Source organism: Staurois parvus, unplaced genomic scaffold (genome assembly GCF_062004578.1).
Source record: "Staurois parvus isolate SC_StPar_1 unplaced genomic scaffold, SC_StPar_1.0 ptg002181l, whole genome shotgun sequence".
Classification (NCBI taxonomy): domain Eukaryota; kingdom Metazoa; phylum Chordata; class Amphibia; order Anura; family Ranidae; genus Staurois; species Staurois parvus.
This window is the reverse complement of record NW_028319977.1, coordinates 2,059,097-2,131,185: the sequence shown is the minus strand read 5'-3', so window position 1 is coordinate 2,131,185 and position 72,089 is coordinate 2,059,097. Positions and strand designations below refer to the sequence as shown.

General features: G+C 44.0%; 2 protein-coding genes across 2 annotated transcripts; both read left to right on the top strand.

The window, feature by feature from the left end:
• Positions 1 to 13,818: 13,818 nt before the first annotated feature.
• Positions 13,819 to 24,010, top strand: LOC149432251 (uncharacterized). The gene is made up of 10 exons (XM_089665353.1): positions 13,819 to 13,876; positions 16,775 to 16,924; positions 17,000 to 17,137; positions 17,409 to 17,558; positions 20,016 to 20,165; positions 20,241 to 20,378; positions 20,627 to 20,776; positions 23,199 to 23,348; positions 23,424 to 23,561; positions 23,832 to 24,010. The coding sequence occupies exons 1-10, from the start codon at positions 13,819 to 13,821 to the stop codon at positions 24,008 to 24,010; spliced, it is 1,401 nt and encodes a 466-aa protein (XP_089521479.1).
• Positions 24,011 to 25,478: 1,468 nt separating this feature from the next.
• LOC149432250 (uncharacterized) lies at positions 25,479 to 66,587 on the top strand. The gene is made up of 20 exons (XM_089665352.1): positions 25,479 to 25,621; positions 25,697 to 25,834; positions 26,083 to 26,232; positions 36,731 to 36,880; positions 36,956 to 37,093; positions 37,365 to 37,514; positions 38,993 to 39,142; positions 39,218 to 39,355; positions 39,627 to 39,776; positions 42,901 to 43,050; positions 43,126 to 43,263; positions 43,535 to 43,684; positions 47,433 to 47,582; positions 47,658 to 47,795; positions 48,065 to 48,214; positions 49,636 to 49,785; positions 49,861 to 49,998; positions 50,268 to 50,417; positions 59,928 to 60,065; positions 66,236 to 66,587. The coding sequence occupies exons 3-20, from the start codon at positions 26,175 to 26,177 to the stop codon at positions 66,382 to 66,384; spliced, it is 2,535 nt and encodes an 844-aa protein (XP_089521478.1). The 5' UTR covers positions 25,479 to 25,621; positions 25,697 to 25,834; positions 26,083 to 26,174; the 3' UTR covers positions 66,385 to 66,587.
• Positions 66,588 to 72,089: the final 5,502 nt, after the last annotated feature.

Here is a 72,089-nt window from a genome sequence, read left to right as displayed (position 1 = left end):
ATTACCCCCAAGTATAGTTAAGCTGAGAGCTACCTCTTAAATTTTGAATTTAAACTCTACTGCCACTTGCAGGGGCCTTGAGCCCATGTAATGCCACCCATTAAAATGCATTCAAAAAGGACGTTGCATGTCGATGTGTGCCAGGGGTTGCGTAAAAAAGCCACATGTGCACTGCCGTAGGCTCCAAGTACAGATAGTGTGCGTCTGAATAGGTGGCTGTACAAGGCAGAATTGGGTTCTGGGAATGTTTTACATGGGTTCTGCACGCTGTATGATCCCTGTACAGCCATCTGATTGAGGTCATAAGCAACTGCCACCACTCAGTGCTATGGTGTCAAAGTCCTACCTTTTCCCAGAGGTTATGCTACTCCATGTGCTGGCATCCATCTTGGATTTCTGCAGAGCATGGTGGGAGTCTTTTATGCCTTCAGGCCTCTGCGGTCCATCCCCCAGAGGGGTGTGGTTGATCACATATAAGCCTGTTGTCCGCACGTGCCCTTTACATTCGTGTCTTGTATGTTTGTCTTGCAACAAGCTCTGTTTCTACTCTCGTGGCTCTCCTGGAGACTGACTCAGCTTTTGACTAGACTATTCTTATCTACCGTTCTGTACTGTCTGTCCTGTTGTTATCGAACCGGCCTGCCCAACTACGCTATTGTCTTCTGGTTCCTACCAGCTATACGCCATTGGCAGCGGCCATTACCGCAGCTGGGGTGTCTCGGGGGCCGCGACCTGGTCCCTGGCTGCGTCAAGTCCATCCCCACCATCAGGTGCCCTGGTGAAGGGCAGCCTGGGACTTAGACTCCGTGCCCTGAGGGACTCCGGTCTGTGGGTGGTGGTTGTCGTCAGTCGGTGCGTGACCCTGCCATTAGGCCTGCCTGTCCGTTCCACAGCTCCTGCCCTGACATATGGCTATACAGCCAGAGAGCAATGGCCCTGGAAGCAAACTGTCTGCATCCTGGGCTGGTCAGAAAACCTACTTGCATGCAACTACTCATACAACAGGGGCGCACCAGCCATTGATTTGTACATGGTAAAAGTATGGCTATGGGGCTGCTATGGGGCAGCTGTTTGCACACAGCTTGTGCAGGGGACCTCTTCGGGAAAGCCCTCACTAAGTATTTGAAGGACCTGCTTTGGTAGGTCCCTATGGAATTGGGTCCACCTGGCTTCAGCCTAGGTGAACCATAGTATGCCTTTCCCCTGTCAGGAGCCATGCACCCTACGGGGGTTTAGGAATTGAGACCTTTCCTTTTGGCAGTTGGTCCTATTCTGTGCCTTTTTTTGTGTGCTGTGATTTAATGGCTCAATTTTTTGTTCACAGGAGACCAACTAAGCACCACACTGTGAAGCTCCAACAAAAAAAAAAAAAAAAACTGGGACCAAAGTTTCTCCATCAGCAAGGATTCTTGCCAACGAGAAGCTAGTTGCCCATTTGAATGAAGTCTTACTGTTGGTTTTGGTCTTTAAGAACTACTCTCTGCAAAATGATTTAAATAATATCCAGGTAAGGATACAATATTCAATACATAAGGCAAAAAATTTGCCAAGTGACCTACTGAATGGATACCACATCAGTTTGCACTACTGAGCTTGGCATCAAAATGCACAATTTTGCACTCTCCAACACTACAACGATGTACACTTCTGCAGCTGCCAACTTTGCATTAACATACACTTTTGTATTTATCCTGTTCAAAGGCCACTTTTCTGCTAATTAATATATTAAACACATACAGTATATACAGTATTATATTATATTATAGTATATAGTGGGGATCAATTTTAAATCACCTTCCAAACTATTGAACAAAAGTTGCTCCATGGAAAGGTATGTGAACTGCCTTTACTTGGCCTGAACACTGCAGTGAAAGGGTTAACCACTTGGTACATTGCCATCCTCATCGCCTCTGTTTCCAGACATTACATGGTGTTCTGCAATCCTGGGATGGTGTCACTGCGTTCGCTGGGGGAAGGTGTCAGGTACAGGATGTTGTTATATATTTTTGCACACAGCTGTACCATTGTTACACTTGTTGATCAAAAGAGCTGACCATTGGGTCTAGAGACACCATGGCTTCGGTTGGACTCCCCATTCTTCTGGCTCTCATCCTCTGTACAGTATGTACTGGGACACCATACCCATCCTCAGGTCAGTGGCAGCACTGTATAGTTTATAGCATGCCTTCAGTAAGTTATGACTGTAACATCAAGGCTTCATGCATGGACATTTAATGGCTCCTGTGTCCTCAAGCATAACATCCCCAGAGCTTTCCTGCGGCCAAGGAGCTCTATGAGTCTGCAGAATATTGATCTGATCTCATAGGTGCCTCATTTCAGGAAATACATCATATGTGCATACAAGGGGAAATGCCAATGTAGAAGCGATCAATGTTTGCACAAGTATTGCCATGTAGACCTGTTCGCTTGTATTGCAGGCTGTATGCAGCACCTGTGGATCCCCAGGCATGGGAAGGCCCCCGGAGATTTTTCGCTTGAGGACCCAGGAGCTATTAAACGGCGCGTGTGCATGAGGCCTTATCTAAAAATAATTCACATTTTACCTGTTTTTTGTTGCATATTTTAGGGCTCTTTTTTAATCATTCTCCATCACGGTTCCATAGAACCACAGGGGTCGTCCAGAGGTTGTTAAGTGGTCTATGAGTAGTGAGCAGTGGTGGACTGACTTCCTGCCTAATGGTACCTGTGTAGTTCTGGCACTAACACTCCTCAATAGGGAGCTGTCTGTGAGGGACATTCTTCTCACTGACCACCAATGTTTAGGACATTCTTCCTACTGACCACCAATATAAAGAGAACTCTTGCCACTGACCATCAATGTAAGGGACATCCTTTCCACTGACCACCAATGTAAGGGAAATTCTTCCCAATGACCACCAATGTAAGGGACATTCTTCCCAATGACCACCAATGTAAGGGACATTCTTCCCAATGACCACCAATGTAAGAGACATTCTTCCCACTGACCAACAATATAAGGAGCATTCCTGCTAATGATCACCAATGTAAGGAACATTCTTCCCACTGATCACCAATGTAAGGAACATTATTCCCACTGATCACCAATGTAAGGGGCATTTTTCACACTGATCACCAATGTAAGGGGCATTATTCCCACTGATCACCAATGTAAGGGGCATTATTCCCACTGATCACCAAAATAAAGAGCATTCTTCCCAATGACCACCAATGTATTGGACATTCTTCTCGCTGACCACCAATGTATGGATAATTCTTCCAACTGATCACCTATGTAAGGGGCATTCTTCCTGCTGATCACCAATGTAAGGAGCATTCTTCCCACTGATCACCAATGTAAGGAGCATTCTTCCCACTGATCACCAATGTAAGGAGCATTCTTCCCACTGATCATCAACGTAAGGAACATTCTTCCCACTGATCACCAATGTAAGGAGCATTCTTCCCATTGATCACCACCATAAGGAGCATTCTTCCCACTGATCACCAATGTAAGGAAAATTCTTCCCACTGATCACCAATGTAAGGAAAATTCTTCCCATTGAACACCAATGTAAAGAGCATTCTTCCCATTGAACACCAATGTAAAGAGCATTCTTCCCATTGAACACCAATGTAAAGAGCATTCTTCCAACTGGCTACCAATCTAAGGAGCATTTTTCTCATTGACCCCCAATGTAAGGGACATTTTTCCCACTGATCACCAATGTAAGGGACATTCTTCCCACTGACCACCAATGTAAGGAGCATTCTTCCCACTGATCACCAATGTAAGGAGCATTCTTCCCATTGATCACCACCATAAGGAGCATTCTTCTCACTGATCACCAATGTAGGAACCTTCTTCCCACTGATCACCAATGTAAGGAACATTCTTTCCACTGATCACCAATGTAAGGGACATTCTTCCCACTGATCACCAATGTAAGGAACATTCTTCCCACTGATCACCAATGTAAGGAGCATTCTTCCCACTGATCACCAATGTAAGGAACATTCTTCCCATTGATCACCACCATAAGGAGCATTCTTCTCACTGATCACCAATGTAAGGGGCATTATTCCCACTGATCACCAATGTAAGGGGCATTATTCCCACTGATCACCAAAATAAAGAGCATTCTTCCCAATGACCACCAATGTATTGGACATTCTTCTCGCTGACCACCAATGTATGGATAATTCTTCCAACTGATCACCTATGTAAGGGGCATTCTTCCTGCTGATCACCAATGTAAGGAGCATTCTTCCCACTGATCACCAATGTAAGGAGCATTCTTCCCACTGATCACCAATGTAAGGAGCATTCTTCCCACTGATCATCAACGTAAGGAACATTCTTCCCACTGATCACCAATGTAAGGAGCATTCTTCCCATTGATCACCACCATAAGGAGCATTCTTCCCACTGATCACCAATGTAAGGAAAATTCTTCCCACTGATCACCAATGTAAGGAAAATTCTTCCCATTGAACACCAATGTAAAGAGCATTCTTCCCATTGAACACCAATGTAAAGAGCATTCTTCCCATTGAACACCAATGTAAAGAGCATTCTTCCAACTGGCTACCAATCTAAGGAGCATTTTTCTCATTGACCCCCAATGTAAGGGACATTTTTCCCACTGATCACCAATGTAAGGGACATTCTTCCCACTGACCACCAATGTAAGGAGCATTCTTCCCACTGATCACCAATGTAAGGAGCATTCTTCCCATTGATCACCACCATAAGGAGCATTCTTCTCACTGATCACCAATGTAGGAACCTTCTTCCCACTGATCACCAATGTAAGGAACATTCTTTCCACTGATCACCAATGTAAGGGACATTCTTCCCACTGATCACCAATGTAAGGAACATTCTTCCCACTGATCACCAATGTAAGGAGCATTCTTCCCACTGATCACCAATGTAAGGAACATTCTTCCCATTGATCACCACCATAAGGAGCATTCTTCTCACTGATCACCAATGTAGGAACCTTCTTCCCACTGATCACCAATGCAAGGAGCATTCTTCCCACTGATCACCAATGTAAGGGACATTCTTCCCACTGATCACCAATGTAAGGAACATTCTTCCCACTGATCACCAATGTAAGGAGCATTCTTCCCATTGATCACCACCATAAGGAGCATTCTTCTCACTGATCACCAATGTAGGAACCTTCTTCCCACTGATCACCAATGTAAGGGACATTCTTCCCACTGATCACCAATGTAAGGAGAATTCTTCCCATTGATCACCAATGTAAGGAGAATTCTTCCCATTGAACACCAATGTAAAGAGCATTCTTCCCATTGAACACCAATGTAAAGAGCATTCTTCCCACTGGCTACCAATCTAAGGAGCATTTTTCTCATTGACCCCCAATGTAAGAAGCATTATTTCCACTAACCACCAATGTAGTGGACATTCTTCCCACTGACCACCAATGTGGTGGACATTCTTCCCACTGATCACCAATGTAGTGGACATTCTTCCCACTGATCACCAATGTAAGCGACATTCTTCCCACTGATCACCAATGTAAGGGACATTCTTCCCACTGATCACCAATGTAAGGAGCATTCTTCCCACTGACCACCAATGTAAGGAGCATTATTCCCACTGTTCACCAATGTAAGGAACATTCTTCCCACTGATCACCAATGTAGTGGACATTCTTCCCACTGATCACCAATGTAAGCGACATTCTTCCCACTGATCACCAATGTAAGGGACATTCTTCCCACTGATCACCAATGTAAGGAACATTCTTCCCTCTGATCACTAATGTAAGGAACATTCTTCCCACTGATCACCAATGTAAGCGACATTCTTCCCACTGATCACCAATGTAAGGAACATTCTTCCCTCTGATCACCAATGTAAGGAACATTCTTCCCACTGATCACCAATGTAAGCGACATTCTTCCCACTGATCACCAATGTAAGGAGCATTCTTCCCATTGATCACCACCATAAGGAGCATTCTTCTCACTGATCACCAATGTAGGAACCTTCTTCCCACTGATCACCAATGTAAGGGACATTCTTCCCACTGATCACCAATGTAAGGAGAATTCTTCCCATTGATCACCAATGTAAGGAGAATTCTTCCCATTGAACACCAATGTAAAGAGCATTCTTCCCATTGAACACCAATGTAAAGAGCATTCTTCCCACTGGCTACCAATCTAAGGAGCATTTTTCTCATTGACCCCCAATGTAAGAAGCATTATTTCCACTAACCACCAATGTAGTGGACATTCTTCCCACTGACCACCAATGTGGTGGACATTCTTCCCACTGATCACCAATGTAGTGGACATTCTTCCCACTGATCACCAATGTAAGCGACATTCTTCCCACTGATCACCAATGTAAGGGACATTCTTCCCACTGATCACCAATGTAAGGAGCATTCTTCCCACTGACCACCAATGTAAGGAGCATTATTCCCACTGTTCACCAATGTAAAGAACATTCTTCCCACTGATCACCAATGTAGTGGACATTCTTCCCACTGATCACCAATGTAAGCGACATTCTTCCCACTGATCACCAATGTAAGGGACATTCTTCCCACTGATCACCAATGTAAGGAACATTCTTCCCTCTGATCACTAATGTAAGGAACATTCTTCCCACTGATCACCAATGTAAGCGACATTCTTCCCACTGATCACCAATGTAAGGAACATTCTTCCCTCTGATCACCAATGTAAGGAACATTCTTCCCACTGATCACCAATGTAAGCGACATTCTTCCCACTGATCACCAATGTAAGGGACATTCTTCCCACTGATCACTAATGTAAGGAACATTCTTCCCACTGATCACCAATGTAAGGAACATTCTTCCCACTGATCACCAATGTAAGCGACATTCTTCCCACTGATCACCAATGTAAGGGACATTCTTCCCACTGATCACCAATGTAAGGAACATTCTTCCCTCTGATCACTAATGTAAGGAACATTCTTCCCACTGATCACCAATGTAAGCGACATTCTTCCCACTGATCACCAATGTAAGGAACATTCTTCCCTCTGATCACCAATGTAAGGAACATTCTTCCCACTGATCACCAATGTAAGCGACATTCTTCCCACTGATCACCAATGTAAGGAGCATTCTTCCCATTGATCACCACCATAAGGAGCATTCTTCTCACTGATCACCAATGTAGGAACCTTCTTCCCACTGATCACCAATGTAAGGGACATTCTTCCCACTGATCACCAATGTAAGGAGAATTCTTCCCATTGATCACCAATGTAAGGAGAATTCTTCCCATTGAACACCAATGTAAAGAGCATTCTTCCCATTGAACACCAATGTAAAGAGCATTCTTCCCACTGGCTACCAATCTAAGGAGCATTTTTCTCATTGACCCCCAATGTAAGAAGCATTATTTCCACTAACCACCAATGTAGTGGACATTCTTCCCACTGACCACCAATGTGGTGGACATTCTTCCCACTGATCACCAATGTAGTGGACATTCTTCCCACTGATCACCAATGTAAGCGACATTCTTCCCACTGATCACCAATGTAAGGGACATTCTTCCCACTGATCACCAATGTAAGGAGCATTCTTCCCACTGACCACCAATGTAAGGAGCATTATTCCCACTGTTCACCAATGTAAGGAACATTCTTCCCACTGATCACCAATGTAGTGGACATTCTTCCCACTGATCACCAATGTAAGCGACATTCTTCCCACTGATCACCAATGTAAGGGACATTCTTCCCACTGATCACCAATGTAAGGAACATTCTTCCCTCTGATCACTAATGTAAGGAACATTCTTCCCACTGATCACCAATGTAAGCGACATTCTTCCCACTGATCACCAATGTAAGGAACATTCTTCCCTCTGATCACCAATGTAAGGAACATTCTTCCCACTGATCACCAATGTAAGCGACATTCTTCCCACTGATCACCAATGTAAGGGACATTCTTCCCACTGATCACTAATGTAAGGAACATTCTTCCCACTGATCACCAATGTAAGGAACATTCTTCCCACTGATCACCAATGTAAGGGACATGCTTCCCACTGATCACCAATGTAAGCGACATTCTTCCCACTGATCACCAATGTAAGGAGCATTGTTCTCATTGACCCCAATGTAAGGATCATTGTTCTTATTGACCCCCTAATGTTAGGAGCATTCTTCCCCCTGACTGCCAGTGTAAGGAGTATTCTTCTTTGGATTTGGCATGTGGGCTGCAGCATGGAGTCAGACCAAGATACTCCACAGATCATGTTAACTCCATGTACCAGATGGACTAGCACTGAAAACACACAGTGGGGGCCAAAGGTCTCCTAATACGAACTATAACAACCAGCACACAAGTAATAATCCTTCACCTTTTTTAGTCCTCATGCACACTGGACATTTTTACAGCGGTTGTTTTTGGCTTCTGATGTTTTTTTCTACAGCCAGTAAACCCACCAGCATGTTATCCTATGTGTCCATGCACAGATAGGCTTTAATCAGCGTTTTCTGGCTGGAAAACCCCCCCAGAACTAGCGGGTTTCAAGAGGAGTTGTTCAGCTGTAAAAATGCGGCTATCCGGCATTTATGAGTGTTTTTGAGCCTGGAGATTTTGTGAGAGTATAACTGCTAAAAAAAACCACAAATGCTGAAAAACACCAAAAAACGCTGAAAAAAGCTAATGCAAAAAGTTAAAAAAACTTTTATTGCAGCATTCTACAGCTAATGCTACTGGCATTTTTATAACGTCCAGTGTGCATGAGGCCTTAGGTTTTCATGCTCACGGGATGATTTTACAGAAACTGTTTTTGGCTTTTGATGTTTTTTTCTACAGCTAGTAAACCCCCAGTATGTTATCCTATGTGTCCATGCACACATAGACTGGAATCAACGTTTTTTTGGCAGCAACGTTTTTTGGCTGGAAAAAAAACCCAGAACTGGTGGGTTTCTAGCGGAGTTTTTTAGCTGTAAAAATGCTGAAAAACGCATCAAAACGCCACAAACCAGCATTTTTGGAAGTTTTTTTTTTTTACCAAAACAATATATTTTTAGTTTTGGGGGAAAAAAAGCGCTAAAAAAAATGGGTAATGATGCCATTCTGCGTTCCTTTACTGAGGTCTGGACAGGCATATAGGTCCTTGTTTCATCACAGTGGAGGCATTGTATAACTATTGGGAAACACTTGTCAAACATGGAAAAGAGGGTTGATCTGCAATGGAGTAGGCAGCCTGGAATCCAGGTATGTAGAACATTCCTGCATGCCATCACAGAAAATTGATTAAGAGGCGAGGTCTATTGTTTAAGCCTGCAACAATTTTACAATCTCCAGAGGCTGGTTTGTATAAATTTTTTGGGCAATTTTCAGAGATTTTGTCAAGGCACCCCTGAAGAAACCTCAAGACACCCCAGGATGCCTGGGCACCCTGGTTGAGAAAGGCTGACATAGATTAATAGTGTAGTTCAAAGTAAAGTAATAAAATAGAGTCCCTCAAAAATATCTGTTATTGGGTGCCTTGGAGCTAGTGCCCCAAAGACATGCATGGATGGTGGATCCCTTGAGGCACCATTCCGAGACTAACATAGAAAAAGAAAAATTGTGCCCCAAGGAGCCCTCCCAAGTTATAACTCAGAGTCTAGTATAGCTAGACATAGATATTCAAGTGGACTAAATAAAAAAAAAAGGAACGGAAACAATTGTCAGACATGAACAAGAGGGTTGATCTGCAATCGAGTAGGCAGCCTGGAATCGAGGTATGTAGAACATTCCTGCATGCCATCACAGAAAATTGACTAAGAGGCAAGGTCTATTGTTTAAGCCTGCAACAATTTTACAATCTCCAGAGGTTGGTTTGTATGAATGTTTTGGGCAATTTTTAGAGAGTTTGTCAAGACACCCCTGAAGAAACCTCAAGGCACCCTGGTTGAGAAAGGCTAACATAGATCAATGGTGTGGTTCAAAGTAAAGTAATAAAATAGCATCCCTCAAACATATCTGGTATTGGGTGGCTTGGAGCTAGTGCCCCAAAGAGATGAATGGATGGTGGATCCCTTGAGGGACCATTCCGAGACTAACATAGAAAAAGAAAAATTGCGCCTCAAAGAGCCCTCCAAAGTTATGACTCAGAGTCTAGTATAGTTAGTATAGCTAGACATAGATATTCAAGTGGACTAAATAATAAAAAAAAGGAATGGAAACAATTGTCAAACATAAAAAAGAGGGTTGTTCTGCAATCGAGTAGGTAGCCTGGAATCGAGGCATGTAGAACATTCCTGCATGCCATCACAGAAAACTGACCAAGAGGCAAGGTCTATTGTTTAAGCCTGCAACAAGGTTACGATCTCCAGAGGCTGAGTGGAGCCACCCTAAGGGTAAAAGTAGATGAAACACGTTGGCTTTTTTGACTGTATTCTACTTTGTTTAATAAATGACAATTCCTTGCCGATATTTATAGCTCCATCCAGTCAATGATAGTCTTATATTGTGCAAGGTTCCCATGAGACTGTTCAGCCTGAGCACCAGGCTTTGAGCCATAGAGCTGATGATATATTCTGCAGTGGATGTAGCACCACTCCATTTGTCTATCACTATATAAACCATTTACTTTGCCCGTACCACAAGGATTGAATAAATGTCTCACCTCCAGCAATATAGAGCAATAAAGCCCTACAATATAGGGAATCCTCCAGGTAGGCTATAGCCTACTAAAATACAAAGATGGACTTGGCAGCTAATGCCACGTAATGCACCCAATAAATTCATTATCTCCAAACTCTCTCACCATCTTGAGAAAATCAGGATTACCGCCCTTCACAATCTCCTCCAAGGAAAGAGCCTGAACAGGCTGTACAATAAGTCTCAATCATGTGGCTACCATTAATATCATCCAGCCACAGAATACCTCCAAAAGGAATCCAACATAGCATGCTCAGGAAACCTACGTTGCAAATAGACCAGGTCAGCCCATATCCAGCAGATATCTGGGAAAGCAGCCAAGTACACAGAACAAATACCTATCATTTACCTGCCAAAAGAGTTTTCTGTTTGATCAGTCCTGAGATTTACACATCTCTGACAGCCCTGTGACCTGGCGTTTCTCCCAAAAATTAACCCATTTAGGTCAATGTAACTGGTTTACTCAGTAGCCAGCATATCCTCTGCTCTAAACTTATGTTGCCTCCTCCACTGCCCCATTCACCCACCACAATCTGATGCACCTCTAATGCTTGCTGCGTCCCCTACCTGTGCGCGGCCGCAGCTGTCAATCACCGGGTCCCGGTTGGTGATTACTCGCCGGCGCCCAGTGATTGCCGAGTATCTCCAACGGGGGGGAGAACTGTTTGTAAACAAAATAGTTCTCTCCCCTATTAGCTCCTGCACACTGCTTTGGATGGCTCTACAGAGCAGTCACATAGTCAGTCACAGCCCACCAGACAATATGTTCACCAGGCTATAGCAGCATAGAATAGAGTTTTAGGCACCTAGATTAGAGTAAATCTGGTAATCCACAAGCCCAGCTATAAGCAATGGCATTAGAAAACAGTAACAGTGATATCAATACTGCGATAACTCCTCTGTAAACAGCAGGCTACATTAACTTTACTGCACACTTTATATGAATAGCAACAATGAAATTTAAGACTCACTAAAAGTGGTACCTCTTACCAGGCCCGAACTGGCCATAGGGCGCACTAAGCGTTTGCCCGGTTGGCCATGTCCTGAGAAAAGCGGCCTGTTGATGACCGGGCCGCATAGCGGAAGGTAACCAGCTGTCTCTTTGCTGGATTGGGTTGTCTCCTTGCTATATGGGGATGTCTCTTTGCTGGATTGGGCTGTCTCTCTGCTGGATGGGGATGTCTCTTTGTTGGATTGGGCTGTCTTTTTGCTATATGGGGATGTCTCTTTGCTGGCTTGGGCTGTCCCTTTGCTGTATGGGGGATGTCTCTTTGCTGGTTTAGGATGTCTCTTTTCTGCATTGGTCCATCTCTTTGCTGAAAATATAGGGGGCACTGGGATTAGAGAAAAAAATGGGGGGGGGGCTTGGCTGCAAGGGGCACTGTGATGGGGGGAAGCTGTGATTTCTAGGGAGACTGCACTGTAAAGGGGCTCTGTAATCAGTACAGGGCCCCTTCAAAGTGCAGTCCCCTTTATAATACAGTGCCCTTTTACATTACAGTGCAAAAATCTGACTCTGTGAATATTCTGTCACCAACCTCCCCTGCGAATGCCCTTACTCCCCCTCCCCTGGAAAAATTGGCTGCTCAATCTAAAATGCCCGTGCCTATTTTTTGTCCCAGTCTAGGTCTGCCTCTTACTCTGGACAAAAGGCAAAGTCCTTGTGAAGCAGCTATCTGAGTGAGCAGTTCTTAGCCCTAATTCTTTAGTCAGCTAGTGTTGGGGCCCAATCTTTATGGTGGTGCACATGAGTACAGTATCAGTAAAGTCTGCATGCAGTAAATAATGCTCCTGGCTAGGTGGCTAGTTCCTATATGCTCAGTCTCTCATAGCTGCAACAGGTTAATGTCAGCAGTGTCCTTTAACCAATCCCAATCAAACAGGCACGTTGGTCCTGCTGTTCAGGTGTCAGTTTTCTTCCTGGTTTGCCTGAGGCAACTCCACTTCTCATCACCTGGATTAACAGCACTCCGATCCCTGCCCTAGGCTGCAGGCTTGTGGCAAAATTATATGCACACAGGGAACCTCTGATGCGATGGGGGGAATCTAATGTGACGGAGGACCACTGATGTGAAGAAGTGGGGCTGTTATGTGATGGGAAAACTCATGTGAATGGGGGGATTTTGATGTAAAAGTGGTTCTTTAATGTGTTGGTCTCTGGTGTGATGTAGGCCCCAGATGTGATGGAGGGCCTAAGATGGGAAGGGGGACCTCTGATTTGAAGATAAATTCATCAAGACGGTTGTGTGCCTCATCCCAGGCTCAGGTTTCTTTTCTATTTTTTTTAGACTGGGGTACCTCCAGGTTTTGCATACTTTTAGGGGTGCAGTGACTAAAAAAAAGGCTGAGAATTGCTGATCTAAGTTTGTAACTATTTCTGGAATCTGATATCTTACATCACCACCTCCACCTCCAGATCTGATTCCTGTATGTCCGGCCTTCAATCCTGCCATCTGTCTCAATGCCAGACCCGTTCCAGCCCAGTGTCACAATGACAGCCAGTGTAGCGACTCCAAGAAATGCTGCTGCTCCAACTGCGGCCTGGCGTGTGTGACCCCGGACAGAGGTAAAGCCCTGTGCACCCTCTAATACCCCTAACATAGAGATCCTTCACTGACCACCCACTCTGTCCTCTCTCCAGTCAGAGCCGGACGATGCCCGGACATAAAAGCCAAGTGCCATCCAGATCCCATCTATAACTGTACCAGTGACAGTGACTGCCCCGGGACACAGAAGTGCTGCAATATATGTGGGAGGACCTGCTGGGACCCGGCACCAGGTACCACTTTTTTCAAAGCCTATTTTAATAAAATATTTACAGTGGACATTAAAAGAGATATATATTTTTACAATAACATTTGATATCTTTTTTCGGTGTATTATCTATACATTATCTTTGCTTTACAAATAAATATAAAATACTTGATCAAGGATTCCCAGAGCACCAATGTTTATATAAAGAGAAAGCACAGCGGAGGGTGATTTTCGCTGCTTACCTTCTCTCTACAAGTCATTTACTGATGGTTTTCACTGTTTAATTCCTCCTGCAGAGCCGGAGGGGACTTGTCCCAGGAATATTGGCGGTCAATTCGGCTCCCTCCAGTGTCGCTCTATAAACTGCAGCCGGGATTCAGACTGCAAGATGGGAGAGAAATGCTGCGCCTCTGGAGATAGACAGTCATGTGTGAAGCCCTTTACAGGTAATAAAGGGATGGGGGTCCAAATATGAAAATTTACACTCAGTTTACTGATCTAAAATACAGTCAGGACCATAAATATTGGGACATCGACACAATTCTAACATTTTTGGCTCTATACACCACCACAGTGGATTTGAAATGAAACAAACAAGATGTGCTTTAACTGCAGAGTGTCAGCTTTAATTTGAGGGTATTTACATCCAAATCAGGTGAACGGTGTAGGAATTACAACAGTTTGCATATGTGCCTCCCACTTGTTAAGGGACCAAAAGCAATGGGACAGAATAATAATCATAAATCAAACTTTCACTTTTTAATAATTGGTTGCAAATTCTTTGCGGTCAATTACAGCCTGAAGTCTGGAACGCATAGACATCACCAGACGCTGGGTTTCATCCCTGGTGATGCTCTGCCAGGCCTCTACTGCAACTGTCTTCAGTTCCTGCTTGTTCTTGGGGCATTTTCCCTTCAGTTTTGTCTTCAGCAAGTGAAATGCATGCTCAATCGGATTCAGGTCAGGTGATTGACTTGGCCATTGCAGAACATTCCACTTCTTTCCCTTAAAAAACTCTTTGGTTGCTTTTGCAGTCTGCTTTGGGTCATTGTCCATCTGCACTGTGAAGCGGCGTCTAATGAGTTGTGAAGCATTTGGCTGAATATGAGCAGATAATATTCCCGAAACACTTCAGAATTCATCCTGCTGCTTTTGTCAGCAGTCACATCATCAATAAATACAAGAGAACCAGTTCCATTGGCAGCCATACATGCCCACGCCATGACACTACCACCACCATGCTTCACTGATGAGGTGGTATGCTTAGGATCATGAGCAGTTCCTTTCCTTCTCCATACTCTTCTCTTCCCATCACTCTGGTACAAGTTGATCTTGGTCTCATCTGTCCATAGGATGTTGTTCCAGAACTGTGAAGGCTTTTTTAGATGTCGTTTGGCAAACTCTAATCTGGCCTTCCTGTTTTTGAGGCTCACCAATGGTTTACATCTTGCGGTGAATCCTCTGTATTCACTCTGGTGAAGTCTTCTCTTGATTGTTGACTTTGACACACATACACCTACCTCCTGGAGAGTGTTCTTGATCTGGCCAACTGTTGTGAAGGGTGTTTTCTTCACCAGGGAAAGAATTCTTTGGTCATCAACCACAGTTGTTTTCCGTGGTCTTCCGGGTCTTTTGGTGTTGCTGAGCTCACCGATGCGTTCCTTCTTTTTAAGAATGTTCCAAACAGTTGTTTTGGCCATGCCTAATGTTTTTGCTATCTCTCTGATGGGTTTGTTTTGTTTTTTCAGCCTAATGATGGCTTGCTTCACTGATAGTGACAGCTCTTTGGATCTCATCTTGAGAGTTGACAGCAACAGATTCCAAATGCAAATAGCACACTTGAAATGAACTCTGGATCTTTTATCTGCTCATTGAAATTGGGATAATGAGGGAATAACACACACCTGGCCATGGAACAGCTGAGAAGCCAATTGTCCCATTACTTTTGGTCCCTTAACAAGTGGGAGGCACATATGCAAACTGTTGTAATTCCTACACCGTTCACCAGATTTGGATGTAAATACCCTCAAATTAAAGCTGACAGTCTGCAGTTAAAGCACATCTTGTTTGTTTCATTTCAAATCCATTCTGGTGGTGTATAGAGCCAAAAATGTTAGAATTATGTCGATGTCCCAATATTTATGGACCTGACTGTATGTGCCTCTGACATGACGAGGGACCTCTGATGTGAAGGGGACCCCTGATGTAATGGGGGAACTCTGATGTAAAAGTTGTATGCTGATGTGATAGGGGACCTCTGATGTGAAGGGGGATCTCTGATATGATGGGGGACCTCTCATGTGATAGAAGACCTCTGATTTGTTGGGGGGCCTTTGATGTGAAGGGGGATCTCTGATATGATGGTGGACCTCAGATGTGATGAGGGACCTCTGATGTTTTGGGGGACCTCTGATGTGTTGGGAGACCTCTGATGTTTTGAGGGAACTCTGATGTGAAGGCGGACCTCTTATGTAATAGGGGACCCCTGTTGTGATGGAGGGCCACTGATGTGATGCGGGACCTCTGATGTGATGGGGGGAGTCTGATGTGATGGGAAACCTCTGATGTGATGGGAGGACCTCTCATATGAAGGGGGAACTCTGATGTAAAGGTTGTGCTCTGATGTGATGGAGGACCTCTACTGCGATGGGGGACCTCTCTTGTGATGGGGGGGCCTCTTGATGTGATGGGGGACCTCTAATCTGATGGGGAGCCCTGATGCAATGGAGGGCCTCTGATGTAATGGGAAACCACTGATATGATGGGGGACCACTCATGTGATGGGGGACCTCTAATGTGATGGTGTTCCTCTAATGTGATGGGGTACCTCTGATGTGATGGGGACCTCTGATGTGATGGGGGGAGTCTGATGTGATGGGAAACCTCTGATGTGAAGTTGGACCTCTCATGTAAAGGGTGTGCTCTGATGTGATGGGGACCTCTGATATGATGAGGACCTCTGATGTGACTGGGGACCTCTGATGTAAATGTTGGGCTCTGATGTGAATGTTGGGCTGTGATGTGATGGGGACCTATAATGTGAAGGGGAGTCCCTGATATGATGGGGAACCTATAATGGGAAGGGGAGTCCCTGATGTGATGGGGGACCTATAATGTGAAGGGGAGTCCCTGATGTGATGGGGGATCTCTGATATAAAGTTCATTTCATCACGTTGGTTGTATGCCACATCCCAGGCCCAGGTTTCTACATTTTAGACTGGGGTGACTCCAGATTTTTCACACTTTTAAAGGGTTCTGCAAATGATAAAAGGCTGAGAATTGCTGATCTAAGTTTGTAACTATTTCTGGAATGTGATATCTTACATCACCACCTCCACCTCCAGATCTGATTCCTGTATGTCCGGCCTTCAATCCTGCCATCTGTCTCTATGCCAGACCCGGTCCAGCCCAGTGTCACAATGACAGCCAGTGTAGCGACTCCAAGAAATGCTGCTGCTCCAACTGCGGCCTGGCGTGTGTGACCCCGGACAGAGGTAAAGCCCTGTGCACCCTCTAATACCCCTAACATAGAGATCCTTCACTGACCACCCACTCTGTCCTCTCTCCAGTCAGAGCCGGACGATGCCCGGACATAAAAGCCAAGTGCCATCCAGATCCCATCTATAACTGTACCAGTGACAGTGACTGCCCCGGGACACAGAAGTGCTGCAATATATGTGGGAGGACCTGCAGGGACCCGGCACCAGGTACCACTTTTTTCAAAGCCTATTTTAAGAAAGTATTTACAGTGGACATTAAAAGAAATATATATTTTTACAATAACATTTGATATCTTTTTTCGGTGTATTATCTATACATTATCTTTGCTTTACAAATAAATATAAAATACTTGATCAAGGATTCCCAGAGCACCAATGTTTATATAAAGAGAAAGCACAGCGGAGGGGGATTTTTGCTGCTTACCTTCTCTTTACAAGTCATTTACTGATGGTTTTCACTGTTTAATTCCTCCTGCAGAGCCGGAGGGGACTTGTCCTAGGAATGTTGGCGGTCAATCCGACTCCCTCCAATGTCATTCTGTAAACTGCAGCCGGGATTCAGACTGCAAGATGGGAGAGAAATGCTGCGCCTCTGGAGATGGACAGTCATGTGTGAAGCCCTATAAAGGTAATAAAGGGATGGGGGTCCAAATATGAAAATTTACACTCAGTTTACTGATCTATAATACAGTCAGGTCCATAAATATTGGGACATCGACACAATTCTAACATTTTTGGCTCTATACACCACCACAATGGATTTGAAACGAAATGAACAAGATGTGCTTTAACTGCAGACTGTCAGCTTTAATTTGAGGGTATTTACATCCAAATCAGGTGAACGGTGTAGGAATTACAACAGTTTGCATATGTGCCTCCCACTTGTTAAGGGACCTCCCACTTGTTAAGGGACCAAAAGTAATAGGACAGAATAATAATCATAAATCAAACTTTCACTTTTTAATACTTGGTTGCAAATCCTTTGCAGTCAATTACAGCCTGAAGTCTGGAACGCATAGACATCACCAGACGCTGGGTTTCATCCCTGGTGATGCTCTGCCAGGCCTCTACTGCAACTGTCTTCAGTTCCTGCTTGTTCTTGGGGCATTTTCCCTTCAGTTTTGTCTTCAGCAAGTGAAATGCATGCTCAATCGGATTCAGGTCAGGTGATTGACTTGGCTATTGCATAACATTCCACTTCTTTCCCATAAAAAACTCTTTGGCTGCTTTTGCAGTCTGCTTTGGGTCATTGCCCATCTGCACTGTGAAGCGTCCAATGAGTTCTGAAGCATTTGGCTGAATATGAGCAGATAATATTGCCCGAAACACTTCAGGATTCATCCTGCTGCTTTTGTCAGCAGTCACATCATCAATAAATACAAGAGAACCAGTTCCATTGGCAGCCATACATGCCCACGCCATGACACTACCACCACCATGCTTCACTGATGAGGTGGTATGCTTAGGATCATGAGCAGTTCCTTTCCTTCTCCATACTCTTCTCTTCCCATCACTCTGGTACAAGTTGATCTTGGTCTCATCTGTCCATAGGATGTTGTTCCAGAACTGAGAAGGCTTTTTTAGATGTCGTTTGGCAAACTCAAATCTTCCTGTTTTTGAGGCTCGCCAATGGTTTACATCTTGTGGTGAACCCTCTGTATTCACTCTGGTGAAGTCTTCTCTTGATTGTTGACTTTGACACACATACACCTACCTCCTGGAGAGTGTTCTAGATCTGGCCAACTGTTGTGAAGGGTGTTTTCTGGACCTTTTATCTGCTCATTGTAATTGGGATAATGATGGAATAACACACACCTGGCCATGGAACAGCTGAAAAGCCAATTGTCCCATTACTTTTGGTCCCTTAACAAGTGGGAGGCACATATGTAAACTGTTGTAATTCCTACACTGTTCACCTGATTTGGATGTAAATACCCTCAAATTAAAGCCGACAGTCTGCAGTTAAAGCACATTTTGTTTGTTTCATTTCAAATCCATTGTGGTGATGTATAGAGCCAAAAATGTTAGAATTGTGTCGATGTCCCAATATTTATGGACCTGACTGTATGTGCCTCTGACATGACGAGGGACCTCTGATGTGAAGGGAAACCCTGATGTAATGGGGGAACTCTGATGTAAAAGTTGTATGCTGATGTGATAGGGGACCTCTGATGTGAAGGGGGAACTCTGATGTAAAAGTTGTATGCTGATATGATGGGAGACCTCTCATGTGATAGAAGATCTCTGATGTGAAGGGGGATCTCTGATGTGAAGGGGGATCTCTGATATGATGGTGGACCTCAGATGTGATGAGGAAACTCTGATGTGTTGGGGGACCACTGATGTGTTGGGGGACCTCTGATGTGTTGGGGGACCTCTGATGTGAAGGCAGACCTCTTATGTAATAGGGGACCCCTGATGTGATGGAGGGCCACTGATGTGATGCGGGACCTCTGATGTGATGGGGGGAGTCTGATGTGATGGGAAACCTCTGATGTGATGGGGGGACCTTTCATATGAAGGAGAAACTCTGATGTAAAGGTTGTGCTCTGATGTGATGGAGGACCTCTAATGCGATGTGGGACCCTGATGTGAAGGGGGAGCTCTCTTGTGATGGTGGGGCCTCTTGATGTGATGGGGGACCTCTAATCTGATGGGGAGCCCTAATGCAATGGAGGGCCTCTGATGTAATGGGAAACCTCTGATATGATGGGGGACCACTCATGTGATGGGGGACCACTAATGTGATGGTGTTCCTCTAATGTGATGGGGTACCTCTAATGTGACTTCTGATGTGAATGTTGGGCTCTGATATAATGTGAAGGAGAGTCCCTGATGTGATGAGGGACCTATAATGTGAAGGGGAGTCCCTGATGTGATGGGGGACCTCTGATATGAAGTTCATTTCATCACGTTGGTTGTATGCCACATCCCAGGCTCAGGTCTCTACATTTTAGACTGGGGTGACTCCAGATTTTTCACACTTTTAAAGGGTTCTGCAAATGATAAAAGGCTGAGAATCGCTGATCTAAGTTTGTAACTATTTCTGGAATCTGATATCTTACATCACCACCTCCACCTCCAGATCTGATTCCTGTATGTCCGGCCTTCAATCCTGCCATCTGTCTCTATGCCAGACCCGGTCCAGCCCAGTGTCACAATGACAGCCAGTGTAGCGACTCCAAGAAATGCTGCTGCTCCAACTGCGGCCTGGCGTGTGTGACCCCGGACAGAGGTAAAGCCCTGTGCACCCTCTAATACCCCTAACATAGAGATCCTTCACTGACCACCCACTCTGTCCTCTCTCCAGTCAGAGCCGGACGATGCCCGGACATAAAAGCCAAGTGCCATCCAGATCCCATCTATAACTGTACCAGTGACAGTGACTGCCCCGGGACACAGAAGTGCTGCAATATATGTGGGAGGACCTGCTGGGACCCGGCACCAGGTACCACTTATTTTAAAGCCTATTTTAATAAAGTATTTACAGTGGACATTAAAAAAATATTTTTACATGAACATTTTATATCTTTTTTTGTTCTATCTAGCTATAAATGATACTTACTTTACAAATAAATATTAAATGTGTGATCAAGGATTCCCAGAGCGCTACGGTTTATATAAAGGATTTTCGCTGCTTACCTTCTCTCTGCAAGTCATTTACTGATGGTTTTCACTGTTTAATTCCTCCTGCAGAGCCGGAGGGGACTTGTCCTAGGAATGTTCGCGGTCAATCCGGCTCCCTCCAATGTCATTCTGTAAACTGCAGCCGGGATTCAGACTGCAAGATGGGAGAGAAATGCTGCGCCTCTGGAGATGGACAGTCATGTGTGAAGCCCTATAAAGGTAATAAAGGGAAGGGGGTCCAAATATGAAAATTTACACTCAGTTTACTGATCTAAAATACAGTCAGGTCCATCAATATTGGGACATCGACACAATTCTAACATTTTTGGCTCTATACACCATCACAATGGATTTGAAACGAAATGAACAAGATGTGCTTTAAATGTAGACTGTCAGCTTTAATTTGAGGGTATTTACATCCAAATCAGGTGAACGGTGTAGGAATTACAACAGTTTGCATATGTGCCTCCCACTTGTTAAGGGACCAAAAGTAATGGGACAGAATAATAATCATAAGACAAACTTTCACTTTTTAATACTTGGTTGAAACTCCTTTGCAGTCAATTACAGCCTGAAGTGTGGAACGCATAGACATCACCAGACGCTGGGTTTCATCCCTGGTGATGCTCTGCCAGGCCTCTACTGCAACTGTCTTCAGTTCCTGCTTGTTCTTGGGGCATTTTCCCTTCAGTTTTGTCTTCAGCAAGTGAAATGCATGCTCAATCGGATTCAGGTCAGGTGATTGACTTGGCCATTGCATAACATTCCACTTCTTTCCCTTAAAAAACTCTTTGGTTGCTTTTGCAGTCTGCTTTGGGTCATTGTCCATCTGCACTGTGAAGCGGCGTCCAATGAGTTGTGAAGCATTTGGCTGAATATGAGCAGATAATATTCCCGAAACACTTCAGAATTCATCCTGCTGCTTTTGTCAGCAGTCACATCATCAATAAATACAAGAGAACCAGTTCCATTGGCAGCCATACATGCCCACGCCATGACACTACCACCACCATGCTTCACTGATGAGGTGGTATGCTTAGGATCATGAGCAGTTCCTTTCCTTCTCCATACTCTTCTCTTCCCATCACTCTGGTAAAAGTTGATCTTGGCCTCATCTGTCCATAGGATGTTGTTCCAGAACTGTGAAGGCTTTTTTAGATGTCGTTTGGCAAACTCTAATCTGGCCTTCCTGTTTTTGAGGCTCACCAATGGTTTCCATCTTGTGGTGAACCCTCTGTATTCACTCTGGTGAAGTCTTCTCTTGTTTGTTGACTATGACACACAGACACCTACCTCCTGGAGAGTGTTCTTGATCTGGCCAACTGTTGTGAAGGGTGTTTTTTGGACCTTTTATCTGCTCATTGTAATTGGGATAATGATGGAATAACACACACCTGGCCATGGAACAGCTGAGAAGCCAATTGTCCCATTACTTTTGGTCCCTTAACAAGTGGAAGACACATATGCAAACTGTTGTAATTCCTACACCATTCACCTGATTTGGATGTAAATACCCTCAAATTAAAGCAGACAGTCTGCAGTTAAAGCACATCTTGTTCTTTTCATTTCAAATCCATTGTGGTGGTGTATAGAGCCAAAAATGTTAGAATTGTGTCGATGTCCCAATATTTATGGACCTGACTGTATGTGCCTCTGACATGACGAGGGACCTCTGATGTGAAGGGAACCCCTGATGTAATGGGGGAACTCTGATGTAAAAGTTGTATGCTGATGTGACAGGGGACCTCTGATGTGAAGGGGGATAGCTGATATGATGGGAGACCTCTCATGTGATAGAAGATCTCTGATGTGAAGGGGGATCTCTGATATGATGGGGGACCTCTCATGTGATAGAAGACCTCTGATGTGATGGGGGACCTCTCATATGAAGGGGGGACGCTGATGTAAAGGTTGTGCTCTGATGTGATGGAGGACCTCTGATGTGATATGGGACCTTTAATGTGAAGGGGGACCCTTATGTGAAGGGGGAACCTTTATGTGATGGGGGGCCTCTAATCTTATGGGAGGGCCCTGATGTGATGGGGACCTCTGATGTGAAGTTGGACCTCTTATGTAAAGGTTGTGCTCTGATGTGATCGGGACCTCTGATGTGAAGTTGGATCTCTGATGTAATGGGGAACTCTGATGTGAAGGTTGTGCTCTGATGTGATGGGGACCTCTGATGTGAAGGTTGGGCTCTGATGTGATGGGGGACCTATAATGTGAAGGGGAGTCCCTGATGTGATGGGGGACCTCTGATATGAAGTGAGACCTCTGATGTGAGGGTTGTGCTCTGATGGGAAGGTTGGGCTGTGATGTGATGGGGGACCTATAATGTGAAGGGGAGTCCCTGATGTGATGGGGAACCAATAATGTGAAGGGGAGTCCCTGATGTGATGGGGGACCTATAATGTGAAGGGGAGTCTCTGATGTGATGGGGGACCTCTGATATGAAGTTCATTTCATCACGGCGGTTGTATGCCACATCCCAGGCTCAGGTTTCTACATTTTAGACTTGGGTACCTCCAGATTTTTCACACTTTTAAAGGGTTCTGCAAATGATAAAAGGCTGAGAATTGCTGATCTAAGTTTGTAACTATTTCTGGAATCTGATATCTTACATCACCACCTCCACCTCCAGATCTGATTCCTGTATGTCCGGCCTTCAATCCTGCCATCTGTCTCTATGCCAGACCCGGTCCAGCCCAGTGTCACAATGACAGCCAGTGTAGCGACTCCAAGAAATGCTGCTGCTCCAACTGCGGCCTGGCGTGTGTGACCCCGGACAGAGGTAAAGCCCTGTGCACCCTCTAATACCCCTAACATAGAGATCCTTCACTGACCACCCACTCTGTCCTCTCTCCAGTCAGAGCCGGACGATGCCCGGACATAAAAGCCAAGTGCCATCCAGATCCCATCTATAACTGTACCAGTGACAGTGACTGCCCCGGGACACAGAAGTGCTGCAATATATGTGGGAGGACCTGCTGGGACCCGGCACCAGGTACCACTTATTTTTAAAGGCCAATTTTAATAAAGTATTTACAGTGGACATTAAAAAAATGTTTTTACATGAACATTTTATATCTTTTTTTTGTTGTATCTAGCTATAAATGATACTTACTTTACAAATAAATATTAAATGTGTGATCAAGGATTCCCAGAGCACCAATGTTTATATAAAGAGATAGCACAGCGGAGGGGGATTTTCGCTGCTTACCTTCTCTTTACAAGTCATTTACTGATGGTTTTCACTGTTTAATTCCCCCTGCAGAGCCGGAGGGGACTTGTCCTAGGAATGTTGGCGGTCAATCCGGCTCCCTCCAATGTCGTTCTGTAAACTGCAGCCGGGATTCAGACTGCAAGATGGGAGAGAAATGCTGCGCCTCTGGAGATGGACAGTCATGTGTGAAGCCCTTTACAAGTAATAAAGGAAAGGGGGTCCAAATATGAAAATTTACACTCAGTTTACTGATCTAGAATATGTGCCTCTGATATGACGAGAGACCTCTGATGTGAAGGGGGACCCCTGATGTAATGGGGGAACTCTGATGTAAAGGTTGTATGCTGATGCAATGGGGGAACTCTGATGTGAAGGTTGTACCCTGATGTGATAGGGGACCTCTGATGTGAAGAGGGACCACTGATGCAATGGGGGAACTCTGATGTGAAGCCTGTTGTACTCTGTTGTGATAGGGGACCTCTGATGAGAAGGTAAATTTTTGATATGATGGGGAACCTCACATTTGAGAGGGAACTTCTCATGTTATTGAAGATCTCTGATGTGATGGGGGACCTCTCATATGAAGGGGGGACGCTGATGTAAAGGTTGTGCTCTGATGTGATGGAGGACCTCTGATGTGATATAGGACCTTTAATGTGAAGGGGGACCCTTATGTGAAGGGGGAACCTTTATCTGATGGGGGGCCTCTAATCTTATGGGAGGGCCCTGATGTAATGGGGCCTTTGATGTGATGGGGACCTCTGATGTGAAGTTGGTCCTCTTATGTAAAGGTTGTGCTCTGATGTGATCGGGACCTGTGATGTGAAGTTGGATCTCTGATGTGAAGGGGGACCCTGATGTGAAGGAGGAACCTTTATGTGATGGGGGGCCTCTAATCTTATGGGAGGGCCCTGATGTTATGGGGACCTCTGATGTGAAGTTGGACCTCTTATGTAAAGGTTGTGCTCTGATGTGATGGGGACCTCTGATGTGAAGGTTGTGCTCTGATGTGATGGGGACCTTTGATGTGATGGGGACCTCTGATGTGAAGGTTGTGCTCTGATGTGATCAGGACCTCTGATGTTAAGGTTGGGCTCTGATGTGATGGGGGACCTATAATGTGAAGGGGAGTCCCTGATGTGATGGGGGACCTCTGATATGAAGTGAGACCTCTGATGTGAGGGTTGTGCTCTGATATGAATGTTGGGCTGTGATGTGATGGGGAACCTATAATGTGAAGGGGAGTCCCTGATGTGATGGGGGATCTACAATGTGAAGGGGAGTCCCTGATGTGATGGGGAACCTATAATGTGAAGGGGAGTCCCTGATGTGATGGGGGACCTATAATGTGAAGGGGAGTCCCTGATGTGATGGGGGACCTATAATGTGAAGGGGAGTCCCTGATGTGATGGGGGACCTATAATGTGAAGGGGAGTCCCTGATGTCATGGGGAACCTATAATGTGAAGGGGAGTCCCTGATGTGATGTGGGACCTCTGATATAAAGTTCATTTCATCACGTTGGTTGTATGCCACATCCCAGGCTCAGGTTTCTACATTTTAGACTGGGGTGACTCCAGATTTTTCACACTTTTAAAGGGTTCTGCAAATGATAAAAGGCTGAGAATCGCTGATCTAAGTTTGTAACTATTTCTGGAATCTGATATCTTACATCACCACCTCCACCTCCAGATCTGATTCCTGTATGTCCGGCCTTCAATCCTGCCATCTGTCTCTATGCCAGACCCGTTCCAGCCCAGTGTCACAATGACAGCCAGTGTAGCGACTCCAAGAAATGCTGCTGCTCCAACTGCGGCCTGGCGTGTGTGACCCCGGACAGAGGTAAAGCCCTGTGCACCCTCTAATACCCCTAACATAGAGATCCTTCACTGACCACCCACTCTGTCCTCTCTCCAGTCAGAGCCGGACGATGCCCGGACATAAAAGCCAAGTGCCATCCAGATCCCATCTATAACTGTACCAGTGACAGTGACTGCCCCGGGACACAGAAGTGCTGCAATATATGTGGGAGGACCTGCTGGGACCCGGCACCAGGTACCACTTTTTTCAAAGCCTATTTTAAGAAAGTATTTACAGTGGACATTAAAAAAATATTTTTACATGAACATTTTATATCTTTTTTTGTTCTATCTAGCTATAAATGATACTTACTTTACAAATAAATATTAAATGTGTGATCAAGGATTCCCAGAGCGCTACGGTTTATATAAAGGATTTTCGCTGCTTACCTTCTCTCTGCAAGTCATTTACTGATGGTTTTCACTGTTTAATTCCTCCTGCAGAGCCGGAGGGGACTTGTCCTAGGAATGTTCGCGGTCAATCCGGCTCCCTCCAATGTCATTCTGTAAACTGCAGCCGGGATTCAGACTGCAAGATGGGAGAGAAATGCTGCGCCTCTGGAGATGGACAGTCATGTGTGAAGCCCTATAAAGGTAATAAAGGGAAGGGGGTCCAAATATGAAAATTTACACTCAGTTTACTGATCTAAAATACAGTCAGGTCCATAAATATTGGGACATCGACACAATTCTAACATGTTTGGCTCTATACACCACCACAATGGATTTGAAATGAAATGAACAAGATGTGCTTTAACTGCAGACTGTCAGCTTTAATTTGAGGGTATTTACATCCAAATCAGGTGAACGGTGTAGGAATTACAACAGTTTGCATATGTGCCTCCCACTTGTTAAGGGACCAAAAGTAATGGGACAGAATAATAATCATAAATCAAACTTTCACTTTTTAATACTTGGTTGCAAATCCTTTGCAGTCAATTACAGCCTGAAGTCTGGAACGCATAGACATCACCAGACGCTGGGTTTCATCCCTGGTGATGCTCTGCCAGGCCTCTACTGCAACTGTCTTCAGTTCCTGCTTGTTCTTGGGGCATTTTCCCTTCAGTTTTGTCTTCAGCAAGTGAAATGCATGCTCAATCGGATTCAGGTCAGGTGATTGACTTGGCCATTGCATAACATTCCACTTCTTTCCCTTAAAAAACTCTTTGGTTGCTTTTGCAGTATGCTTTGGGTCATTGTCCATCTGCACTGTGAAGCGGCGTCCAATGAGTTGTGAAGCATTTGGCTGAATATGAGCAGATAATATTCCCGAAACACTTCAGAATTCATCCTGCTGCTCTTGTCAGCAGTCACATCATCAATAAATACAAGAGAACCAGTTCCATTGGCAGCCATACATGCCCACGCCATGACACTACCACCACCATGCTTCACTGATGAGGTGGTATGCTTAGGATCATGAGCAGTTCCTTTCCTTCTCCATACTCTTCTCTTCCCATCACTCTGGTACAAGTTGATATTGGTCTCATCTGTCCATAGAATGTTGTTCCAGAACTGTGAAGGCTTTTTTAGATGTCGTTTGGCAAACTCTAATCTGGCCTTCCTGTTTTTGAGGCTCACCAATGGTTTCCATCTTGTGGTGAACCCTCTGTATTCACTCTGGTGAAGTCTTCTCTTGATTGTTGACTATGACACACAGACACCTACCTCCTGGAGAGTGTTCTTGATCTGGCCAACTGTTGTGAAGGGTGTTTTCTGGACCTTTTATCTGCTCATTGTACTTGGGATAATGATGGAATAACACACACCTGGCCATGGAACAGCTGAGAAGCCAATTGTCCCATTACTTTTGGTCCCTTAACAAGTGGAAGGAACATATGCAAATGTTGCACATACGGTAAATAATTCAACTGTGCGAAGGATGGGTCGGGTGAAACCAGAAGTGCTTTATTAGGAATGGCTGTAACAAACACAGAAAACCCTTAATTACATGTGACTGGATATGTTCACTGTAATCACTTTCCTCTATACATTACTAAATATTTCCATATACATTAATAAGTATTTTCATATACATTATTAAAAATCTTTAATCACAATACTGAATATCTAGACCTCTGCAGATATGCTAGTGACCTATTCTGCATAACAATAGCGTATTACAATAGAGAAATCACGTTCCCTGTATCTTAGCTCCAAATCACATAGCTGCAATATATATTCACATTTATGCTACAAGTAATCTGATTGCATAATAGTAACAGCGACATTTACTAACCACCAGGACATGTTAAGTCCTTTTGTCCTATTTATCATGTTAAACAGCCTCCTGCTTACCTGTAACAAACACAGAAAACCCTTAATTACATGTGACTGGATATGTTCACTGTAATCACTGTCCTGTAGGAAACAAAGTGTTAGACTTTTTGTTCCTACTTCTGTGTCTTCCTATTATCACAGGAAGTAGTTCTGCCCTCTTGTGATGGTACAATAAAAATGCAATCACTAGTATCTTCTATTGACAAAGATAGATTACTGTTATATTAGGTATTAGGCTTTGGATTTAAATTTTATGGGGCTGCCTATTTTCTACACCTCTTACACTCTCCCCCACAAATTGTTATGTCGTCCCTGACATACGCAGAATTTTTTTAAGAAAACATTCTTTTACTTGTCTAGTAGTAACCATAGGAAGCCAATGGTAAGTAGTAACCAAGTTACTTGAGGAAACATCCTCCCTGTGACATCTACTCCCTATTACATCACAGCTTCCCACCAGGCCCACAGCGCTATAGTACCTGGCAAGATATAGTTGCGTGTAACCAACTATTTAGTAAAACCCCTTTCTATACATATTTGTATAGGTTACTAAGTTTAGACAAAGGTGATGAGAAACTAGGGAACATTTTATTACTTTTATACCTTTTAATCATAATGGCGGAATACCCATTGTACATCAACAATGCAGCATAACGTTGCCATCAACTGCTCTGTACTTTTATTGGCCGACTCTGTCTCTTTGTAACATCTAGTTCCCTCACCTAAAACTGTTTCTGCCTGACCTACAATATCTGCAGTACAAATGCAATTATATTTTTCCTTACTTGAACCAACAGAAAAGTAACATATAATTATTTTGGTTTTGGTAATTAACTTTGGTATAGTGTCCCAAATAGTAAACAATGGATCAATAAACATAATCACTTCTACCAGCTTCTATAGTCTTCAGCAAAACATTCTGAACTGAAATACCAGCTAGAGTCAACAGGTAATGTAGGAATACTGTCTATAACTTGTATAGATGAAACTCTGGTAACACTACTGGGTTGACCTAAAGTGTCATATGTCAAAATCTTTGGTTGTCTCCTGTTCCTGTAGGGTTGTATTCTACATTGAGGAAGTGAATCTGAAAGGTCCTCATTCTCCTCTACATCACTTTCAACAAGTTGTTCTGTGTTCTCTGTTGCTGGGCATTCTTCTTCTATACCTCCAAATGCATACTCAGTTTGTTCAATTTGATCTATAGGCTCAGTCTCTCTGACTCCTTCTACATCATACTCACTTACTTCCAGCTGACGTGGATAGAACTCAATAGCTTCTGGATTTAGCTCTGTACTTTCCTCTGGGTGGTCATGCTGGGTGACTGGGATGAAAGATCTCCAGTGTCTTTGTTCGTGATCTGATTCATTTTCTGATTCTCCCTCAGATGTCTGTGTAGGTTGTTGAGTTGTATTTCGATCCTTCCCTTGCTTTCTTGCACTGGTTCTTTTGGGTATTTGTTGACCTTGGTCGCTAGGTAGATAATCACATGGCAATAGTAAGTTGCGATGTAAAATCCTTGTTCGGCCTTTTCCAGTTTCTGGTTTGATTTCATACACTGGACTGTCTGCACACTTCTTTTTAAGAACAACATGTATGGTATCTTCCCAAAATGATCTCAATTTTCCTGGACCTCCTCTTTCGGTAAGATTTCTGACTAGAACTTTGCTACCTGGTAGAAGTTCAGCTCCATGAATTTTCTTGTCATAGTGTTCTTTTCCTCTCTGTGCAGCTTGAGTAGCTATTTTTGAAGCAACCTTATAGGCCTCAGACATTCTATGTGTCCATATGTTCACATATTCAGAGTAGGTCTTGTATTTTTCAGTTACTGGAGTGTCAAACATACTATCAATGGGTAGTCTTGGAGACCTTCCAAACAGTAGGAAGAATGGAGATTGTCCTGTAGCTTCACTTCGAGTACAATTATATGCATGGACTACCTTTGCTAGTGAATTTTTCCAGTCCTTTTTGGAATCTGGTGACAGGGTACGAAGCATGGATAGCAGGGTACGATTAAATCTTTCAACTTGCCCATTACCTTCTGGGTGATATGGCGTTGTGTGAGAATTTTGGATGTGGCAGTGCTTCCCTAATGTCAAAAACAAGTGATTTTCAAACTCTCTACCCATATCATGGTGAATTCTGGTAGGAAATCCAAATTTCAAGACAAAATCATTGAATATTTTGTCAGCAACAGTTTTTGCGGACTTGTTCTTGGTTGCATATGCCTGAGCAAATCTTGTAAAATGATCTATTACCACTAAGATATACTCATATCCACCTTTACATTTCTCGAGATGAAGAAAGTCAATGGAGACCATCTCAAAAGGATAAGTTGTCACAATATTGTTCAACGGGGCCCGAACAAGCTTATTTGGCCGTTTGTCTTTCAGACAAGTACATTGACGTGTGATGTAATGCTCAGTGTCCCTTTGCATATGTGGCCAAAAGAATCTTTCTCTGATTAAATTTACAGTCCTTTCTACTCCTAAGTGTCCCATCTCTTCATGTAACTCTTTCCATACTAAGTGATGGCACAACTTGGGCAACACTAGTTGAGAACCAGATGATGTTTTCCATCTCAAAATGTTATTGTCGTCGAGGTAGAGTTTGGTCCACTGTTTCATAAGTATGAAAAGATCAACAGGTTCACCTTGTCGTTCCTGTTTGGATGGAAACTTGTTTTGGCTTTTGTACTTCCATACTTTTCCAATCACAGAGTCTTCCTTCTGTGCGGTTCTTATTGTCTCTTTTGGTATTTGAGTTACCTTCTTTGGTGTTGCATCGGTTGTATTGGCAATCGTCATTGGACATAGCCAAGGTATCCTTTCTTTTTGATGTGCTTGAATTGCTTGAGTTATGCAAGTGATGACTTTGGGGTCTACTGCTTGTGAACATTGTTGCATGTATTGTTCAGGACTCAATGGCATACGAGAAAGAACATCTGCATCAGCATTCCTTCTCCCAGGACGATATTTAATAGTGAAGTTGAAGTCAGCTAGTTCTGCAACCCATCGATGTCCTGTAGCATTCAATTTTGCTGTAGTGAGGACATAGGTTAGTGGATTGTTGTCAGTATATACAACAAATGATGGACAGTAATATAGGTAATCTCGGAATCTATCACATATTGCCCACTTCATTGCTAGAAACTCGAGCTTCCCTGAATGCATGTGGTAGTTTTTCTCAGCAGGTGTGAGAGTTCTAGACCCATAAGCAATCGCCTTTAGTTTCTCCTCTTGCTCTTGGTATAATACGGCTCCTATTCCTTCTTGTGAGGCATCACAGTGAAGAACAAAGGGTTTGGAATAATCGGGGTAACCCATAACTGGAGGACGAGTTAACACTTCAATGAGCTGGTTCAGTACTATCTGATGATGGTCAGTCCAGGCTATAGACTGATAGGATGGAAGTTGACCTTTTGACTTTCGGATTGGTTTCCTCCTCTTCTTTGTCTGGTTATCTGGTGTTGAGGTTGTGGTAGGTGTCAAACCTGCTGACAATAGTTCATAGAGAGGTTTGGCAATTCTGGAGAAGTTTTGAACGTAAGGGCGATAGTAGGAAATAAATCCTAATAGTTTCCTAAGTTCTCCGACAGTCTTTGGTTGATTGTTTCTTAAGGCAAGAACAGGTGCCGTGTCGGCCGGGTCCATAGAGTGGCCTTCTTTTGACACAATCTTGCCCAGGAATCTGACTTTATTTTGAAAAAGTTCACACTTCCTGGCTGTTAACTTGATTCCGTGTTGTTGGTAACGTTGGAGTACTGACCGGACATGCTCCACATGCTCCTGGAATGATTTACTATGGACGAGGTTGTCATCTAAGTATGGCAGGCAAATCTCATCTCTCAGTCCTATTAAACATGTCTCCATACTGCGTTGGAATTCATCTGGTGCAGAGCTCAGACCAAAGGGTATTCGGATCCATTCATACAAACCCCAAGGTGTAATGAATGCTGTCAATGGTCGACTGGCTTCTTCCATAAATCCTTGATGGTATGCTTTCCCCTGGTCTAGCACAGAAAACCATGAACTTCCTCCTAGACTGTCCAGCATGTCTTGGATTCTAGGAATTGGATGACGGTCAGGAATAGACTTCTGGTTCAACTCTCTATAATTGCAACACAGTCTTAAACTGCCATCTTTCTTTCTTACGCACACAATGGGTGAGGAATATGATGATTTTGATTCTGCAATCCATCCTCGATTTATCAGATCCTGCAGATATTCCTTAACTTCTTGGTGCAGTGGTTTCGGCACAGACATGTAAGTTCTCGTGACCGGTGTACTGTCTTTGAGACAAATCTGTAACTGTAAAGAAGGAATACATCCTGCATCAGAGTCATCTTTGGCAAAAGCATTGCATTCTTCCCTTAGCATTTCTTTGACGGTTTGTTGATCTTCAGGAGAGAGGTGTTTCAATGGCACTGGCGGGTCCCAGCACTCCTGTTTGTCATCCCCCACCCGCGGATAAGTCTCATTTGGATTTCCAATTTTCCCTTTTGGTCCTACCTTGAGTGTCTGTGGTTCAGAGGTCACCAAATTAGTAAACACATTTGCTGATTGTTTCAATTGTACTTGAGCCGGATATGTTGTTTTTATGGGCTCTACACCTCCAATCTTTGTTTGACCTGGTAACACAATGTCCCATTTAGTTGTATTCCAAACTGGAATGGTCAGTTTGGAGAATTGTCCTCTTTGAAATGAGACTAGTGTCTCACCAATATGCAGTCCATCCGGCAGGTGATAAGCCTCACTCGGTGTAAACAAAACTGTCTGAGCCTGCAAGGACGGTTTGGTGTGAGCACTACACCGGATGTCTGTTACAGTATTTGCAGGGATTCTTTGGTTCTTAGTACCAGTCTTTACGATAGCACCACTGGTTTCCCTACAGTTGGCTTGTAGTAAGCTTACAAGGACTTCTGCTTTGGGGGTTGGCAGTTCCAAAGCTGTTCTTAATATGTCCACAAAACCTGGGATAACTTTCTTCCCATCAGCAACTGTCTCTTTGAATGTTTCTTCAATTATATTATAGCCGATAATTGGCTTCTCAGCCACTTTCTCATCCTCAGAGACTACTAGTGGTACTAATAACTGTTTGGTAGTATTACTGCTCGATGTAAGCTGAAAGGTTACCTCAATCCAACCTGAGAATGGAATCTTTGTCTCATTGGCTGCTTTCCCTTGGAGTACCCCTGGTCCCAGCAGTTCTTCAAATGATCAGAGCACAGTGTGTGGCAGTACTCGCTGTCTCCAGCCCTCATTGATAATGCTAACCTGAGAGCCAGTATCCCATAAGGCCTGGACAGGTGTTTTGTCTATTTCACAGTTCACAAGGCATCTCTTTCCAATAAGATCCAGTAGCTTGTTGTGCTTTTTCAAAGTGATGCCATTCACATTGGTTGGCAATTTTTCAGCTGTCGGGGATAGTCTTTGAGCAGGGCAGGTTGGCGTTTTCCTCCAGTAGTCTGCGTTTAACTTTCCAGCCAGGGCTCTGATGGTAGGTTGGGGACTGGTTTCTTTACTACTGACATGATTTGCACTTTGGGATGCAGGTTTGGTTCTGGCACAGGTTACTGTTGGTCCCTTAACAGCAACCTTCTCCCGTTTAACTGATTTTGTTTGGCCGCTCTGCATTGTCTTGCCCTATGTCCAGCTCGACCACAGTTAAAGCAATGGTCACATGCAGTTCTCTGATCAGTCTTTTCACAAGATTGACAAGTCTCTGTCCTTCGTCCAACAGTTGTTCTAGGTCCTCCAAAGCCATGCTCTTGTCGAGTTCTCGAATCTTGGAGAAGTGTTTTCATATCAAATATTTTTTGTTGCAACTCATCTGAGACTGTAGGATCGTCCAAGTGTTGTTTTAGTTGGAACTTGATATGGTCACTTCTCAGTCCAGTGCCCACTGACCTTAAGAATTTCTTTTGTATAAATTCAGTGCCGAAGTGTTCATCTGAACCTTCCCCTTGTGAAACGAACAGCAAATGGTCCTTCAATGCAATGGCCCTAAATAGGAAGTTCTGGGGAGTCTCTTTACTATTCTGTGATATATTGATCAATTGTTGGTATAGTTCGGAAGCATTTTCCTCTTTATAATGGATTTTTAGGATTCTCTTGAGTGGCACTAGGGTCAGTCCACTCTTCAGCTCTAGCATGCCTCTGAGACTTGACCCAGGACTAATGGCTTTCACCACAGCTTCCACAAGCTCTGACTCGGGATATCCCTTTTGCAGTCCCATGTCAATCTGGTGCATGAGGTTAGTATAGGACAGCTTATCTTTCTGTTCCTTTTCACCTATCTGACCAGCAATTTTAAAGTCCTTTCTGATTGTAGCTTCTGGAAAGTTAGAATGGGAAAGTCTCTGAGCAACTAGATTAGGGTTTTGATTTGCAGGACTTTCTTTTGAGTCTTTGTCTTTAGTGCTAAGTTCTTTCATCTGTTCCTTTATCATCTTGGCCGTTTCTTGAAGTTTTTCCTGAATACTGTAGTATTGCTGTTTTAAATCCTTTAACTGTTGTTCTGCTTGAGGGTCTTTGCCACTATTGCTTGGTGCTTCCATGTTATCTCTCTTCTCTAACTCACGAATGAATTTCTTAGTTGCCTGCAGAAATTGTGTCACCACTTCTTCACTTTAAGTCTCTACCAGTTCATCTAGCACCTCATTCACTATCCGCATGTAATGGCGCCGGGTTTTTCCTTTTGCCATACTTGCTTCGGAGGCCTTTATAAACTGGCAAGTCTCCATGAGATCATCGACTGTCAGGTGAATCAGATGTTCACTGATTTCATCTTGCAACTTTTTGATATCCATACTCCTAATGTTTTTCTGTAACTTCACCACGGACAGCGTAGTCACTCCTTTTCACTTTCGTGACCTTTTGGCGTTCCTTTCACCCGGCCCCACTTTGGGCGCCAATTTTGTTGCACATACGGTAAATAATTCAACTGTGCGAAGGATGGGTCGGGTGAAACCAGAAGTGCTTTATTAGGAATGGCTGTAACAAACACAGAAAACCCTTAATTACATGTGACTGGATATGTTCACTGTAATCACTGTCCTCTATACATTACTAAATATTTCCATATACATTAATAAGTATTTCCATATGCATTATTAAAAATCTTTAATCACAATACTGAATATCTAGACCTCTGCAGATATGCTAGTGACCTATTCTGCATTACAATAGCGTATTACAATAGAGAAATCACGTTCCCTGTATCTTAGCTCCAAATCACATAGCTGCAATATATATTCACATTTATGCTACAAGTAATCTGATTGCATAATAGTAACAGCGACATTTACTAACCACCAGGACATGTTAAGTCCTTTTGTCCTATTTATCATGTTAAACAGCCTCCTGCTTACCTGTAACAAACACAGAAAACCCTTAATTACATGTGACTGGATATGTTCACTGTAATCACTGTCCTGTAGGAAACAAAGTGTTAGACTTTTAGTTCCTACTTCTGTGTCTTCCTATTATCACAGGAAGTAGTTCTGCCCTCTTGTGATGGTACAATAAAAATGCAATCACTAGTATCTTCTATTGACAAGATAGATTACTGTTATGTTAGGTATTAGGCTTTGGATTTAAATTTTATGGGGCTGCCTATTTTCTACACCTCTTACACAAACTGTTGTAATTCCTACACCGTTCACCTGATTTGGATGTAAATACCCTCAAATTAAAGCAGACAGTCTGCAGTTAAAGCACATCTTGTTCTTTTCATTTCAAATCCATTGTGGTGGTGTATAGAGCCAAAAATGTTAGAATTGTGTCGATGTCCCAGTATTTATGGACCTGACTGTATGTGCCTCTGACATGACGAGGGACCTCTGATGTGAAGGGAACCCCTGATGTAATGGGGGAACTCTGATGTAAAGGTTGTATGCTGATGTGACAGGGGACCTCTGATGTGAAGGGGGATAGCTGATATGATGGGAGACCTCTCATGTGATAGAAGATTTCTGATGTGAAGGGGGTTCTCTGATATGATGGGGGACCTCTCATGTGATAGAAGACCTCTGATGTGATGGGGGACCTCTCATATGAAGGGGGGACGCTGATGTAAAGGTTGTGCTCTGATGTGATGGAGGACCTCTGATGTGATATGGGACCTTTAATGTGAAGGGGGACCCTTATGTGAAGGGGGAACCTTTATGTGATGGGGGGCCTCTAATCTTATGGGAGGGCCCTGATGTGATGGGGACCTCTGATGTGAAGTTGGATCTCTGATGTAATGGGGAACTCTGATGTGATGGGGACCTCTGAGGTGAAGGTTGTGCTCTGATGTGATGGGGACCACTGATGTGAAGGTTGGGCTCTGATGTGATGGGGGACCTATCATGTGAAGGGGAGTCCCTGATGTGATGGGGGACCTCTGATATGAAGTGAGACCTCTGATGTGAGGGTTGTGCTCTGATGGGAAGGTTGGGCTGTGATGTGATGGGGGACCTATAATGTGAAGTTGGATCTCTGATGTGATGGGGAACCTATAATGTGAAGGGGAGTCCCTGATGTGATGGGGGACCTATAATGTGAAGGGGAGTCCCTGATGTGATGGGGGACCTATAATGTGAAGGGGAGTCCCTGATGTGATGGGGGACCTCTGATATAAAGTTCATTTCATCACGTTGGTTGTATGCCACATCCCAGGCCCAGGTTTCTACATTTTAGACTGGGATGACTCCAGATTTTTCACACTTTTAAAGGGTTCCGCAAATGATAAAAGGCTGAGAATCGCTGATCTAAGTTTGTAACTATTTCTGGAATCTGATATCTTACATCACCACCTCCACCTCCAGATCTGATTCCTGTATGTCCGGCCTTCAATCCTGCCATCTGTCTCTATGCCAGACCCGTTCCAGCCCAGTGTCACAATGACAGCCAGTGTAACGACTCCAAGAAATGCTGCTGCTCCAACTGCGGCCTGGCGTGTGTGACCCCGGACAGAGGTAAAGCCCTGTGCACCCTCTAATACCCCTAACATAGAGATCCTTCACTGACCACCCACTCTGTCCTCTCTCCAGTCAGAGCCGGACGATGCCCGGACATAAAAGCCAAGTGCCATCCAGATCCCATCTATAACTGTACCAGTGACAGTGACTGCCCCGGGACACAGAAGTGCTGCAATATATGTGGGAGGACCTGCAGGGACCCGGCACCAGGTACCACTTATTTTAAAGCCTATTTTAATAAAGTATTTACAGGGGATATTAAAAGAAATATATATTTTTACAATAACATTTGATATCTTTTTTCGGTGTATTATCTATACATTATCTTTGCTTTACAAATAAATATAAAATACTTGATCAAGGATTCCCAAAGCACCAATGTTTATATAAAGAGAAAGCACAGCGGAGGGGGATTTTCGCTGCTTACCTTCTCTTTACCAGTCATTTACTGATGGTTTTCACTGTTTAATTCCTCCTGCAGAGCCAATGGGGACTTGTCCCAGGAATGTTGGCGGTCAATCCGGCTCCCTCCAATGTCGTTCTGTAAACTGCAGCCGGGATTCAGACTGCAAGATGGGAGAGAAATGCTGCGCCTCTGGAGATGGACAGTCATGTGTGAAGCCCTTTACAGGTAATAAAGGAAAGGGGGTCCAAATATGAAAATTTACACTCAGTTTACTGATCTAGAATATGTGCCTCTGACATGACGAGGGACCTCTGATGTTAAGGGGGACCCCAGATGTAATGGGGGAACTCTGATGTAAAGGTTGTATGCTGATGCAATGGGGGAACTCTGATGTGAAGGTTGTACCCTGATGTGAAAGGGGACCTCTGATGAGAAGGGAAATTTTTGATATGATGGGGGACCTCACATATGACAGGGAACTTCTCATGTTATAGAAGATCTCTGATGTGATGGGGGACCTCTCATATGAAGGGGGGACACTGATGTAAAGGTTGTGCTCTGATGTGATGGAGGACCTCTGATGTGATATGGAACCTTTAATGTGAAGGGGGACCCTTATGTGAAGGGGGAACCTTTATGTGATGGGGGGCCTCTAATCTTATGGGAGGGCCCTGATGTGATGGGGACCTCTGATGTGAAGTTGGACCTCTTATGTAAAGGTTGTGCTCTGATGTGATATGGGACCTTTAATGTGAAGGGGGACCCTTATGTGAAGGGTGAACCTTTATGTGATGGGGGGCCTCTAATCTTATGGGAGGGCCCTGATGTAATGGGGCCTCTGATGTGATGGGGACCTCTGATGTGAAGTTGGACCTCTTATATAAAGGTTGTGCTCTGATGTGATCGGGACCTCTGATGTGAAGTTGGATCTCTGATGTGAAGGGGGACCCTGATGTGAAGGGGGAACCTTTATGTGATGGGGGGCCTCTAATCTTATGGGAGGGCCCTGATGTAATGGGGCCTCATGTTATGGGGACCTCTGATGTGAAGTTGGACCTCTTATGTAAAGGTTGTGCTCTGATGTGATGGGGACCTCTGATGTGAAGTTGGATCTCTGATGTGATGGGGACCTCTTATGTGAAGGTTGTGCTCTGATGTGATCGGGACCTCTGATGTAAAGTTGGATATCTGATGTGAAGGGGGACCCTGATGTGAAGGGGGAACCTTTATGTGATGGGGGGCCTCTAATCTTATGGGAGGGCCCTGATGTGATGGGGACCTCTGATGTGAAGTTGGACCTCTTATGTAAAGGTTGTGCACTGATGTTATGGGGACCTCTGATGTGAAGTTGGATCTCTGATGTGATGGGGACCTCTGATGTGAAGTTGGACCTCTGATGTGAAGGTTGGGCTCTGATGTGATGGGGGACCTATAATGTGAAGGGGAGTCCCTGATGTGATGGGGGACCTATAATGTGAAGGGGAGTCCCTGATGTGATGGGGGACCTCTGATATGAAGTTCATTTCATCACGTTGGTTGGATGCCACATCCCAGGCTCAGGTTTCTACATTTTAGACTGGGGTGACTCCAGATTTTTCACACTTTTAAAGGGTTCTGCAAATGATAAAAGGCTGAGAATCGCTGATCTAAGTTTGTAACTATTTCTGGAATCTGATATCTTACATCACCACCTCCACCTCCAGATCTGATTCCTGTATGTCCGGCCTTCAATCCTGCCATCTGTCTCTATGCCAGACCCGTTCCAGCCCAGTGTCACAATGACAGCCAGTGTAGCGACTCCAAGAAATGCTGCTGCTCCAACTGTGGCCTGGCGTGTGTGACCCCGGACAGAGGTAAAGCCCTGTGCACCCTCTAATACCCCTAACATAGAGATCCTTCACTGACCACCCACTCTGTCCTCTCTCCAGTCAGAGCCGGACGATGCCCGGACATAAAAGCCAAGTGCCATCCAGATCCCATCTATAACTGTACCAGTGACAGTGACTGCCCCGGGACACAGAAGTGCTGCAATATATGTGGGAGGACCTGCTGGGACCCGGCACCAGGTACCACTTTTTTCAAAGCCTATTTTAAGAAAGTATTTACAGTGGACATTAAAAGAAATATATATTTTTACAATAACATTTGATATCTTTTTTCGGTGTATTATCTATACATTATCTTTGCTTTTCAAATAAATATAAAATACTTGATCAAGGATTCCCAGAGCACCAATGTTTATATAAAGAGAAAGCACAGCGGAGGGGGATTTTCGCTGCTTACCTTCTCTTTACAAGTCATTTACTGATGGTTTTCACTGTTTAATTCCTCCTGCAGAGCCGGAGGGGACTTGTCCCAGGAATGTTGGCGGTCAATCCGGCTCCCTCCAATGTCGTTCTGTAAACTGCAGCCGGGATTCAGACTGCAAGATGGGAGAGAAATGCTGCGCCTCTGGAGATGGACAGTCATGTGTGAAGCCCTTTACAGGTAATAAAGGGATGGGGATCCAAATATGAAAATTTACACTCAGTTTACTGATCTAAAATACAGTCAGGTCCATAAATATTGGGACATCGACACAATTCTAACATTTTTGGCTCTATACACCACCAAAATGGATTTGAAATGAAACGAACAAGATGTGCTTTAACTGCAGAATGTCAGCTTTAATTTGAGGGTATTTACATCCAAATCAGGTAAACGATGTAGGAATTACAACAGTTTGCATATGTGCCTCCCACTTGTTAAGGGACCAAAAGCAATGGGACAGAATAATAATCATAAAGCAAACTTTCACTTTTTAATACTTGGTTGCAAATTCTTTGCGGTCAATTACAGCCTGAAGTCTGGAACGCATAGACATCACCAGACGCTGGGTTTCATCCCTGGTGATGCTCTGCCAGGCCTCTACTGCAACTGTCTTTTAGTTCCTGCTTGTTCTTGGGGCATTTTCCCTTCAGTTTTGTCTTCAGCAAGTGAAATGCATGCTCAATCAGATTCAGGTCAGGTGATTGACTTGGCTATTGCATAACATTACACTTCTTTCCCTTAAAAAACTCTTTGGTTGCTTTTGCAGTCTGCTTTGGGTCATTGTCCATCTGCACTGTGAAGCGTCCAATGAGTTCTGAAGCATTTGGCTGAATATGAGCAGATAATATTCCCGAAACACTTCAGAATTCATCCGGCTGCTTTTGTCATCAGTCACATCATCAATAAATACAAGAGAACCAGTTCCATTGGCAGCCATACATGCCCACGCCATGACACTACCACCACCATGCTTCACTGATGAGGTGGTATGCTTAGGATCATGAGCAGTTCCTTTCCTTCTCCATACTCTTCTCTTCCCATCACTCTGGTACAAGTTGATCTTGGTCTCATCTGTCCATAGGATGTTGTTCCAGAACTGTGAAGGCTTTTTTAGATGTCGTTTGTCAAACTCTAATCTGGCCTTCCTGTTTTTGAGGCTCACCAATAGTTTCCATCTTGTGGTGAACCCTCTGTATTCACTCTGGTGAAGTCTTCTCTTGATTGGTGACTTTGACACACATACACCTACCTCCTGGAGAGTGTTCTTGATCTGGCCAACTGTTGTGAAGGGTGTTTTCTTCACCAGGGAAAGAATTCTTTGGTCATCCACCACAGTTGTTTTCCGTGGTCTTCCGGGTCTTTTGGTGTTGCTGAGCTCACCGGTGCGTTCCTTCTTTTTAAGAATGTTCCAAACAGTTGTTTTGGCCATGCCTAATGTTTTTGCTATCTCTCTGATGGGTTTGTTTTGTTTTTTCAGCCTAATGATGGCTTGCTTCACTGATAGTGACAGCTCTTTGGATCTCATCTTGAGAGTTGACAGCAACAGATTCCAAATGCAAATAGCACACTTGAAATGAACTCTGGACCTTTTATCTGCTCATTGTAATTGGGATAATGAGGGAATAACACACACCTGGCCATGAAACAGCTGAGAAGCCAATTGTCCTATTACTTTTGGTCCCTTAACAAGTGGGAGGCACATATGCAAACTGTTGTAATTCCTACACCGTTCACCTGATTTGGATGTAAATACCCTCAAATTAAAGCTGACAGTCCGCAGTTAAAGCACATCTTGTTTGTTTCATTTCAAATCCATTGTGGTGGTGTATAGAGCCAAAAATGTTAGAATTGTGTCGATGTCCCAATATTTATGGACCTAACTGTATGTGCCTCTGACATGACGAGGGACCTCTGATGTGAAGGGGACCCCTGATGTAATGGGGGAACTCTGATGTAAAAGTTGTATGCTGATGTGACAGGGGACCTCTGATGTGAAGGGGGATCTCTGATATAATGGGGGACCTCTCATGTGATAGAAGACCTCTGATGTGTTGGGGGGCCTTTGATGTGAAGGGGGATCTCTGATATGATGGTGGACCTCAGATGTGATGAGGGACCTCTGATGTTTTGGGGGACCTCTGATGTGTTGGGGGACCTCTGATGTTTTGAGGGACCTCTGATGTGAAGGCGGACCTCTTATGTAATAGGGGACCCCTGTTGTGGTGGAGGGCCACTGATGTGATGCGGGACCTCTGATGTGATGGGGGGAGTCTGATGTGATGGGAAACCTCTGATGTGATGGGAGGACCTCTCATATGAAGGGGGAACTCTGATGTAAAGGTTGTGCTCTGATGTGATGGAGGACCTCTACTGCGATGGGGGACCTCTCTTGTGATGGGGGGGCCTCTTGATGTGATGGGGGACCTCTAATCTGATGGGGAGCCCTGATGCAATGGAGGGCCTCTGATGTAATGGGAAACCACTGATATGATGGGGGACCACTCATGTGATGGGGGACCTCTAATGTGATGGTGTTCCTCTAATGTGATGGGGTACCTCTGATGTGATGGGGACCTCTGATGTGATGGGGGGAGTCTGATGTGATGGGAAACCTCTGATGTGAAGTTGGACCTCTGATGTAAAGGATGTGCTCTGATGTGATGGGGACCTCTGATATGATGAGGACCTCTAATGTGACGGGGGACCTCTGATGTGAATGTTGGGCTCTGATGTGAATGTTGGGCTGTGATGTGATGGGGACCTATAATGTGAAGGGGAGTCCCTGATATGATGGGGAACCTATAATGTGAAGGAGAGTCCCTGATGTGATGGGGGACCTATAATGTGAAGGGGAGTCCCTGATGTGATGGGGAACCTATAATGTGAAGGGGAGTCCCTGATGTGATGGGGGACCTATAATGTGAAGGGGAGTCCCTGATGTGATGGGGAACCTATAATGTGAAGGGGAGTCCCTGATGTGATGGGGGACCTATAATGTGAAGGGGAGTCCCTGATGTGATGGGGAACCTATAATGTGAAGGGGAGTCCCTGATGTGATGGGGGACCTATAATGTGAAGGGGAGTCCCTGATGTGATGGGGGACCTCTGATATAAAGTTCATTTCATCACGTTGGTTGTATGCCACATCCCAGGCTCAGGTTTCTACATTTTAGACTGGGGTGACTCCAGATTTTTCACACTTTTAAAGGGTTCTGCAAATGATAAAAGGCTGAGAATCGCTGATCTAAGTTTGTAACTATTTCTGGAATCTGATATCTTACATCACCACCTCCACCTCCAGATCTGATTCCTGTATGTCCGGCCTTCAATCCTGCCATCTGTCTCTATGCCAGACCCGGTCCAGCCCAGTGTCACAATGACAGCCAGTGTAGCGACTCCAACAAATGCTGCTGCTCCAACTGCGGCCTGGCGTGTGTGACCCCGGACAGAGGTAAAGCCCTGTGCACCCTCTAATACCCCTAACATAGAGATCCTTCACTGACCACCCACTCTGTCCTCTCTCCAGTCAGAGCCGGACGATGCCCGGACATAAAAGCCAAGTGCCATCCAGATCCCATCTATAACTGTACCAGTGACAGTGACTGCCCCGGGACACAGAAGTGCTGCAATATATGTGGGAGGACCTGCAGGGACCCGGCACCAGGTACCACTTTTTTCAAAGCCTATTTTAAGAAAGTATTTACAGTGGACATTAAAAGAAATATATATTTTTACAATAACATTTGATATCTTTTTTCGGTGTATTATCTATACATTATCTTTGCTTTACAAATAAATATAAAATACTTGATCAAGGATTCCCAGAGCACCAATGTTTATATAAAGAGAAAGCACAGTGGAGGGGGGTTTTCGCTGCTTACCTTCTCTTTACAAGTCATTTACTGATGGTTTTCACTGTTTAATTCCTCCTGCAGAGCCGGAGGGGACTTGTCCTAGGAATGTTGGCGGTCAATCCGGCTCCCTCCAATGTCATTCTGTAAACTGCAGCCGGGATTCAGACTGCAAGATGGGAGAGAAATGCTGCGCCTCTGGAGATGGACAGTCATGTGTGAAGCCCTATAAAGGTAATAAAGGGAAGAGGGTCCAAATATGAAAATTTACACTCAGTTTACTGATCTAAAATACAGTCAGGTCCATAAATATTGGGACATCGACACAATTCTAACATTTTTGGCTCTATACACCACCACAATGGATTTCAAACGAAATGAACAAGATGTGCTTTAACTCCAGACTGTGAGCTTTAATTTGAGGGTATTTACATCCAAATCAGGTGAACGATGTAGGAATTACAACAGTTTGCATATGTGCCTTCCACTTGTTAAGGGACCTCCCACTTGTTAAGGGACCAAAAGTAATAGGACAGAATAATAATCATAAATCAAACTTTCACTTTTTAATTCTTGGTTGCAAATCCTTTGCAGTCAATTACAGCCTGAAGTCTGGAACGCATAGACATCACCAGACGCTGGGTTTCATCCCTGGTGATGCTCTGCCAGGCCTCTACTGCAACTGTCTTCAGTTCCTGCTTGTTCTTGGGGCATTTTCCCTTCAGTTTTGTCTTCAGCAAGTGAAATGCATGTTCAATCGGATTCAGGTCAGGTGATTGACTTGGCCATTGCATAACATTCCACTTCTTTCCCTTAAAAAACTCTTTGTTTGCTTTTGCAGTCTGCTTTGGGTCATTGTCCATCTGCACTGTGAAGCGTCCAATGAGTTGTGAAGCATTTGGCTGAATATGAGCAGATAATATTCCCGAAACACTTCAGAATTCATCCTGCTGCTTTTGTCAGCAGTCACATCATCAATAAATACAAGAGAACCAGTTCCATTGGCAGCCATACATGCCCACGCCATGACACTACCACCACCATGCTTCACTGATGAGGTGGTATGCTTAGGATCATGAGCAGTTCCTTTCCTTCTCCATACTCTTCTCTTCCCATCACTCTGGTACAAGTTGATCTCGGTCTCATCTGCCCATAGGATGTTGTTCCAGAACTGTGAAGGCTTTTTTAGATATCGTTTGGCAAACTCTAATCTGGCCTTCCTGTTTTTGAGGCTCACCAATGGTTTACATCTTGTGGTGAACCCTCTGTATTCACTCTGGTGAAGTCTTCTCTTGATTGTTGACTTTGAAACACATACACCTACCTCCTGGAGAGTGTTCTTGATCTGGCCAACTGTTGTAAAGGGTGTTTTCTGGACCTTTTATCTTCTCATTGTAATTGGGATAATGATGGAATAACACACACCTGGCCATGGAACAGCTGAGAAGCCAATTGTCCCATTACTTTTGGTCCCTTAACAAGTGGGAGGCACATATGAAAACTGTTGTAATTCCTACACCGTTCCCCTGATTTGGATTTAAATACCCTCAAATTAAAGCCGACAGTCTGCAGTTAAAGCACATTTTGTTTGTTTCATTTCAAATCCATTGTGATGGTGTATAGAGCCAAAAATGTTAGAATTGTGTCGATGTCCCAATATTTATGGACCTGACTTTATGTGCCTCTGACATGACGAGGGACCTCTGATGTGAAGGGAACCCCTGATGTAATGGGGGAACTCTGATGTAAAGGTTGTATGCTGATGTGACAGGGGACCTCTGATGTGAAGGGGGATAGCTGATATGATAGTAGACTTCTGATGTGAAGAGGGACCACTGATGTAGTGGGGGAACTCTGATATGATGGGGGACCTCTGATGTGAAGGCGGACCCCTGATGTAATGGGGGAACCCTGATGTAAAGGTAGTACGCTTATGTGATAGGGGACCTTTGATGTGAAGGGGGATCTCTGATATGATGGGGGACCTCTGATGTGAAGAGGGACCACTGATGCAATGGGGGAACACTGATGTGAAGGTTGTACCCTGATGTGATAGAGGACCTCTGATGAGAAGGTAAATTTTTGATATGATGGGGGACCTCACATGTGAGAGGGAACTTCTCATGTTATAGAAGATCTCTGATGTGATGGGGGACCTCTCATATGAAGGGGGGACGCTGATGTAAAGGTTGTGCTCTGATGTGATGGAGGACCTTTGATGTGAAGGGGGACCCTTGTGTGAAGGGGGAACCTTTATGTGATGGGGGGCCTCTAATCTTATGGGAGGGCCCTGATGTAATGGGGCCTCTGATGTGATGGGAACCTCTTATGTAAAGGCTGTGCTCTGATGTGATCGGGACCTCTGATGTGAAGTTGGACCTCCTATGTAAAGGCTGTGCTCTGATGTGATCGGGACCTCTGATGTGAAGTTGCATCTCTGATGTGATCGGGACCTCTGATGTGAAGTTGCATCTCTGATGTGATGGGGACCTCTGATGTGATGGGGACCACTGATGTGAAGGTTGGGCTCTGATGTGATGGGGGACCTATAATGTGAAGGGGAGTGACTGATGTGATGGGGGGCCTCTGATATGAAGTGAGACCTCTGATGTGAGGGTTGTGCTCTGATGTGAAGGTTGGGCTGTGATGGGGAATGTCAGGGCAGGGCTGTGGAACGGACAGGTAGGCCTAGTGGCAGGGTAACGCACTGGCTGACGACAACCACCACCAACAGACTGAAGTCCCTCAGGGCGCGGAGTCTAAGTCCCAGGCTGCCCTTCACCAGGGCCCCTGATGGTGGGGATGGACTTGACGCAACCAGGGACCAGGTCGCGGCCCCCGAGACACCCCAGCTGCGGTAATGGCTGCCGCCAATGGCGTGTAGTTGGTGAGAATGACAATAGCGTAGTCAGACAAGCCGGGTCAATAACAACGGGACAAAACAGTACAGAACAGTAGACAGAGAATCACAGGTCACGGGCCGGGTTCAGCAACGGAAGGTCAGATCAAAGGGAAACGCAGAGAATGGTCTTAGTCACAAGCCGAGTCAGAATACCAGAAGAGTCACGAGCGTATACACAGAGCTGTAGCAAGACAAAGACACAAGACACAAGTGCAAAGAGCATGTGCAGATCCCAGGCTTATATGTACTCAGCCACACCCCTCTGGGGGATGGACCTCAGAGACCTGAAGGCATAAAAGATTCCCATCATGCTCAGCAGAAATCCAAGATGGATGCTAGCATATGGAGTAACATAACCTCTGGGAAAAGGTAGGACCTTGACAGGGAACCTATAATGTGAAGGGGAGTCCCTGATGTGATGAGGGACCTATAATGTGAAGGGGAGTCCCTGATGTGATGGGGACCTATAATGTGAAGGGGAGTCCCTGATGTGATAGGGAATCTATAATTTGAAGGGGAGTCCCTGATGTGATGGGGAACCTATAATGTGAAGGGGAGTCCCTGATGTGATGGGGGACCTATAATGTAAAGGGGAGTCCCTGATGTGATGGGGGACCTATAATGTGAAGGGGAGTCCCTGATGTGATGGGGGACCTATAATGTGAAGGTTGGGCTCTGATGTGATGGGGGACCTATAATGTGAAGGGGAGTCCCTGATGTAATGGGGGACCTATAATGTGAAGGGGAGTCCCTGATGTGATGATGGACCTATAATGTGAAGGGGAGTCCCTGATGTGATGGGGGACCTATAATGTGAAGGGGAGTCCCTGATGTGATGGGGGACCTATAATGTGAAGGGGAGTCCCTGATGTGATGGGGGACCTCTGATATAAAGTTCATTTCATCACGTTGGTTGTATGCCACATCCCAGGCTCAGGTTTCTACATTTTAGACTGGGGTGACTCCAGATGTTTCACACTTTTAAAGGGTTCTGCAAATGATAAAAGGCTGAGAATCGCTGATCTAAGTTTGTAACTATTTCTGGAATGTGATATCTTACATCACCACCTCCACCTCCAGATCTGATTCCTGTATGTCCGGCCTTCAATCCTGCCATCTGTCTCTATGCCAGACCCGTTCCAGCCCAGTGTCACAATGACAGCCAGTGTAACCACTCCAAGAAATGCTGCTGCTCCAACTGCGGCCTGGCGTGTGTGACCCCGGACAGAGGTAAAGCCCTGTGCACCCTCTAATACCCCTAACATAGAGATCCTTCACTGACCACCCACTCTGTCCTCTCTCCAGTCAGAGCCGGACGATGCCCGGACATAAAAGCCAAGTGCCATCCAGATCCCATCTATAACTGTACCAGTGACAGTGACTGCCCCGGGACACAGAAGTGCTGCAATATATGTGGGAGGACCTGCTGGGACCCGGCACCAGGTACCACTTTTTTTTAAAGGCCAATTTTAATAAAGTATTTACAGGGGACATTAAAAAAATGTTTTTACATGAACATTTTATATCTTTTTTTGTTGTATCTAGCTATAAATGATACTTACTTTACAAATAAATATTAAATGTGTGATCAAGGATTCCCAGAGCGCTACGGTTTATATAAAGAGATAGCACAGCGGAGGGGGATTTTCGCTGCTTACCTTCTCTCTACAAGTCATTTACTGATGGTTTTCACTGTTTAATTCCTCCTGCAGAGCCAATGGGGACTTGTCCCAGGAATGTTGGCGGTCAATCCGGCTCCCTCCAATGTCGTTCTGTAAACTGCAGCCGGGATTCAGACTGCAAGATGGGAGAGAAATGCTGCGCCTCTGGAGATGGACAGTCATGTGTGAAGCCCTTTACAGGTAATAAAGGAAAGGGGGTCCAAATATGAAAATTTACACTCAGTTTACTGATCTAGAATATGTGCCTCTGACTTGACGAGGGACCTCTGATGTGAAGGGGGACCCCTGATGTAATGGGGGAACTCTGATGTAAAGGTTGTATGCTGATGTGAAAGGGGACCTCTGATGTGAAGGGGGATCTCTGATATGATAGTAGACTTCTGATGTGAAGAGGGACCACTGATGTAATGGGGGAACTCTGATATGATGGGGGACCTCTGATGTGATGGCTGACCCCTGATGTAATGGGGGAACCCTGATGTAAAGGTGGTATGCTTATGTGATAGGGGACCTTTGATTTGAAGGGGGATCTCTGATATGATGGGGGACCTCTGATGTGAAGAGGGACCACTGATGCAATGGGGGAACTCTGATGTGAAGGTTGTACCCTGATGTGATAGGGGACCTCTGATGAGAAGGGAAATTTTTGATATGATGGGGGACCTCACATGTGAGAGGGAACTTCTCATGTTATAGAGGATCTCTGATGTGATGGGGGACCTCTCATATGAAGGGGGGACGCTGATGTAAAGGTTGTGCTCTGATGTGATGGGGGACCTCTGATGTGATGGAGGACCTTTATTGTGAAGGGGAGTCCCTGATGTGATGGGGAACCTATATTATGAAGGGGAGTCCCTGATGTGATGGGGACCTATAATGTGGAGGGGAGTCCCTGATGTGATGGGGGACTTCTGATATGAAGTGAGACCTCTGATGTGAGGGTTGTGCTCTGATGTGAAGGTTGGGCTGTGATGTGATGGGGAACCTATAATGTGAAGGGAAGTCCCTGATGTGATGGTGGACCTATAATGTGAAGGGGAGTCCCTGATGTGATGGGGGATCTATAATGTGAAGGGGAGTCCCTGATGTGATGGGGAACCTATAATGTGAAGGGGAGTCCCTGATGTGATGGGGAACCTATAATGTGAAGGGGAGTCCCTGATGTGATGGGGAACCTATAATGTGAAGGGGAGTCCCTGATGTGATGGGGAACCTATAATGTGAAGGGGAGTCCCTGATGTGATGGGGAACCTATAATGTGAAGGGGAGTCCCTGATTTGATGGGGAACCTATAATGTGAAGGGGAGTCCCTGATGTGATGGGGAACCTATAATTTGAAGGGGAGTCCCTGATGTGATGGGGGACCTATAATGTGAAGGGGAGTCCCTGATGTGATGGGGGACCTCTGATATGAAGTTCATTTCATCACGTTGGTTGTATGCCACATCCCAGGCTCAGGTTTCTACATTTTAGACTGGGGTGACTCCAGATTTTTCACACTTTTAAAGGGTTCTGCAAATGATAAAAGGCTGAGAATCGCTGATCTAAGTTTGTAACTATTTCTGGAATCTGATATCTTACATCACCACCTCCACCTCCAGATCTGATTCCTGTATGTCCGGCCTTCAATCCTGCCATCTGTCTCTATGCCAGACCCGTTCCAGCCCAGTGTCACAATGACAGCCAGTGTAGCGACTCCAAGAAATGCTGCTGCTCCAACTGCAGCCTGGCGTGTGTGACCCCGGACAGAGGTAAAGCCCTGTGCACCCTCTAATACCCCTAACATAGAGATCCTTCACTGACCACCCACTCTGTCCTCTCTCCAGTCAGAGCCGGACGATGCCCGGACATAAAAGCCAAGTGCCATCCAGATCCCATCTATAACTGTACCAGTGACAGTGACTGCCCCGGGACACAGAAGTGCTGCAATATATGTGGGAGGACCTGCAGGGACCCGGCACCAGGTACCACTTTTTTTTAAAGGCCAATTTTAATAAAGTATTTACAGTGGACATTAAAAAAATGTTTTTACATGATCATTTTATATCTTTTTTTGTTGTATCTAGCTATAAATGATACTTACTTTACAAATAAATATTAAATGTGTGATCAAGGATTCCCAGAGCGCTACGGTTTATATAAAGAGATAGCACAGCGGAGGGGGATTTTCGCTGCTTACCTTCTCTCTACAAGTCATTTACTGATGGTTTTCACTGTTTAATTCCTCCTGCAGAGCCGGAGGGGACTTGTCCTAGGAATGTTGGCGGTCAATCCGACTCCCTCCAATGTCATTCTGTAAACTGCAGCCGGGATTCAGACTGCAAGATGGGAGAGAAATGCTGCGCCTCTGGAGATGGACAGTCATGTGTGAAGCCCTATAAAGGTAATAAGGTTGTCCAAATATTAAAATTTACTCTAAGTTTACTGATCTAGAATATGTGCCCCTGACATGATGGGGGACCGATTCATGTAAAGGTTGTACACTGATGTGATAGGGGACCTCTGATATGATGGGGGACTTCTCATTTGATAGAAAATCTCTAATGTGATGGGGGGCCTCTGATGTGAAGGGGGATCTCTGATATGATGGGGAACCTCTCATGTAATGGGGGAACTCTGATGTAAAGGTTGTACCCTGATGTGATAGGGGACCTCTGATGTGAAGGGGAAACTCTGATATGATGGAGGACCACTCATGTGAGAGGGGACTTCTCATGTTATAGAAGATCTCTGATGTGATAGGGGACCTCTGATGTGAAGGGGGATCTCTGATAAGGTGGGGGACCTGGATTTGAAGAGGGACCTCGGATGTAATGGGGGAACTCTGATGTAAAGGTTGTACCCTGATGCGATATGGGACCTCTGATGTGAAGGGGAATCTCTGATATGATGGAGGACCTCTCATGTGAGAGGGGACTTCTCATGTTATAGAAGATCTCTGATATGATGGGGACCTCTGATGTGAGAGGGGACTTCTCATGTTATAGAAGATCTCTGATATGAAGGGGGACCTCTGATGTGAGAGGGGACTTCTTATGTTATAGAAGATCTCTGATATGATGGGGGACCTCTGATGTGAGAGGGGACTTCTCATGTTATAGAAGATCTCTGATATGAAGGGGGACCTCTGATGTGAGAGGGGACTTCTCATGTGATAGAATATCTCTGATATGAAGGGGGACCTCTGATGTGAGAGGGGACTTCTCATGTTATAGAAGATCTCTGATATGAAGGGGGACCTCTGATGTGAGAGGGGACTTCTCATGTGATAGAATATCTCTGATATGAAGGGGGACCTCTGATGTGAGAGGGGACTTCTCATGTGATAGAAGATCTCTGATATGGAGGGGGACCTCTGATGTGAGAGGGGACTTCTCATGTTATAGAAGATCTCTGATATGAAGGGGGACCTCTGATGTGAGAGGGGACTTCTCATGTGATAGAAGATCTCTGATATGAAGGGGGACCTCTGATGTGAGAGGGGACTTCTCATGTTATAGAAGTTCTCTGATGTGATGGGGGGCCTCTGATGTGATGGGGGGCCTCTGATGTGATGGGGGCCCTTTACAGGTATTAGGAAGGGGTGGGGGGAGTCCAAAGATGGAAGTTTGGACTCAGTTCACTAATCTAGAAGAAGCGTGTTATTTTCAGGATGAACAGTACTTTCAGACAAGGGACTGTTATCTCCACCTTTTGTGGACGGCAAAAATAGTCTGTTATGGCAATTAAAGATGGACTCTAGGCAGATAGAAGAGATACAAATTATAGCAGCTCCAGGATCACTTGGGCTCAGAGAAAGTGGACTGAATCCTACTGACCATCAGACTGAGGACATCTAGTGGTAGAAAATAAATTACTGTGGGGTATGGAATCAGAGTGGCTTAGTAGTTAGCCCTTATGCCTTGCAGCACCAGGGTTCTTGGCTTGAATGTTGGCCAGGACACTGTCTGCATAGAGTTTGCATGTTCTCCCTGTGCTTGCATGGGTTTCCTCTTCATGCTCTGGTTTTCTCCCACACTCATGCTAGCAGGTTCCTGTCTAAATCAGCTGTAGTACACGTGTGCAAGTTGGCTATGCATGTGTGTTATCACATTCTGCATGCCCATGTAAACGGAGATGGTTGAGGAAAGACATGTACAGTTGTGTTCAAAATAATAGCAGTGTGTGGAAAAAAGTGAATAAAGCTGAAAATCCTTCTAATATCTTTTATTTCCATCCACACAAATGCATTGGGAACACGACACATTCTATTCCAAATCTAAACATGAAGAAAAATAGATCAAATTTGTGTTGTTCCTCTAAAAAAATTGAAGAAAAGTGAATATTAGACGGTTCAAAAAAATAGCAGTGTTTGTATTCTTCTTTACAAACTCAAACATTCACTATATAAACTGAAAAATGTTTGAAGATTTTGCTTTCCTTTGAATGACTTCATGAATATTTGGTTGTAGTCGCACTGTTTCTGAGAACTGCTGTACATCTGTGTTGCATGGAGTCACCCAACTTCTGGCCCCTGTGATCAGGTATTCCAGCCCAGGATGATTGGACGACATTCCACAGTTCTTCTCTATTTCTTGGTTTTGCCTCAGAAACGGCATTTTTGATGTCACCCCACAAGTTTTCTATTGGATTAAGATCCGGGGATTGGGCTGGCCACTCCATAACGTCAATCTTGTTGGTCTGGAACCAAGATGTTGCACGTTTACTGGTGTGTTTGGGGTCGTTGTCTTGTTGGAACACCCATTTCAAGGGCATTTCCTCTTCAGCATAAGGCAGCATGACCTCTTCAAGTATTCTGATGTATTCAAACTGATCCATGATCCCTGGTATGCGATAAATAGGCCCAACACCGTAGTATGAGAAACATCCCCATATCATGATGCTTGCACCACCATGCTTCACTGTCTTCACAGTGTACTGTGGCTTGAATTCAGTGTTTGGGGGTCATCTGACAAACTGTCTCCGGCCACTAGACCCAAAAAGAACAATCTTACTTTCATCAGTCCACAAAATGTTGCGCCATTTCTCTTTAGGCCAGTCAATGTGCTCTTTGGCAAATTGTAACCTCTTCAGCACATGTCTTTTTTCCAACAGTGGGACTTTGCGGGGGCTTCTTGCAGATAGCTTGGCTTCACATAGGCGTCTTCTAATTGTAACAGTACTCACAGGGAACTTTACACCTTCTTTCATCTTCCTGGAGCTGATTGTTGGCTGAGTCCTTGCCATTTTGGCTATTCTTCTATCCATTCCAATGGTAGTTTTTCGCTTTCTTCCACGTCTTTCAGGTTTTGGTTGCCATTTTAAAGCATTTGCCATCATTTTAGCTGAGCAGCCGATCATTTTCTGCACTTCTTTATATGTGTTCCCCTCTCCAATCAACTTTTTAATCAAGGTACGCTGTTCTTCTGAACAATGTCTGGAACGACCCATTTTCCTCAGAATTTCAGAGGGAAATGCACTGTAACCAGCATGTCCAACATTTGCTGCCTTCCTTCCTTAAATAAGGGCAATAATTGCCACCTGTTTTTCAAAGAATGAATGACCTCACTAATAGAACTCCACACTGCTATTATTTTGAACATGTCCCTTTCAATGAGTGATTCAATTACACAGAATCAGCAGCATGCATGTCATGACTGTTGGGTCTGTTGGATTTCTATTACTCTACTACACCTGCTAGGAAATTATTTGCCATGTAGAAATATCATTTCTACCAAAAACAGTGATTGATCCGGTTAGTGATGTCTGACTGCTATTATTTTGAACACAACTGTACATGTATGTGATCCAGTGAAGCGGGGCCACCCAGCCACAGTATACAGTGTTCAGCATAAATTAGTACTCCCCAACAGATTTGTCAGAAAACCTTTACTTTCCTTTCAGAATGAACTTTTTCTATGGGACACTATACTACAAAATCCTCCCACAAATGCTGGCCATTGACTGCGAACAAGATTTGGTAATTTGCACACACAAAAAAGTATTTTTCCTAACAATTCATTCAAGACCATGTTGCAAAAATGAATACACCCCAATGAAAGTCTTAGAAGCAGAACTACATTTTATACAACAAAATCCTAATTAACAAGAATTCAATGACAGGTGAGTTTAGACTCATTTAGATTCATTAAACAGGTGGATTATAAAAGGGCGTTACTTAACAAAGAAAGCCCCGCCCATTTCGTGCTGTCAACAATGGCACCACATGGAAGAGAAATGTCCCAAGGCCTGAGAAAGAAAATAATTTTTTTACACAAGAAAGGTGAAGACTACAAGATCAGCAAAGCTTTACTTATCAGTCATAATACTGTAGCAAAAGTGATACAAAAATTTAAGAAAGATGGAACTGCAACAATCTCACAGAGACGTGCAAGCCATCCACGGACATTAACACCTCAACAGGAGCGTCTTCTGATGAGAAGAGTTGAAGAAAATCGCCATGCAAGTTCACTGCAGTTAGCTAAAGAAGTAAAAGTCAAACTGGGGTGATTGTTTCCCGTGACACAATATGGCGTACACTGCAGAGGAATGGCATGCATGGGTGTCGTCCACAAAGGAAGCCTCTCCTAAAGCCCATGCACAAAAAAGCCCACCTAGAATTTTCCAGGGCCCATGCTGAAAAAGAAGAAGACTACTGGGGCTCTGTACTCTGGAGAGACCAAGATAAATGTTTTTGGAACTGATGGTTTCAAAACTGTATGGCGTTGCAAAGGTGAGGAGTACAAAGAAAAATGCATGGTGCCTACAGTGAAACATGGTGGTGGCGGTGTCCTTCTGTGGGGTTGTATGAGTGCTGCTGGTGTCGGGGAGCTGCATTTCATTGATGGTATCATGAATTCACAGATGTACTGCTCTATATTGAAAGAGAAGATGCTACCATCACTCCGTGCCCTTGGTCGTCATGCACTTTTCCAGCATGACAATGATCCAAAACACACATCTGAAGGCCACTGTTGCATTCCTGAAAAAGAACAGGGTGAAAGTGATTCAGTGGCCAAGTATGTCTCCGGATCTGAACCCAATCGAACACCTATGGGGAAATCTGAAGAGACAAGTTGAGCATCGCTCTCCATTCAGCATCCAGGCTCTAAAAGGGGTCGTTCTTGACAAAACATTGATGTTGCAATATGTCGCCAACTTGTCCATTCCATGCCTAGAAGACGTGGTGCTGTCCTTACAAATCATGGAGGTCATACAAAATACTAGATGGAGGAGCTTTTGTTGTTGGGTGGATTCATTTTTGCATCAACTAATTTGAGTAAAACTGAAGATTTTGTGATCCAAGTTACTTTCATGTAATGAGCTAAACAAATGTTAAAATTTTGGAAATTGTTCTTGTGTTCATTGAGATATTGATTAACCTCCTTAGTGGTATTCCCGAGTTTAGCTCGGGGTAAAATTTGAGTACCACAAGCGGTAACTGCGAGCTACACTCGGGCTTACCATGCGACGTTGCTCAGGGAGTCCCTGCAGCACTTACCTTGTCCTTCGCTCCCACGATGTGTCCCCTGCAGCGTCCCCGGCCATCTCCTCCAGCCGATGCCGGCATCCGGCTTCCGTGCTCCGGTCCCTGTGACGTCGGGACGTACGGGCGCCGGAACCAGCGGCAAATTTGAAATTTTTAAAAAATGTCTTTTTTTTAAATGATTATTACATAGTAAAACATTGCTGTTTCAATGCATTTCACATACATTTTGTCCCTACTGCTTTGTCCGGCGCCCTGCCTGCATTTTTACTGTTCTTTCTGCCTGGAAACTGAGAAACGTCCATAGCATCCAAAAAGCGTCCCTTTACGTCAAAAGCGGTTTTAGACCGGCTAGAGAACAGCGATAGTAAATCGGAACCACTTGCAGAATTGTGTGACAATGATTCGTGGGGAAATTCGTCATCAGACACTGAAAACGATTTTATGACTTTGCTCAGCAATGTGCGAATTTGCCTCTGTATTTCAAATTTCAGTGTTTTTAGTTTGATTATATTATTGAATTAAATTTATTATTATTTTTTATGATTATTTATTAAATTATAATTTATGATTTTGTGTTTCAAATTTTATCATACCCGGGATGTTTACTAGACTCTTGTTCAGACAGATTTCAGTGAGTTATTCCTAAAAATTACAGCCTTCCATGCAAAAAAATGTACCGCTTTCAGCACAAAAAAATCAGAAATAATCATACCGCCAGGGAGGTTAAAAGCTTACTTTTCAAAAGGGGTGTACTCATTTATGCTGAGCACTGTATATACATGGAATGGTTCTTAAGCAGTTAACCACTTGCCACCCAGCCAGTGGCAGGGCGGCGCTCGTAGGCAAAAGCACGTTTTAAAACGGCTGCCTTCAAAACAGTGTCAGCAGCGGGTCTCCGCCGCCGGGTCACGGCCGGTTTTTACCGGCCGTTTTCCCGCGATGAGCGGTGATCACTGACACAGAGCAGGGCTGCATTGTTTACACACAGCCCTGCTCTGTGACAGTTCGCCAACAAGCTGAAGAGGGAGAGAAGAGTTTCTCTCCCTCGATCAGCTCCCCCCTCCCTCCCCCCGTCCAGTACACACCCCCGCCCCCTAGTAAAACACTCCCCTTACACAGTAAATTCTAAAAATGTTAACCCCTTCCTCCCCAGTGACATTAGTACAGTTTCAGTGTTTTTTTTTCACTGATCTCATGTATTGGTGTCACTGGGGATGTCAGTGACCCCAAGTCAGTTCCCCCCCCAGTGTCAAAATGTCCGCCGCAGTCCCGCCATAAGTCGCTGGTTGCCGCCATATGTCGCTGATTGCCGCCAAAAGTCGCTGATCGGCGCCGTTATTAGTATAAATAAAAATTAAAAATCCCAGTATCTTTCTCGGCATTTGTAAACGCTATAACTTTCACGTAAACCAATTAATTTACACGTATTGGTTTTTTTTTTAGCAAAGACATGTCGCAGAATGCATTTTGGCAGAAATTTATGACTAAATTTGATTTTTGCATTCTTTTTTTACTGGACATGTTTTATAGCAAAAAGTCCAAAATATAGGTTTTTTTTCCTCAAAATTGTCAGCCTTTTTTTTTATAGCGCAAAAAATAAAAACCGCACAGGCGATCAAATACCACCGAAAGAAAGCTCAATTTGTGGGGAAAAAAGGATGTAAATTTCATTTATGTACCGTATTGCATGACCGCGCAATTGTCCGTTAAACTAGCGCAGCGCTGTATAGCAGAAAAATGGCGTAAATTGCAGTATTTATACCATAGTTTGTAGATGCTATAACTTCCACACAAAGCAATCAATATACACTTATTGGGATTTTTTTTACCAAAAACATGGAGCAGAATACATTTTGGCATAAATTTATAACCAACTTTGAGTTTACTATATATTTTTTATAGCTGAAAGTAAAAAATATTGTTTTTCTTCAAAATTTTTGGCCTTTTTTTGTTTATAGCGTGAAAAATAAAAAGCGCACAGGTGATCAAATACCACCGAAAGAAAGCTCTATTTGTGTGAAAAAAAGGACGTAAATTTTGTTTGGGTGCAGCATTGCATGACTGCGCAATTATCAGTTGAATTAGTGCAGCGCCGAGTAGCAAAAAGAGGCCTGGTCATTAAGGGGGGTAAATCCTCAGGAGCTCAAGTGGTTAATATAAGTGTAATTTGGCCCAACATTGGTTTTCAGTTTTGGGTTTTAGCATCTACCATCTTCTCCAATTCAGTAAAAGAACCTAGTCACAGCTGATCGGATTTCATGGAATACAACTTCTACCAGAGCTGGTGGCCACTCAAATGTGCCTACACACCTTAGCCTTAACAACCCCATCCAACAACAGGGAGAAGTATGCAATAGGTCAGTCAATAGTCCCTAGCCCCAATGCTGGGAACACTCCAGACAGTGGTCCTGGAAAGTGACCACACACTGTACCTGGGTGGAACTGTAAAAACTGTAAAGTACCTTCACTTTGCCCCAGGTTTCTGCTTGCTTTTCAGTGCCGTGTCAGCAACTCCATCTTGATATGACGGAGTCTTCAAACTTCCATACTATGGCTTGTTGGGACAATCTGTCAGTACTAACCTATCTTGTGCATCGGATTTCTGATTCCCGAATAACTGCTGGTGCCATGTTGCATTTGGATGAGTATGATATTTCAGCATGAGACGTTCTGGAAAAATATTTAATGTCGTCATTGAGGTCGTCACCCTCCCTAGGTGAAATGATGATGCTTTGGAGGTTTATATGGCTGTGGTGGGTTTTAAGTGGCTACAGGGAGATCCAGGAGGTACAGTATGAAGAATATGGGAGATTGTTGTCACATGGACCACACAGCCAGCACTTGCCAGATATTCCTGCAGCTCCTTTAATGTTGCTGTAGGCCTCTTGGCCGCCTCCCTGACCAGTTTTCCTCTCGTCTTTTCATCCATTTTGGAGGGATGTCCAGTTCTTGGTAATGTCACAGTTGCACCATATTTTCTCCACATGATGATGACTGTCTTCACTGTGTTCCATGGTATATCTAATGCCTTGGACAGTCTTTTGTGCCCTTCTCCTGACTGATACCTTTTAACAATGAGATCCCTCTGATGCTTTGGAAGCTCTCTGCGGACAATTGCTTTTGCTGTAGGATGTGACTAAGAAAATGTCAGGAAAGACCTTCTAAAACAGCTAAACTTTATTTTGGGTTAATCAGATGCACTTTAAATGATGGCAGGTGTGTACTGACTCCTATTTAACATGATTTTGTATGTGATTGTTTAATTCTGAACACAGCTACATCCCCAGTTACACAATTCTTTTCCATTCTATTCTTTTTGAAATTAGAATTTTAGAAATACGGCTATACTCTTTCTATTTTATTCTATCCTATTTGAAATTCAAATTTTGAAATTTGTAGTTCAGGAGACAGCTATATTCTTTCTATTTTATTCTATGCTATTTTAATCTATTGTTTTCTATTCTCTTCTAGTCTATTCTATTCCTTTATATTCTATCCTGTTCCATTCTTTTATTTTCTCTTCTATTCTTTTATTTTCTGTGCTATGCTACTCTGACTTATTCTATTCTAATCTTTTTGAAATTCGAATTTCAGAAGACAGCTATATCCTTTCTATTTTATTCTTTTCTATTCTCTCCTAATCAATTGTGATCTATTCTTTCCATTCTATTTTTTATTCTGTTTTATTCTATTCCATTCTTTTTTGAAATTCGAATTTTGGAGGACAGCTATATACTAATACACACAATCTTTTATTTTCTGTTCTAAATTATTCTAGTCTAATTGTTTCGAAATTCGGAAGACAGCTTTATTCTTTCTATTTTATTCTGTTCTATTCTCTCCTAATCAATTGTGATCTATTCTATTTTTTTTTCATTCTATTATTTTCTATTCTATTCTTTTTTTAAATTTGAATTTCGGAGGACAGCTATATACTGATACACACAATCTTTTATTTTCTGTTCTAGCTATTCTGAATTATTCTAGTCTAATATTTTCAAAATTCGGATTTCAGAAGACAGCTATATTCTTTCTATTTTATTCTATTCTCTCCTAATCTATTGTAATCTATTCTATTTTTTCCATTTTATTTTTTTCCATTCTATTCTGGTTTATTCTATTCTATTCTTTTCTAAATTTGAATTTCGGAGGCCGGCTATGTACACATTATCTTTGAAGGAAATCAGCAATAGTCAACAATATGTTTAGAAGTTGAATTCGTTTTCAAATTTGATTTCATTTCGAATTCCATTTCAGATTCGTTTAAATTCGATACATTTGGAAATAACGAACGTTTTGTCCGAATTTCGATTCAGAACAAAACATGTCTGATCCTTATTCTTGTCTAAAGCTTTTTGAATTGAGCCTATAGTCCTGTGTTTGTTGGGGACAGCATTGCTGACTTTCTCCGTCCTCTCTCCACAGTCAGGCCTGGAAAATGTCCATCGCCCCTTAAAATCAATTGTATCAGGGCTACGCATACCTGCAAACGTGACGATGATTGCTCTGGAGGGAAGAAGTGTTGTAATATCTGTGGTATGAACTGCTGGACCCCAAAACCAGGTATCACCTCTCACTTCTATTACTGTGTTATAAAGATGGCCGATCACATCCCTCCTGCACTGTATAGCCAGATGGTGACACCATCATTCCCGACCTGCAGCTTTGCTGCTTATTTGAACCATCAATTATCCCAGTGAGGCACTCTTGTTGCTCCTTAGACACAAAAAAAGTCATCTCTACTAGCCGGCATAGAGGAATTATTAAACTCATTTCATACTGGAAACTGAAGACCCACTTCCATACATTTGCAAACATAACCTATATTGCCAAAAGTATTGGGCCCCTGCCTTTACATGCACATGAGCTTTATTGGCATCCCAGTCTTAGTCCATAGGGTTCAGTATTGAGTTGGCCCCGCCCTTTGCAGCTATAACAGCTTCAACTCTTCTGGGAAGGCTGCCCACAAGGTTTAGGAGGGTGTCTATGGGAAGGTTTGACCATTCTTCCAGAAGCGCATTTGTGAGGTCAGGCACTGATATCAGGGGAGGAGGCCTGGCTCGCAGTCTCCGCTCTAATTCATCCCAAAGGTGTTCTATGGGGTTGAGGTCAGGACTCTGTGCAGGCCAGTCAAGTTCCTTCACACCAAACTCACTTATCCATGTCTTTATGGACCTTGCTTTGTGCACTGATGCGCAGTAATGTTGGAACAGGAAGGGGCCATCCCCAAACTCTTCCCGCACAGTTGGGAATGCTGTCTTGGTATGCTGACCCCTTAAGAGTTCCCTTCACTGGAACTAAGGGGCCAAGCCCAACCCCTGAAAAACAACCCCACACCATAATCCCCCCTTCACCAAACTTTACACTTGGCACAATGCAACCAGGCAAGTGCCGTTCTCCTGGTAACTGCCAAGCCCAGACACTTCCATCAGATTGCCAGACAGAGAAGCATGATTGGTCACTCCAGAGAACACGTCTCCATTGCTCTAGAGTCCAGTGGTGGCGTGCTTTACACCACTGCATCCGACGCTTTGCATTGCACTTGGTGATGTAAGGCTTGGATACAGCTGCTCGGTCATGGAAACCCATTCCATGAAGCTCTCTATGCACTGTTGTTGTGCTCATCTGAAGGCCACATGAGGTTTGGAGGTCTTTAGCTATTGACTCTGCAGACAGTTGGTGACTTCTGCGCACTGTGCTCTTCAGCATGCGCTGACCCCGCTCTGTCATGTTACGTGGCCTACCGCTTGGTGGCTGAGTTGCTGTTGTTCCCATTTGCTTCCACTTTGTTATAATCCCACTAACAGTTGAGCGTGGAATATTTAGTAACAAGGACATGTCACGGATGGACATATTGCACAGGTGACCACCTATCACGGGACCATGCTTGGAGTCACTGAGCTCCTGAGAGCGACCCATTCTTTCACAAATGTTTGTAGAAGCAGTCTGCATGCCTAGGTGCTTGATTTTATATGGAGGTGATTGGAACACCTGAATCCAATGATTTGGAGGGCTGGTCCAATACTTTTGACAATATAGTGTATATGGAAACTCCACGTCATACCAAGCTACCTACGTGCCATGCGGTGCTGCCCATTGTGCCACTGGTTAATTATGAATTGCAGAAAAGGTTTGCCTTTTCATTTTCCTTCCTTTACTCAATATGAACTGCCTCAACACATTTTACTCCTGCCCCCAGTGCCTGAAATACCTCCCTTCCTCCTCAAAGTGCTTCTGAGCCTTAAAACGATCTCTCTACATCCATTGCCAGAACATGTTCCCCTCCAGCTCCCAGTGCCTGAAACACTTCCCCATCCAGCCCTCAGTGCTTCAGGACGTGAAATACAGTATATATATGTACTGCCATTCCCAGAATACTGTATATTCCCTTCCTGCCCCCAGTACCTGAAACACCTTCCTGTATAGACTCCTCCCCTCCCTGTACAGGCTCCTCCCCTCCAACTTCAGTGCCAACATACAGTATATGGCTTCTTTTTTTTTTTTTTTTTTTTTTAGAAAATAGTAGAAACTCCGCCCCCTCCCAAGTCACACTTGTCTCCACCCCCTTCTAACCTCTAAGCACTGTTCCCTGTCTCCACCCCCCATCAACCTCTCAGTATCGCCCCTTTTAGAAAATACAGAACCAAGTATCATTTTGTGGTGCTAAGTAATTAGTATATAAGGTGTTAACTTCTTGATGCCTACGTAACGCATTTGTGTAGCAGCAAACAGGTTGGGCTTCATCGCTCACACACTGCACGTATGTAGGCTTCTGTGCTGAAAATGCACTGACTGCACGCTCCCAGCATAGAGATTGAGCTGTCATGGACAGCTCTTGGTCTGTACTAATAATTCAGGGTTGAGGGGGGAATGGCGTCTGATCATGTGACCACTATGACATCAAATCACAGTGGTCACATGATTAGGTAGATCTTCCCACCCCCTGGGCATAATAGCCCAGACAACAGCAGCTGGGGCAGTTGGGGAGGGGTTAAATAAAACAAGAACGGCAGTAAAAATAGATCCCCTGCAGCCAGGAACAATGGACCCTTCCAGTAACAATAGACCCCCCAGCAACAATAGATCCAACATAGAAAGATCCACCCAACAAAAATAGATCCTTCTCAGCAACAATAGATCCTCCCCAGAAGCAACAGATTCCCCTAACAACAATAGTTTCTGCCCCAGCAACAATAGATTCCGCCAACAACAATAAATTACTCCCCAGCAACAATAGATTCCCCCAACAACAATAAATTACTCCCCAGCAACAATAGATCCTCCCCAGCAACAATAGATCCCCCACCAATAGACCCCACAGCAACAATAGATTCCACCCCTGCAACAATAGATTACCCCAGCAACAATAGATCCTCTCCAGCAACAATAGATCTCCCACCAACCATAGACCCCCTAGCAACAATATATTCCACCCCAGCAACAATAGATCCTCCCCAACAACAATAGATTCCGCCAGCAACAATAGATCTTCCCCATCAACAATACATCCTCTCCATTAACAATACACCCTCTCCAGCAACAATTTATTCCCCCAGCAACAATAGATCGTGCTTAGCAACTAATAGATTCCCCAACAACAATAGATTCCTCCCCAGCAAAAACTGATTCCCCTAGCAATAACATATCCTTCCCAGCAGTAATAGATTCCCCCAGCAACAATAGATCCTCCCCATCAACAACAGATTTCCCCAGCAACAATAGATCCTCCCCAACAATAATAGATCCCCTGAGCAATAACAGACCCCTGCTAGCAACAATAGGTACTCTAGCAGCCAGCAGCAATAGAAACCCCCCCCCCCCCCGCCTACCAGCAACAACAGCCATTGTCGGCACTCCCTCTTCTCCCCTGAAGCCGCCACTGGCTGATACTAGGGATCACATGACCAGACCAGAGTGGGCTGCACAAAGGTAAGTATACACTCACCGGCCACTTTATTAGATACACCATGTTGGACTCCTTTTGCCTTCAAAACTGCAAAGTAGCCAACGCGTTTGGGGATCCAAGTACCCCCTTCATTAGGGCTTGACTGGCAATAAAGTGCACAGACCAGCAGTCAACTGGACCTACAATGGTATTTATTCCAGTGTGAAGTAAAAACAAAGGCCTGATCAGCAGCTTGTCTGGCAGCCTTCATTCTTCATGGCATAGATTCCACAAGGTGATGGAAATTCCTCAGAGATTTTGGTCCATATGGACATGATAGCATCACACAGTTGCTGCAGATTTGTCAGCTGCACATCCATGATGCAAATGTCCCATTCCACCACATCCCAAAGGTGATCTATTGGATTGAGATCTGGTGACTGTGGAGGCCTTTGGAGTCCAGGGAACTCATTGTCATATCCAAGAAACCAGTTGGAGATGATTTGGGCTTTGTGACATGGTGCATTATCCTGCTGGAAGGAGCCATCAGAAGATGGGGACATTGGAGTCATATGACATGGTGCATTATCCTGCTGGAAGGAATATCAGAAGATGGGGACACTGGAGTCATATGACATGGTGCATTATCCTGCTGGAAGGAGTCATCAGAAGATGTGGACACTGGAGTCATATGACATGGTGCATGATCCTGCTGGAAGGAGCCATCAGAAGATGGGGACACTGGAGTCATATGACATGGTGCATGATCCTACTGGAAGGAGCCATCAGAAGATGGGGACACTGGAGTCATATGACATGGTGCATGATCCTGCTGGAAGGAGCCATCAGAAGATGTGGACACTGGAGTCATATGACATGGTGCATGATCCTGCTGGAAGGAGCCATCAGAAGATGTGGACACTGGAGTCATATGACATGGTACATGATCCAGCTGGAAGGAGCCATCAGAAGATGGGGACACTGGAGTCATAAAGGGATGGACATGGTCAACAACAATTTGTTTGATGCTCAATTGGTACTAAAGGGCCCAAAGTGTGCCAAGAAAATCTCCCCCACACCATTACACCACCAGCCTGAACCGTTGATACTAGGCAGGATGGATCTGTGCTTTCATACTTACTCCAAATTCTGACCCTACCATCTGAATGTCGGAGCTGAAATCCAGACTCATCAGACCAGGCAAGGTTTTTCCAATCTTCTATTGTCCAATTTTGGTGAGCCTGTGCAAATTGTAGCCTCCGTTTCCTGTTCTTAGTTGACAGGATGGCACCCGGTGTGGTCTTCTGCTGCTGTAGCCCATCTGTTTCAAGGTTGGACGTGTTGTGCATTCAGAGATGGTATTGTGCATACCTTGGTTGTAACGAGTGCTTATTTGAGTTACTGTTGCCTTTCTATCATCTGGAACCAGTCTGCCTATTCTCCTCTGACCTCTGATATTTTCATCCACACAACTGCCACTCACTGGATATTTTCTCTTTTTCTGACCATTCTCTGTAAACCCTAGAGGTGGTTGTGCATGGAAATCCCAGTAGATAAGCAGTTTTTGAAATACTCAGACCAGCCCATCTGGTACCAACGTTCCACGTCACTTAAATCCCCTTTCTTCTCGGTTTGAACTTCAGCAAGTTGTCTTCACCACGTCTAGATGCCTAAATGCATTGAGTAACTGCCATGTGATTGGCTGATTAGTAATTTGTGTTACCAAGCAATTGAACAGGTGTACCTAATAAAGAGGACAGTGAGTATATATATCTTTTTTTTACACGGGTTGGTCAGGTGTTAGGAGGTGTGTTTGTGTGTTGGGGGGTGGTAATTCTAAGACTGCTCAGGTTTAGGCTGGAATTCTACTTTATAATATTTTTTTTAAACTGCAGTGGGCTACAGAAAGGGACACGGGCAGCCAGGAGGGGTCAGGATGGCATAGCAGCTTCCATTGCAGGCAGAGGGTATATCATCCCGCCAGGGACTAACTGAGCTGGCCTGGAACTATAAAATAAAAGTCAGCAAATTTGGCCAAGATAAATCCGCAGTCCGACGGCATTTGAGTAGTCCCTGGAACCCTCCCCCCCCCGCCTGCAATCTGCTAATGCTAATGACAACCTAGTGGCAGGTAGGGATGTAATTAAAAAAGGTCATTGGAGTCTGTATGGCAGCTACTGTTTGGTGGTGCCAGGAAAAATGTTGGGGTGCTTGCCTGCATGTCCAAGCTCCTTTTTATTTCTCAGTGCGGTGTTGAAACATCTATTCAATAATATTCCTGTCAATTTATATATATATTGTACATTCACATCAGTCCCTAACTGATATATATATATATATATATATATCTCGTATATACAATAAACAAAATTCCGCACCCAATCACCTACAAAAATATCTACTATACCCAAAACAAAAGTAAACTTCCGCCCTTGAAAGTATAAGTACATGTAGCTACATGTCTATATCGTATATATAGATCGTGTTTGTATGCAACAAAATTTACTTTAGTTTATTTTTTTAATATATGTTTGATTGTTGGGTTATTATTGTGACATAAAAAATTTGGAACTACCAACATTTTATTCTCCATTGTCTCTGTTCTCAGATAACATGTAATATTTATGGGTTTTAAATAATTTTCAGGCCTAAAATGTGCAATTTTAACATGCAGAAATGGCCCTGAAAATACTCTCAATATTTTCATAGATTTCAAGGAAATAGAAACTGTCAGTGTTGCCCATCCCTAGAACTATTCGAACAATTGACACCTAGGAGCTTTAGCATAAGCAAATTTACTGTTGTTTTCTGGTATTGTCTGGTCTGATTGTACTGTCTCTCCATACAGAGCCGATAGGGAATAGTACCGGGAATGATGGCAAACAATCCGACTCTCGCCAGTATGATTCCACGCGCTGCGGCAAGGATTCCGACTGCAAGAAGGACCAGAAATGTCGCACCTCCAGAGACAGACACAGAGATAATAGTAGTAGTTGAAGTAGTACTAGTAGTAGTAGTAGCAGTAGTAGTAATAGTAGTAGTAGATGAGAGCAGAATTAAAATTGTTTTTTTAAACTTTCTTAAGATGATTGGATTTCATTTTTTTTACCAAACTGTTTACATTATTCCAGCAGTTGCATATGTCATGTGTATAGGAGGCAATCCCATTTCAATCAAATAAAGTACATAAATTCATTGCATGCAAAGTTGTTTATGTGAATATTTCTGGGGAGGGGGTCAATAGCTTTCATCAGATTATTAAAGGGATCCATGACCCAAAAAAGTTTAACCACTTAAGGACCTCCCGTCCGCAATGTACTGCGGCCGGGTGGCCCCGTACAGGCACAGTGACAAACCTGTATGTCGCTAGCCTCTTGCGGGTACAGTGCGCACACGGGCGCTCCCGCCTGCCGACTCCTGCTGTGATTAGATACACCGGGTGCTGACCGGTCCAACATCAGTACCCGACCTCAACCCTACTGAACACCTTTGGGATGAATTGGCATGCTGATTGTGATCCAGGTCTTCTCGTCCAACATAAATACCTGACCTCAACCCTACTGAACACCTTTGGGATGAATTGGAACACCAATTGTGGGCCAGATCTTCACCTTTGGGATGAATTGGAATGCTGATTGTAATCCAGGCTTTCTCATCCAACATCTGTACTTGACCTCAACCCTACTAAACATCTTTGGGATGAATTGGCATGCTGATTGTGACCCAGGTCTTCTTGTCCAACATCAATACCTGACCTCAACCCTACTGAACACCTTTGGGATGACTTGACATGCTGATTGTGATGCAGGTCTTCTCGTCCAACATAAATACCTGACCTCAACCCTACTGAACACCTTTGGGATGAATTGAAACACCAATTGTGGGCCAGGTCTTCACCTTTGGGATGAATTTAAATGCTGATTGTAATCCAGGCTTTCTCATCCAACATCAGTACTTGACCTCTACCCTACTAAACATCTTTGGGATGAATTGGCATGCTGATTGTGATCCATGTCTTCTCGTCCAACATCAATACCTGACCTCAACCCTACTGAACACCTTTGGGATTAATTGGCATGCTGATTGTGATCCAGGTCTTCTCGTCCAACATCAGTACTTCACCTCAACCCTACTGAACACCTTTTGGATGAATTGGAACACCAATTGGGGGCCAGGTCTTCACCTTTGGGATGAATTGGAATGCTGATTGTAATCCAGGCTTTCTCATCCAATATCAATATTTGACCTCAACCCTACTAAACATCTTTGGGATGAATTGGCATGCTGATTGTGATCCAGGTCTTCTCGTCCATCATCAATACCTGACCTCAACCCTACTGAACACCTTTGGGATTAATTGGCATGCTGATTGTGATCCAGGTCTTCTCGTCCAACATCAGTACTTCACCTCAACCCTACTGAACACCTTTTGGATGAATTGGAACACCAATTGTGGGCCAGGTCTTCACCTTTGGGATGAATTGGAATGCTGATTGTAATCCAGGCTTTCTCATCCAACATCAGTACTTCACCTCAACACTACTAAACATCTTTGGGATGAATTGGAATACAAATTGTGAGTCATTTCTTCTTATCCAACATCAGTATCTAACCTCTATCTAACTTTCCAGTCACAGGCTGGAGGGGTGAGGGGAATCCAAGTCAACCTGGGCTCAGAGGAAGTGGGTTGAATGATATCAACCATCAGAATGAGGATATCAAGCTGCAGAAAACAAAGTAATGCAGGGGAATATCTCTGGATTGATAGTGAATATTGCAACAAAAGCCACTTTTCTTTCTTTAATGGGATTCTCATTTTTATCTTGTTATAATATATTTTTGGCTGGATATTTGTTTCAAGTTACCCCTTTTTGCCAACACCTCTCAAAGTATTATACTTAACTGTCCATGCTCCTGTGAGATCAATGCTGTCCATGCCCACAAGGAGCTGCACAGCTGGCACTGCACACTCTCCAACTTGAGCCTCACTTCTTTTGGAGAAAATCCTATTAATTCCTATGGAGAGGCCACCTACCATTCAGACACATAATGGACATCCTCTTTATAGGAATAAATAGGATCTCCCCCATGTATGCAGAGGCAGCTGTGTGGCTCCCTGGGGGTGTGGACAGCATGAATCTTGGAGAACTGTGGTCAAATGGGTATACAACTTTGAGGGTGCTATGGGAGGGAGCAACATAATAGATAATTTACACAAAAGTGGAGCTATCCTTTAGGGGCAATTGGGTATGTTTTAAATTTTCCCATTAAAGCAGTTGTCCAGTCAAACTGGAAAAAAATAAAAGTCAGCAGGTACAAAAACTGTAGTTGCTGACTTTCAAAAACAGCCACTTACCTGTCCTCCCTGAAGCCTATTTCACTGGCCATCTTATGCTCCTGGCGCCTGCATCTTCAGTGTGGGCACCTGGCTGTGACAGCTTGCGGCTTTACAACCAGGAGCCCACTGTGCATGCGTGAGTAGCTCTGAGCTTTCTGAATGGTCCCATAGTCTTCTGGAACCTGTCATGTGTCCCAGAAGACTACTGGGATGGACAACTTCTGCTTCTGATTACCTAGCTGAAGTGGAAGGGGCGGGGGTGCCTGTCAACTTCAGGAACCCCCAGCTCCCCAAAGGTGCTAATCCTTGATGGGGAGTGGGAGACCAAAGCAGAACTTCCACTTTTGGGTGGAGCTCAGCTTCAATTAGCCCTATCACAATCTTGGACTTCTCCGGGTGCCTGATAAAGATGAAGAAGAGTATAATAAAATTAGAGCATTTTTTCAGATTTTTACTTCCAGCTTGTAGCAAGGAAACATAAGCAGAACTCCCTCTGCCAAGTATTTGATGGATGATGCAATTCAGGAACAGTTGGCAGTGCCCCATAGGTAGGTGGCTCCTCAGGGATGTATCTAAGGATGTAATTAAAGAGAAAAGGCAACCTTGTCATCAGAAAGTAGTGATTCCTGGATTCCCTCAACGCTGCTTACTTAGCAGATTTCGCCATGGGTTAGTATTAAGTGCGATTATCTGAGGCTCAGAGGGGAAGGCAGCCTGTAATTAGCCCAGTATGTAATCCCTGGGCCCTTCACAAGACATCTCCAATATACCACCTCTGTGTGGCCCTTGGAGTAAAGATAAAACTCTAATTATAACATCTTTGTGTCTGCTGAGTGCTGAGGAACCATAGCTGGTCACATGGGCCTAGTACATATATAAGATGTACATCTATGTATAGGTCAGTATGGGACATTGCTCACAACACAATACGGTATTACAGTCTGGTATTTTAACATGTGAAATCTGATGCTATCCAACACCCACAATCATTGGTGGACAATTAATATTGAGGAGATGAAATTCCAGCCAACTCAGCAAAGACAGGTGGGTACGTCCAACACACAACAGCACCCTACCAACTAGGGATGAACAAATGGGATCTGAATGTGCGCCTTTCTGATTCTTCGAAATATTTGTCTGTAGATCAATCAGATTCAGGTGATTCAGGAGTGTAGTCAATCACGAGTCATAAACTGCACAATTCGCCACCAGCTGGACTGAATGCAGATGCAGTTAGATAATTTGCCTGGTTTGCAAATCAATTTACTTATTGCTAATACTTAGGTCTGAACTTTAGGCATATCATTTTAAGTGGTGGTAAATGATTTATACTCTGAATGGTCTAGGGTTGTCAATGGTGTACCCCAAGGTTCAGTGTTGGGACCCTTACTTTTTAATATATTTATAAACAATATAGGGTCTGGGATTAAAAATCCCATTTCAGCCTTTGCAGATGACACCAAGCTGTGCAGTGGAATAACGTCCTTACAGGATGTCTCCAATTTACAAGCCGACCTCAATGCACTGTTTAATTGGGCAACTATGTGGCAAATGAGGTTTAATGTTGATAAATGTAAGGTTCTGCACTTGGGGGCTAAGAATATGCATGCATCATACATACTAGGGGGGGTACAACTGGGGGAATCAATGGTGAAGGATCTGGGAGTTCTGGTAGGTCACAAGCTTAATAATGACATGCAATGCCAAGCTGTGGTTTCTAAAGCGAGCAAAATCCTCTCTTGTATTAAAAGAGATATAGACTCCGGAGAGAGAGATATCATTTCCCCCGGTACAAATCATTAGTAAGACCTCATCTGGAATATGCAGTTCAGTTTTGGGCACCAATTCACAAAAAGAACATTGGGGAACTGGAGAAAGTGCAGAGAAGGGCAACCAAACTGATACGAGCACGGAGGAGATCAGCTATGAGGAAAGATTAGAGGAACTGAATTTATCCTCTCTTGAGAAGAGTAGATTAAGGGGGGATATGATCTCCATGTATAATACATAAGGGGGGGATATGATCACCATGTATAATACATAAGGGGGGATATGATCACCATGTATAATACATAAGGGGGGGATATGATCACCATGTATAATACATAAGGGGGGGATATGATCACCATGTATAATACATAAGGGGGATATGATCTCCATGTATAATACATAAGGGGGGATATGATCTCCATGTATAATACATAAGGGGGATATGATCTCCATGTATAATACATAAGGGGGGATATGATCTCCATGTATAATACATAAGGGGGGATATGATCACCATGTATAATACATAAGGGGGGGTATGATCTCCATGTATAATACATAAGGGGGGGATATGATCTCCATGTATAATACATAAGGAGGGATATGATCACCATGTATAATACATAAGGGGGATATGATCTCCATGTATAATACATAAGGGTGGATATGATCTCCATGTATAATACATAAGGGTGGATATGATCTCCATGTATAATACATAAGGGGGGATATGATCTCCATGTATAATACATAAGGGGGGATATGATCTCCATGTATAATACATAAGGGGGGATATGATCTCCATGTATAATACATAAGGGGGGATATGATCTCCATGTATAATACATAAGGGGGGAATATGATCAACATGTATAAATACATCATTGGTTCATATAGTGAACTCGGTGTAGAGCTATTCACCCTGAGGTCATCACAGAGGTTTTTGTTTGCCTTCCTCTGGATCACCTGTGGGTGTAGGATTATAACTTTTTTTTTTTAATGGTTGAACTGGATGGACTTTTGTCTTTTTTCAGCCAGAATAACTATGTAACTATGTAATTTACAAAACATTACCAAGGACTATACTTGTATAGCTATTACAAATAATGAAATATTTACTAAATGCAACTAGTTTAAATACCCCAATTGTTTAGATATCAACCCCTTGTAATTCCTGTACAACAACACTCAGAGAGAAGAGCCAAAATAGAGACCCAACCTGTATGCTACACGAACATTGCCTGCCAAGGACCCTGCTAAGGGATGACTTCATTATTCTGTTGCTGTTCCTTCACTGCCCAATCACAAGCTGTAGACAAGTACTATATGAAATATCACTGCATTGTTTAACTGCAGCAAAGTCAGGTCATTGGGATGGCTGTGCTCTACCAAAGCTTTGGCCAGTAAGACAGCTCTATTATATGAATTTCCATAGTTATTTAGGCTTTGCCTGGAGTTCAGCTTTGAATATATAGGCTGTAAATCTGCATTGGGTCCTCCTGTTAAAAATACTAAGATAATTCTTAGTGTTCATTAATATTGAACATAATATCATAGTTAGCTTAGAACAAGTTGTCTGCCATCTAAGTTTGTC

Bases quoted from the DNA above. Each gene is read 5' to 3' on its own strand.
- LOC149432250 (XM_089665352.1), top strand. From the start codon at position 26,175: ATGGGAGAGAAATGCTGCGCCTCTGGAGATGGACAGTCATGTGTGAAG. The intron at 37,094-37,364 runs GTACCACTTATT...TTCCTCCTGCAG, and splicing joins CTGCAGGGACCCGGCACCAG to AGCCAATGGGGACTTGTCCC. The intron at 43,051-43,125 runs GTAAAGCCCTGT...TCCTCTCTCCAG, and splicing joins GTGTGTGACCCCGGACAGAG to TCAGAGCCGGACGATGCCCG.
- LOC149432251 (XM_089665353.1), top strand. From the start codon at position 13,819: ATGGGAGAGAAATGCTGCGCCTCTGGAGATAGACAGTCATGTGTGAAG. The intron at 20,166-20,240 runs GTAAAGCCCTGT...TCCTCTCTCCAG, and splicing joins GTGTGTGACCCCGGACAGAG to TCAGAGCCGGACGATGCCCG. The intron at 23,349-23,423 runs GTAAAGCCCTGT...TCCTCTCTCCAG, and splicing joins GTGTGTGACCCCGGACAGAG to TCAGAGCCGGACGATGCCCG.